General features: G+C 53.4%; 2 protein-coding genes across 2 annotated transcripts; one reads left to right on the top strand and one right to left on the bottom strand.

Annotated features, from left to right (window-relative positions):
- Positions 1-609: 609 nt before the first annotated feature.
- On the bottom strand, positions 610-1,602 carry LOC146766481 (olfactory receptor 14A16-like). Its single transcript, XM_085588381.1, has one exon. The coding sequence runs from the start codon at positions 1,600-1,602 to the stop codon at positions 610-612; it is 993 nt and encodes a 330-aa protein (XP_085444507.1).
- A 10,454-nt stretch (positions 1,603-12,056) lies between these two features.
- Positions 12,057-66,749, top strand: LOC146766480 (uncharacterized). The gene is made up of 2 exons (XM_085588380.1): positions 12,057-12,670; positions 65,598-66,749. The coding sequence occupies exons 1-2, from the start codon at positions 12,057-12,059 to the stop codon at positions 66,268-66,270; spliced, it is 1,287 nt and encodes a 428-aa protein (XP_085444506.1). The 3' UTR covers positions 66,271-66,749.
- The last annotated feature ends 3,277 nt before the right edge of the window (positions 66,750-70,026 follow it).

Raw genomic sequence — 70,026 nt, 5'->3', positions numbered from 1 at the left:
ACATTGTGACACTGGGAGGCCTCATGGAATCATGGACACCATTGGGACACTCTGGGCCTCATGGAATCAAGGTGACACCAAGTTGGCTGCGAGTATTGATCTGCTGGAGGGTAGGTAGGCTCTACACAGGGCCCTGGACAGGCTGGATCCAGGGCCCAAATCAAACAAGGTGAGGTTTAACAAGTCCAAGTGCCGGGTCCTGCACTTTGGCCACAACAACCCCTGCAGTGCTACAGGCTGGGGACAGAGGGGCTGGACAGCAGCCAGGCAGAAAGGGACCTGCAGGGACTGATGGACAGCAGGCTGGACATGAGCCAGCAGAGTGCCCAGGTGGCCAAGAAGGCCAATGGCTCCTGGCTTGGATCAGGAATGGTGTGGCCAGCGGGAGCAGAGCTGCTGTGCCAGCCCTGATCTGCCCCAGCTCTGCACACAGACATTGCTGCTGCAGCTCCAGAGAAGGCAACAAAATGACATCTTTGCAGAAATCTTTCCTGGAAGATCCTCTAGTTCCTTGAAAACTACTAAAAATTAAAAATGGCACAAACAATGACATTTATTGTGGACAATATGAAAAAAGTAAAACAGAGGGTAAAACAATCCATAACCAAACTATAAAAAATTATCAAAGATTACTTTTATTACAAGTGATGGCAGAAATTGGACAGCAGTTGAATGTTCCTGAAAGCATCCAGTCATCAGTCTACACACTGCAGCCTTGAGCTCCTGGTTCCTCAGGCTGTAGATGAGGGGGTTCAGGACTGGAGGCACCACTGAGTACAGAACTGACAGGGACAGATCCAGAGATGGGGAAGAGATGGAGGGGGTCTTCAGGTGAGCAAATATGCCAGTGCTGAGGAACAGAGAGACCACGGCCAGGTGAGGGAGGCAGGTGGAAAAGGCTTTGTGCCGTCCCTGCTCAGAGGGGATCCTCAGCACAGCCCTGAAGATCTGCACATAGGAGAAAACAATGAACACAAAACATCCGAAGAGCAAACATGCAGTAACAGCAATGAGCCCAAGTTCCTTGAGGTGGGAATTGGAGCAGAAGAGCTTGAGGATCTGTGGGATATCACAGAAGAACTGGCCCAGGGCATTGCCATGGCACAGGAATAGGGAAAATGTATTGGCCGTGTGCAGCAGAGCATTGAGAAAGGCACTGGCCCAGGCAGCTGCTGCCATGTGGGCACAAGCTCTGCTGCCCAGGAGGGTCCCGTAGTGCAGGGGTTTGCAGATGGACACGTAGCGGGCGTAGCACATGATGGTCAGGAGGAAATACTCTGATCCAAGGAAGAAGAATTTCAGAAAGACTTGAGCAGCACATCCGTTGTAGGAGATGGTGGTGGTGTTCCAGAGGGAATTGTGCATGGCTTTGGGGACAGTGGTGCAGATGGAGCCCAGGTCGCTGAGGGCCAGCTGGAGCAGGAAGAAGAACATGGGCGTGTGCAGGTGGTGGCCGCAGGCTACGGCGCTGATGATGAGGCCGTTGCCCAGGAGGGCAGCCAGGGAGATGCCCAGGAAGAGGCAGAAGTGCAGGAGCTGCAGCTGCCGCGTGTCTGCCAGTGCCAGCAGGAGGAAGTGGTTGATGGAGCTGCTGTTGGACATTTGTTGTGGCTGCACATGGGCACCTGTTCATGGAGAAAGGACAGGGACCAGTCAGGAGAGGCTGCTTGGAGCCAAACCTGGGCCATTCCCTGCAGCCTGTCCTGCTGGGACTCACCCACCCTTGTTCCTGCTCTGGGAAAACCTTCACCCAGGTCCCTGCCTGAGCTCCAGTTGTGCTGGCTGAGTGTGCCAGGAGCAGCGAGGTCTGTATGTGGGGGCTCTGGAGGAGCCATCCCTGCCCTGCTGCCCTGGGTTTGTGGCCCTGTGGCAGAGGGACAAGGCTGGATATTCAGGATTTGTCAGGGGAATCACTCCTACTGCAGCAAGTCTTGGTACCATCTGCACTTACACTTCTAAGAGAAATTGATGTCAGGGGTTGGATTTAGGAATTGATTTCCTACCCACACACAATTCCTGTCTCTTTGAGGTCAGAAATCCCCAGAATTCCTGCTGCACTCAGAGTTTGCCACAGAGAGATGTGAGAGGCAAAGGATTCCCTGTGGCTGAGGGAAGGTGAGGGGCTGGATGGGCTTGTTCCCCCAGCACTGCTCTGTCCAGCCCCCTCTGCTTCCCTGAGCATCTCCCTGGGCCTGGACATCCCCTCCTGAGAGGTGCCTTGTCCCTGCCAGCGCTCACAGAGCCCATCCCACCCTGTGTGCCCTCGGCCCGGCCCTACAGAAACCTGCCTGTGTGCAGGGCCCTGGCTGGGGCAGGCTCTGTGTGCAGCTGGGCAAGGGCAGCTCAGGAGAGCCCTGCTGGGCCCTGCAGAGGTGATGCTGCTGCTGCCCAGGGCTGAGGAGTGGCTGAAGGCCCTTTGGGAGGCTCCCAGCAGAGACACTGACCACCCAAAGTCACAGTTCTGGAGTGTCTGTAAATGTTCAAACATTCCTTTGATGATCCTGTGTGTCCCTTTCAACTCAGATTTTTCTGTGATTCTGGGATTACAATTCCTGTTCTGCTTCTCTCATCCCCCTGTTGTCTATAATCAAGAGGAAAAAAACAACCCTTGCAACAGTGTTAGAACAGTGAAGTTAAAACCAGACCTTTATTGGAAGCTTCCAGGTGTCCCAGTGGGGATGAGGCCCACCCAGCCCCTGTTTTCAACAATTTGTTAATGTTGATTATTTAGGATATTTGACAGGAACATCCAATGGGAGATTCAGTACCCAGCTACACACCCCTGGCTCAACCCACTGGAATAAGTCCAGGGCCTTCTTTGTCCCAGTTTTTCTTGTCACTGCTCACATTCAAAACCCAAAATACTCTTCTTGTGGGTTCTTTCTCTGATAAAAAGATTATATAGCACTTTAAAAATGTATTTAGACAGGTTATAGTTCTAAAATCTAAGAGAATGTAAGGAAACATACGGGAGTTAATTAAGGATCATAATTACATTAAATATATAATAGTAGTTAAAAAGAGTTATTTAAGAGTTTAATAGAGTTAGTTAAGGATTATAATTTTAAAACTACGTAACTGTAATTTACAGAACTATGAATATATGAAAAATATATAAAAAGCAAAAATATTTTTACCATCATCACAACTTCATCATCTTTCTCCAAGCAGAAAATTGAAAACACTCTCAGGAAAGCTCCTGACCTTTACAGCAATCCCAGGCTTACCTTCTTTGGGAAGTGTCCCCCGGAGCTGTGCCCAGGCTGGTCTGGAGCTGGGAGCAGCCCTGCCCCAGCCAGCCCCTCTCAGCAGCAGCACCTGCCCTGCTCAGAGTGGCTCCTTCCCCCCACAGCTCCTGGCCAGCGCTGGGAGCAGCTCCAGGGCCGGCTGAGAGCTGTCCCTGGCAGGCAGCAGAGTCCCTGGCCCAGCACAGCGCCCTGGGCTGCAGGACCCTGCTCTGCAGGACAGCCCTGGGCAACCCTGGCTGCTCTGCACAGGAGATGAGCAGAGAATGCACTCACAGGGTCTGTGGGCATTGGCATGTTCCAGCTTTAGGAGATCTCTCCAGGAGCTGCAGCTACATTGTCCTGCAGCCAGAGGTTCCTGTGCCAAGGGCTGGCAGTGATTCTGCCCCAGGCACTTCTCAGCCCCTTCCCAGCCCTGACTGATTGAAGCTCTCTGTGCCTCTGTGCTGTGCCCAGGCTGGCTGCAGGCAGTGCCTGAGCCCTGCTGGGCTGGGAGAAGAGCTGCTCAGCAAGAGAAATGTGCTTTTGAAGCTCTGCTTGCTTACCAGCATCACCCTCTGTGCCAGGAGCCCGGCCCAACTCAGCAGCACAGACACAGCACAAGGACTTTAATGACCCTCTGGGGCTTTGTGCTCAGGCCCTGAGAGGGAGCTGCAGAAACCTCTCCAGAACTCCAAGTCAGAATCCAACTCCAAAGTTTCTTGGACTTTTAATGGGTCCCACTGAGGGACACAACTGAGAAAGTGTCCCCAGGCCCCAGGCAGAGCAGAGAACTGGAGGCACTGATGGCAGGTGGGGACAAAGAGGAGCCAAGTCTTGGTGCCCTGGGGCACAGCAGGGTCTGTGCCACCAAGGGCTGTGAGGAGACACCTTGTCCTGAGGCCCTGGGGCCTCCTGGCACAGCCCCAGCCAGGCTGGGCACTGTCAGCCCCTGGTCCTGCCCTCAGCATCCCTCCCTAGCCCACATCCCAGTGGCCTCAAGGATCTGCCGGAAGGAGTCCCTGGGGAGTCTTGGTCAGGAATGGCTCTGGGGGCTCCTTCATGCTTCCAGGGACTGCAGGTTTTTCAAAGGACTTTGGCTTTTGCTTTTGCCTTGGAGTCTCTAAGAGGTTTCTGCAATTATGGCCTCCAATATTCTGCTGTAATTAGTCCCTGGAGAGGCTTTGTCAGGAACAACACTCAGTGGGACTCATTAATTCTTCAAGGTACTGCAGTTATTTTAAGGTATTTCGTGATTCCCTTTTGATACAGACTCTGTGAGAGGTTTGTGCAATCATGACCTCCAATTATCTGCTTTAATGAGTTCCTTGAGAGCATTATACTGACACGCAGGGGGCTCATTAATACTTTGAGATACTCAAGGTTTTTAAGGTACTTTGGATTCTCCTTTCCACACTGAGTCTCTGAGAGTTTTTTGTGCCATCCTGGCCTCCAATTCTCTCCTCCAAGGAGTCCATGAGGAGCCTGTGTTAGGGATGGACCTCAGTGGGTCCCATTAATGCCTTGTGACACTTTGGGTGTTTCCTCTGACTCCAGGAAAGGTTTGTGCAATCTCCTCTCAGGCCCTGAGGTTCCAGGGCTCAGCTCCAAATACACCACGGGGCTCCTTAGGATCAAGCAAGTCCTAACAAACCATGGCTCTGCCTTGATTTCTCTCTTGTCTGGGGCAGTTCATCAGGAAGTTTCTTTAGATGTTTTGGTTCACCAGTTTGAGATTTCTCGGTCAATGCATTAGTTAGTGTGGTTGGTTCAGTGCTGGTTAATTACCAGTACATTCACTAGAATATACTTATGAATTTCCTGCTCTAAGATCGGATTAGGAGAAAGGCAAAGTGGACTAAAATTTTAAGAGGATAAAGAAAAGTTTGTTAACAATAACTAAAAGAAAGAGTAATAAAGATCAGAACAAAACTTTCAGAACAGTTCTCCTCCTCTTCATGCAACCACTTCTTCCTTAGTGACCATTTAAAGAGTCAAAACCTAAAATTTTCAGTCAGTTTACCACGTCTAGGATAGTCTTTCTTCAGTTCACTTAGGGAGAGAAGTTCCTCTTCTTAATGTTATGGAGACTTCTCCACAAGAAACCATTTATCTTATGGCTTTTCATTTCCATGAATAACAGCTACCTGGAAAGATCTGCAATCATTATGTCCATGCCATTTTTTCACAGTTTTCCCACAGCTGTGTTTAGGGGCCATATCAATTTATGGTGTATTAGTTTAAAGATCAGCTGTTTAAGAGCAAAAGTTCCCTTCATCTCTTTCTGAAATCATCTCTGGGAACGGAGATCTTCTCACGCTGAGGGCACAGGGTCTCATCACTTTACTCTTTGGCTGTTCAAACTTCTCATGGGATCACAGCTACTGCAACATTTGCTTACTTTAGCATGGAGGCCTTTGCTGAACTAGTCATCTCCCCATACTTTTCAATGCCTTATAGAGAAAAGGAGAGTCTGATGTATCAATGACATCCTTCTCCATAGCTTTAGCAGAGGATTTAAGCCCCAAGATCAAGGCATCCCCTCATCCCTCCTATCTGGAACTCACCTTCCCCTTCAGTTACCTTGGTGTCTTCATGTTGCTCTTCTGTGTGCCTGCCCTGTGTCCTTTTCTCTCACTGGAGGGAGGATGGCAGCACTGGCAGAGTCAATATCTCCCGGGGCCTGCAGACGGTTCCATGACCCTGGCCGGGCTCGGTGGCCAATTCTAATTTTGGCCATGGTTCCTGAACATGAAGACCAGTTCTTTTCCATAGGAATGAAGGAACAGAGCCCCACTGTTTTAGGGGCAGAAGAGGCCTGACCACCAGAGGACAAGGGCAGCCAGAGCTGCCAGATTTTATTCTGAGAGATGCTCTTGAATATAGGGCATGTTTTAGGCAGAATGTCAGTATTGGCTATGGGCATCTGAAAAGATGGAGAATTCTTTTCCATAGCAAGAAATGCACAGATCTCCAGTGCTCCAGGAGCTGATGAGAGGCAGCCCTTGACATCCCAAGATCACCCAGACAAGTCAGGTGGCCCCTGGCAGGCCAAGCCAGTCAGACCTGGTCCATGTTCCCTCGCTTCCATGGGGCCCCACAGTGTCCCAATGGTCCCTTGCTTCCAGGAGGACCTGAAGTGTCACAATGCCCCCTTGGTGACACCAGGCCCTGAAGGGTCGGAATGGTCTCCATGGTTCCATCAGGCCCCACAGAGTCATAATGGTCTCTGGGTCCATGATGCCCCGCGGTGTCACCATGGCCCCTTGGTTCCATGGGCTCCAGTGGTGCCACAATGATCCCCTTGGTTCCATGAGGTGCCACAGCGTCACAGTGATCTCCATGGGAAGGGAAGAACCGAGCCCCAGTGTGGCAGGGGCAGCCAGCAGAAGCCAAGGCCAGCTAGATTTGTCAGTACTGGCAGATTTTGTCTGGGAGGAACCCTTGGATATAGGGAATTTTAGACATGGAATCCCAATTTCATATATGAACACTTGGAGGAGAAGGGCTGTTCTCTGCATGGGAAGAAAAGTACAGAACAATGGTGTTTGAAGGGCAGATGAAAGGTGGCCACCAGAGCCCTAAGGCAGCCAGACCTCTCTGTTCTGGTAGCTTTTGTCTGGAAGCAACTCTTGGATATAGGGAATTTGGGAAGTGGAACTGCAAGTACGGCCATTTCTGTGTAGATAAGAAGGACGGTTCTTTTCCATAGGAAGGAAAGCACAGAGCTCCAGTGTTTCAAAAGCAGGTGAGAGGCAGCCCGTGTGTTTCAGAAGAGACCAAGGGCAGCCAGACCTTTCTGTCCTGGCTGCTTTCACTTGGGAGCATCCTTGGATGTACAGAGTTTTGGACGTGGAATCCCAGTTTTGGCCATGGGCACCTAGACAGGATGAATTATTTTTTCCTATAAGAAAAAGAAGTGTGAAGTCCAAGTGTCCTGGAAGATGATGAGAGGTGGCCCGCCTTAGGCCAAGCCAGCCAGACCTTGGCACCTTTCGTCTAGGGGCTATCCTTGGACACAGGGCATTTTAGAGGGCAAATCTCAATTTTGGCTGTGGGCACCTGGACATGAAGAAGAGTTCTTTTCATGAGGAAGGAAAGCACAGAGCCTCAGTGTTTCAGAGGCACATGAGTGCCAGCCCTCAGAAGCCAAGGCCAGCCAGACATGTCTCTGACCTATCTTAGCAGCTTTTGTCTGGGAGCTATCATTGGATATAGGAAATTCTGGAGGCAGATCCCAAATTTCATCCATGGGTGCATAGTTGAGATGGATGATTTCTTCCCATAAGAAAGAAAAGCACATGGTCCAAGAGTTTCAAAGGCAGATGAGAGATGGTCCCCAGGTGGCCAAGGCAGCCAGACCTGTCTCTCCTGGCAGATTTCATCTAAAAACAATCCTTGCAATATAAGAAAATTTGGAGAAGGAATCCTGGTTTTGGCCCTGGGTCCCTGGAAGAGCAGGACAGTTCTCTCCCAGAGGAAGGAAAGCCCAGAGCCCCAGTGCTTCAGGGACAGATGAGAAGCAGCCCTCGACATGACAAGGTCAGCCAGACCTGTCAGGTGCTCCCCAGGAGGCCCAGACAGACAGACCCGTTCCATGTTCCCTTGGTTCCGTGGGACCCCACAGTGTCACAATGGTCTCCTTGGTTCCATCAGGCCCTGGAGTGTCACAATGTTCCCCTTGCTTCTGCAGTGTCACAATGGCCCCATGCTTCCATGAGGCCTTGGAATGTCACAATGGCTTCGTGGTTCCACAGAGCCCTGATGTGTCACTATGTCCCCTCGACTCCGTGTGCCCTCCCTGTGTCACAATGGCTCCTCTGTGACACTGCGGCTGCACAAGGTCGCCATGGACCCTTGGTTTCTTGTGGTCTCTGAAGTCCACAATGGTCTCCTTGATTCCATGAGGCAGCACAGTGTCACCATGGCCCCGTGGTTCCATGAGGTTCCCCAGTGTCCCCGTGGTCGCTGTCAGAGGCTGGATGAGATCCATGTCCCGAGACACCTTGGGATGCTCGGAATGCCCGTGTGGGGCCGGGGACGGGTCAGGCCTTGGTTTGTGGTGGGACAGAGCCCCGCCCCCAGCCTGGCCTGGCAGAGCTGTCCATCACACAGTAGGGGCAGTGCTGATTGGCTGAGCTGTCAACCAATCACACACCAGCAGCTGGTGCCTACCCTGGCTCTGATTGGGCAATCACCTGGCAGTCCCACCCCAGGGGCGGGCCCATGGAGGCCCAGGGGTTTAAAAGCCAGAGCACGAGGCCAGCCCGTGGTCTGGATCCTGCCTTCTCCTGGGGTTCCTCTGTTAGCAACGCTGGAACCCGAGCAGTTGGTGCCTGTGTGTGTGTCTTTTTATAGATCAGCTGCCTTTCTGCTGTTCTCTATTTCTTCTCCTTCTAATCCTGCTTACCTGGAACATTTTTTGGTAATTTAACATCTTAAGGGTTAAAGGTTTTTAGGTAAAGTGGGCAAAGTTAATGAAGTTAATGCTATGATAAGAGTTTTATGTTGAAGTGGATGTTGTATGAAACCCTTTGCTCAAGCTCCTTGATTGTCTATATTTTGCCAGTAAAAATTTGTGTCATTTTGACCTCTTAGCTCTGTTGGTTGGAGCATGGTGCCGGTATCGCCCGGGTTGTGGGTTTAATCCCAGTTTGGGTCATTCACTTAAGAGCTGAACTTGATGATCCTTGTGGGTCCCGTCCTACCAAAAGATTCTTTGCATCTGGCCATGATGAGAATATCTGGCTGGTGTTTCTCTTGTGCAACAAAATCAAGTAAAGGAACCTTTGGTGACCCCAAAGTGTTCTGGGGTGTTACAGCCCTGCAGACTCACAATGGCCTCTTGTTTCCATGGGGCCCCACAGTGTCACATTGGCCCCTTGGTTCCATGAGGATCTGCAGGGTCACACAGGTTTGTGACATTTGTCCCTGCTGCCCCTCACATCCCCCTGCCCCACAAATAGCCCCGAGCCACCCCTGAGGGACGGGCCCTGCTGTGCCAGGCTGGGCTCAGGGCTTGGCCTTTCTGCTTCCCCCAGCCAGCCCAGGCCTTGCTCAGCATTGCAGTTCCCTGCTCTGAGCCTTGGACTCCCTGCAATCCTGGCCTCAAGGATCTGCTCTCACCAGTCCCTGGGAGCCTTTGGCAGTCCCTGCCCTCAGTGGGGCCCAGTGATGTTCCAAGGGACTTGGAATTTTGCTTCTGACTCCTTGAGCAGCTTCTTCAGCCTTCTCTCAGTGTCTCAGGGTCCTGGACTCAGTCCCAAAACCACGGTGGGGATCATCAAAATACAGAAAGCCCTCAGGGGCGGTTTGTCTTCATTCCATTGTCTGCAAGCCTCCAGGGCTTGTGCAGCTGATTTGAGTCAGTCTGCAGTTCTGTTAGGGAGGAAGATTTCCAAGTGCACGTCATGACCTTTTATTCTTCAATCAAATTAGTGTTTTTTTTAAATTTCCCAGTTTGGAGAAGAGCGGATAGAAGCATTCCCCAGATGATCCTGACACTGAAGTTCTCCTGAGGAGGTCTGGGCATGTAGAAGAATGAGCCCCCTGAGGGCTGACCCTGTTTGGACAAGCTGCTCCTCACCCCCAGCCTCACCTTGTCTGACATCGCCCACCTGGCACTGACATCCCTGTGCCCTGCAGCAGAACCTTGTCCCTGAGCTCTGCAGCTCCATGTCCCAGCCCATTACACCATGTCCCACCTGCTCTCCTCAGGGCTCTGCCTGCACACAGGCCCAGGAGAAGTTTTCCTCTTGGGAAAGAAAGAACTGAAAAGCCTGAGCAGATTTCCTAAACAACAAACCCAACTCAGGAGCCACCTGCTCAGTACAGGCTGCCTGGAATGGTGTCACCTTTCTACAAGGGACAGTGTGGCCAGAAATGATCTCTGAAAGCAGAATTCTCTGAGTCTCCCAGCTGAATTCTCTGTCCCTGTCCTTTCCCTGGATCTCTGTTGCAGATGGAAGCTGCTGGTGCCATCCTCACGTTTTACCTCTCTTTGGAATGCAAACAGATGTTCCCAGATATGTTAAGCACTATTTGCTCAATGTTTCTATAAATCTTTTGTGTTCCCCATGGAACGAAGGGGCCATTTTGGCACCGAGGAGTTGACATGGAAGCAAGGAGTCAATTGTGACCCTGGGGTCCCATGGAACCAAGGGGCCATGGTGACACAGCAGGGCCACGTGGATCCAGTGGTCCATTGTGACACTGTGGATCCAAGGAGACCATGGAGACACCCCCAGAACCTCATGGAACCAAGGTGACCCAGCGGGGCTGCATGGAGCCAATGGTCCATGGTGACACTGCCCATCCAAGGAGGCCATTTGGACATTGTGGAAGCTCATGGAGTGAGGTGGCCATTGTGACACTGAAGAACTTCATGACACCAAATATCCATGGGGACACAGCAGGGCATCATGGAACCCAGGAACCGCTGTTGGAAGTGCAGAAACTTATGGAACCAGGGGTTGTTGTGACACTGCAGAACCAACACAGCTGCTGCACCTTGTCCCCTGCCCTGCACAGCTCCTTGGGAAGCACGGCAGGAGCAGCACCCTAGGAGCCTCAGGAATGCCCCTCTGGGATCCATGGCACATGCTCCCAGGGGCTGGAATTCCAGTTCCCAGCCAGGAAAAGATGTTCCTGTTCTTGAAGGCAAAGCTCTTATGGAAGAGCCAAAAGCCAAGTGGAGCAAGATCTTAAAGTGACATTTCACTGTCAGCCTTCATAACTTCACCCATGGTTGTTGTAGTTCCTGCACTCGGAATGAAATCAGGGCAGGGTCTTTGGAGGGAGCTGCCCTGGGTCAAGGGAGGCAATGAGAGAGAAACAGAGCAGGGAAAGGAAGGCAGGAGAGAAAGGAGGTGTTTTGGTTTGGAAACACAGTTTCTGCTAAGAAAGGCACAGGCCCCCACTGAATTGGAAAAATGTAGACTCTTTTTTTCAGAATTGTTATCAATTTGAAATTAAGGACGGCTGTCAGGTAAAAATATGGAAGCAGGAATAACAGTTTTTTAATAGGGAAGAAAATAAAAAGATAAAAGAAACAATTAAGTGAACTAAAACAACACTGACAGGGTCAGAATACAACCTGACACTCTGTTGGACAGGATGTTGGCCGCAGTCCAATTGGAATTGTGGCTGCAGTCCTCCAGGAGTGTCAGGTGTGTTTCTTGCCTACTGGATTCCCAGAGGACAAGAGCTCCATAACCACCACTGGACCTTCAGAGGAAGACCAGACCCTTCTACAGGATCACTGCTTTGACAGAATCACGTTCATCACTCCAGCTGGACTGCAGCCACCATTTCATAAGACAGCTACCACCACCCTGAGCAACGGGGTGTCAGGTTATATCCTGACTCTGTCAGATTAAACCAGTGTTTCTGTATCATTGCCTTAATCCTATTTTTTTTACTCAATTGTAATGCTGGCTTAGACTCTCCCACTGGTTTACCTTCAAACCAGTACAAAACTCAATGTACTCATCCCTTGTTTTCCTCCCAAAACAGGATTTTCCATACCCAAACGTTTGCCAGATGGAGGAGAAGGTTGTGAGGAAGAGGAAGATGCCCTGGGACCCTGAGTCAGGTAAGGAGGAAGTCAGTTCCCCTTTCTCCCTCTCTCCTGCTCCATCTCCCAGCCCAGCCTGGCCCCTGGCTGCAGGACAGCCCCGCTGCCAGTGCCCTCTTGCCAGGGATGCTCTGGGGGGATCTCCTTGCCCTTCCCTGTGGCACGGAGGCAAATCGCATCCTCTCCCTGTCCTTCCGTTCCCAGAGCAGGATCTGAGGATGGAGAGCAGGGAGGAAAAATCCCTGCAGCAGAACCTCATGGAAGAGGCTGTTTTGAGCGGCTCCACGGTGCAGGAATCCAACGAGAAGGAAAAGCCCTGGAGATCCCACAGGAGGAGGGGCTGCAAGGACAGCCCAAGGTGCTCTGAGGAGGAAAGTTCCACCCTGGGCCAGGAAGGTGGGCAGAGCTCCAGCCAGAACTTGGAGCTGTTGGTCACTGGGCAGCATAATGGTGGGGAGAAGCCCTCCAAGTGCTTGGAGTGTGGAAAGAGCTTCAGGCACAGCAAAACCCTGATTCGCCACCAGATGATCCACACCGGGGAATGGCCCTACAAGTGTGGGGAGTGTGGGAGGAGCTTCAGCTGCAGCTCTGCCCTTGCCACCCACCAACGTATCCACACTGGGGAGAGGCCCTATGAGTGTCCTGACTGTCAGAAGAGGTTTCACACCAGCTCCAATCTCTTTGTACATCATCGGATTCACACGGATGAGAGGCCCTTCCTCTGCCCTGACTGTGGGAAGGGCTTCAAGCACAGCTCCAACCTTGTCAGGCACCGGCGCATCCACTCTGGGGAGAGGCCCTACGAGTGTCCCCAGTGTGGGAAGAGCTTCTCAGACCGCTCGTTCTTTAACCGGCACCAGCGGAGGCACCAGTAAAGGAAGCCCTGTGAGAACCCCACCTGCAGGAAGAGCTTCGTGTGCTGCTCCAGCTCCATCCCCATCAGAGGACCCACCCTGATAAGCTCTCTGGTGACCACATTCCATGTGGCTAATGTTCCTTTTATTTTTGCTCCAGTTATCGTTTATCTTCCTCCATTCAAAACACAGAAAATTGGGGTTTAAATTAACAAATGCATCAAACACATCTAAAGCCTCACATCTTAGTTGTGTTTTGGGGAATCTTGGATTCCGGGAGATATGAGGGAGTTTGGGGGCTATTTGGTTTATTTTTCTTTATTTCTTGGCTCTCCAAAAAATGAGAGGGACTGATCTGTCAGCTGAAAACCACTCAGTGCCACTAAAAACTACTGAATCCCACCCCAAAATTACTCAATTCCACTGCCTCTCAGGGTGAAATTGGGTTGCAAGGGGATTGGGCAAAGCAGGATGCAAATCAGGATGGGCATTGGGTGGGGTGGGATGGGGATTGGGAGGTGTGAAATGGGGGAGGTACAGCTTGAGAAGGGATGATGATGTCCAGGAGGAGTGGGATGGGTTGGGATAGGGATTAGGGATGTGGTCTGTGGTCTGGAATGAGACAGCAAAAATTTGGGGATGATTAAGATAGGGGGAGCCCACTACTGGGTGAGTTTTTTAATAGTCTCCATTAATGAAGAGATGCTGGGGTATCTCACATTCCTGAGGCAGTTTTTGGGCACTCCCCAACTCTTGGAGGGTTTCCTGAGAGCAGCTCCATGGAGCCCCATGGCCAGGGGTGGTTGCCACGGGCATGAGCTCAGAGGTGTGCCAAAGTCCATTGCCTTGGTGCTGGAGAGCAGAGAAATGATGAACGGCTCCAGACATCTCCAGTGTGTGTGTGTGGAGGCCTGTGAGCTTACTGGGGAAAGAACAGTGGCAATCCCCTGGAGAGATGCACTTCAGGCTCTGGACATTCCTCACAGCTCAGGGTGAGGAAACAATCTTCCCCCATGGTGCTCTGCAGCACTGTGTCAATTTGTCCCAGTTCTGTGCTCCCCATTGGCTCGTTGGCCTTCCCAACCCTTTTAACCTTACCTGTTCAAGTTCTAGTGAGTTCTCCCTTCCCTGTTTTCCCATTCGTTTATGTCCCTAACAATGAACCCTGGCATTCCCTATTGGTCCCTTCCCTGTCTACCACCCATGAGCCTTCCAACCATTGCATCCCTGATGTTCTTCTCTACCCCCTCTTTTCCTGTATTTGATCCAGTTCAGGGAGAGCCTGAGCTCTTTTGTGGCTCTAGGCAGGAAGATGCTCAGGATCTCCCAGAGAGGCTCAGCAGGCAGTAGGATTGTGCCTGCATCTCGCTCTGGACATGCCAGTGGCTCAAGTGAGAGCTGTGGGAATGATTTATAATGCACCGAGAGGGGCCACAGTCCTGCAAGGCTCTTACATCAGGAGCAAAGAGCAGCCTGGAGGCTGGGGAAGGCTGGAGCTGTAGCACTGTGTGCTCATCCCTCACCTTCATGGGGAGCTGCCCCCAGAGTTGCTATGTATCACTTTGATGGTTCTCCCGTTGGGTGTATTTTGGAGCAGCTGTTATCTGTGGCTTTTTATGGCGATCCCGTGGAAAGCAGCCACTTGCCTGCTATGATGAATTCAAAACTAATACTAATTCCTTATTCCCTTTGGTTTTATTTGGATTTTTAAATCTATTTGTTTGATTGGTTTGCGTGGGTTTGTTTGTTTCTGGGTTTGTCGGTTTTGGTTTGAGTTTTTTGTTTGCTATTTTATAAGACTCAGTTGCTGAGGCACTGGCCCAGGATGTGGATGCCCCATCCTTGGGAACAGGGCTCTGAGCACCATGCTCTGGGGGAATGTTGCTAAGCATGGAACCAAAGGCTCTCTAGCTCAATGGTCATGTCACAATCCATGTCCCATCTGGAACTGCCAGCAGCCAGCAAGCAGCACAACAAAACCGCTGGCCCTGGGCTCAGCACACGCTGCACGCTGCTCCTGCTGCTCCTATCACCCTTCTTGTTCCTGCCCCGATACCTCAGAGCATCAGTCTCCAAAGCTGCCTAAGGCCTGGATTGTGTCATCCATCCCTGCAGGATGCTGACATTTGTCCTGAGGAAGGTAGGGTGCCATTCCATGGAGGTGGATCCCCCCAGCTGCCTTGGTGGGCTGGAGTTCTGGAGGGATGGAGTGGGACAGGGACCCCACTCTGAGGTTTTGCTACCTCTGCAGGCTGTGGCAGGCAGAGAGGACAAGATGGAGGTGGACACACAGACTGATAGAGAGGAGAAGATGGAAGTGGAGGGAGAAAAGAAAGGAGAGGAAGAGATGGAGGTGGACACACCAATTGATAAGGAGGAGGAGATGGAGGTGGATGGAGAGCAGACTGGAGAGGAAGAGATGGAGGTGGATGTGGAAGAGGAAATGGATGTGGACATGGAAGAGTACACCGAGGACATGGATGTTGATTAAAACGATGAAGAGGAGGCCATGGTCCTGCGATGAAGACCAATGCCAGCAGCAGGACAGGCATGTGGTCCCCACAAGCAGAGTGGGTTCCCTGCAGCCAGGCTGGGGCGGGATTGGGCTGGGTGGTCTCTGCTCAGGCCCGTGGTACCCAGTGCATTGGATTCTGGTGGCCATGCCCAGCCTGTCCTGTGTTTGCTTTGGGCCACACAAGCCCCATGGCAGTGCCTGGGGCCCAGCCCCCAGACCCAGCCAGCCTCAGCTCTGGCAGCAGAGTCCCGCTGTGCCAGCCTGGGGACACACGGAAGAGCCCTCTGTGCCTCACTGCAGTGACCATGGCACCTGCTTTTCTTCCTGGAGTGATGGAGATCCCGGACAGAGATGGCACCTTTTGTACATAGTTTTTAGAGTTTGTTGTTGCCTTTAGGATATAAGTTTTAGGGCTTTGTTTTTTCTTCTGTAAATACATTTCAAATACTGTTGTTAGATATGTTCTTAGGTATATACCTTCTATAAACTGTTGTTATTACAAATATTCTTACAAATCTAAATGTGTTCTGTGTTTTCATTGCTGTTCTTCTGTAAATAAACAACTGTGATTTTGCCCAACCCAGTTCTCTTTCCATTTGCTTCAGGCACAGGCAGTATTGGCCAAGTTGCGGTTTCCACTTGCTCCATGTTCCCAGGGCTGGAGGTTCATGGAGGAGCTGGCACAGCCAGCCCAGGAGTGGTTGTCCCACTCAAAGGGTCCCACTGACAGAGGTCACTGTCTCCTTGCAGTCTCTCTGGACACACTGGGTAGCTGCAGGGGCAAATCCCAGCGTGCCCTGTCCCACGGGATCCCATGTTGGGACTCAATGTCCCAGCCAGGGTGAGCACTGCTTGTGGCCCTGGGCTCAGCATGGCAGGCCTGGTGCTCACGCCAGTGCAGACTTCAAGCTGGCCATGCACAGCTCCGTGTTTCTCCCAAAAATATCACTGCTGCAGCACCTGGGGGTTCCCCAGTGCTTGGCTTTTTATCCCCACTGCATGGAGGATCACATGGCAGGGCAAAGGATGGATCCCATGTGGCATCCAACCTGCCCTGATCCAGGCTGGGCACAGCCTGATGAACGATGAACACATCTCGCAGGGACATGGAAACTTCCCCTGAAAACCCAGTTCAGGGAGAGCCTGAGCTCTTTTGTGGCTCTAGGCAGGAAGATGCTCAGGATCTCCCAGAGAGGCTCAGCGGGCAGTAGGATTGTGCCTGCATCTCACTCTGGACATGCCAGTGGCTCAAGTGAGAGCTGTGGGAATGATTTATAATGCACCGAGAGGGGCCACAGTCCTGCACGGCTCTTACATCAGGAGCAAAGAGCAGCCTGGAGGCTGGGGAAGGCTGGAGCTGTACCACTGTGTGCTCATCCCTCACCTTCATGGGGAGCTGCCCCCAGAGTTGCTAAGTATGACTTTGATGGTTCTCCCGTTGGGTGTATTTTGGAGCAGCTGTTATCTGTGTTTTTTTATGGTGATCCTGTGGAAAGCAGCCATTTGCCTGCCATGATGAACTCAAAACTAATACTAATTCCTCATTCCCTTTGGTTTCATCTGGGCTATTTTAGTCTCTGTGTTTGATTGGTTTGCGTGGGTTTGTTTGCTTCTGGGTTTTGTCTGTTTTGGTTTGAGTTTTCTGTTTGCTTTTTCATAAGACTCAGGTGAAGTTGGCATAGCCAAACTCAAGAAAATGTACACCAGGCTTGACTTTCCAGAAATTACTTTTGGCTGGGTTTAATTGAATCCTCCAGGCTCAGGATCACCAGTACATTGGCAGGTTTTGCTCTGCAACATCAGCTTGCCCAGACTCTGCTCGGTGTCTCACAAATGGAGAAGACAGTGGATATTGTGCCAAGCTTCCTTTCAAACAGCCAAACCTGCATCAGCATGACAGAAAAAAAGAAAAAACCAGAGACTATATTCACCAATTAGAGCAGAACCAGTGTCCCACCATCTTGCCCTCCACTGTTATTAATTTTGTACATTGAGAGGCAAAGCTGGGCCTAAAGCTTCCATCTCCCAGTTCCTGATGCCATTTGACTCCAGCCTGGACTCCCCCTGATCACACTGCCTGCTGTCCACGTGGGGCTGGGGATGCTCAGCCTGGAAAGAGGAGACCCTGGGGAAGCCTCACTGCAGCTCTGCAGCACTGCAAGGGTGCCACAAGAAAGACTGGGACAGAGTGTTGCACAGGGCCTGTGGCAACAGGACAAGGGGGGACGGCTTTCAGCTGCAGGAGGCTGATTGAAGCTGGATCTAAGGAAGCTGCTCTTTGCCACTGAGGGTGCTGAGCCACTGGCCCAGGCTGTGGATGCCCCATCCTTGGGAACAGGGCTCTGAGCACCATGCTCTGGGGGAACGTTGCTAAGCATGGAACCAAAGGCTCTCTAGCTCAATGGTCATGTCACAATCCATGTCCCATCTGGAACTGCCAGCACCCAGCAAGCAGCACAACACAACCGCTGGCCCTGGGCTCAGCACACGCTGCACGCTGCTCCTGCTGCTCCTGTCACCCTTCTTGTTCCTGCCCAGATAGCTCATCTCTCCAGTCTCCAAAGCTGCCTAAGGCCTGGATTGTGCCATCCATCCCTGCAGGATGCTGGCATTTGTCCTGAGGAAGGTACGGTGCCATTCCATGGAGGTGGATCCCCCCAGCTGCCCGGGTGTGGGCTGGAGTTCTCGGCGGATGGGGTGGGACAGGGACCCCACTCTGAGGTTTTGCTACCTCTGCAGGCTGTGGCAGGCAGAGAGGACAAGATGGAGGTGGACACACAGGCTGATAGAGAGGAAAAGATGGAAGTGGACGGAGAAAAGACAGGAGAGGAAGAGATGGAGGTGGATACCCCAATTGATACGGAGGAGGAGATGGAGGTGGATGGAGAGCAGACTGGAGAGGAAGAGATGGAGGTGGATGTGGATGTGGAAGAGGAGATGGACTTGGACATGGAAGAGTACACCGAGGACATGGACATAGATGAAAAAGATGAAGAGGAGGCCATGGTCCTGCGATGAAGACCAATGCCAGCAGCAGGACAGGCATGTGGTCCCCACAGGCAGAGTGGGTTCCCTGCAGCCAGGCTGGAGCGGGGCTGGGCTGGGTGGTCTCTGCTCAGGCCTGTGGTACCCAGTGCATTGGGTTCTGGTGGCCATGCCCAGCCTGCCCTGTGCTTGCTTTGGGCCACACAAGCCCCATCCCAGTGCCTAAGGCCCAGCCCCCAGACCCAGCCAGCCTCAGCTCTGGCAGCTGAGTCCTGCTGTGCTAGCCTTGGGACACACGGAAGACCTCTCTGTGCCTGACTGCAGTGACCATGGCACCTGCTTTTCTTCCTGGAGTGATGGAGATCACGGACAGAGATGGCACCCTTTTGTACATAGTTTTTACAGTTTGTTGTTGCCTTTAGGATATAGGTTTTAGGGCGTTGTTTTGTCTTCTGTAAATACATTTCAGATATTTTTGTTAGATATGTTCTTAGGTATATACCTTCTATAAACTGTTGTTATTACAAATATTCTTACAAATCTAGATGTGTTCTGTGTTTTCATTGCTGTTCTTCTGTAAATAAACAACCGTGATTTTTCCCACCCCAGTTCTCTTTCCATTTGCTTCAGGCACAGGCAGTATTGGCCAAGTTGCGGTTTCCACTTGCTCCAGGTTCCCAGGGCTGGAGGTTCATGGGGGAGCTGGCACAGCCACCCCAGGAGTGGTTGTCCCACTCAGAGGGTCCCACTGACAGAGGTCAATGTCTCCTTGCAGTCTCTCTGGACACACTGGGTAGCTGCAGGGGCAAATCCCAGCGTGCCCTGTCCCATGGGATCCCATGTTGAGACTCAATGTCCCAGCCAGGGTGAGCACTGTTTGTGGCCCTGGGCTCAGCATGGCAGGCCTGGTGCTCACACCAGTGTAGACTTCAAGCTGGCCATGCACAGCTCTGTGTTTCTCCCAAAAATATAACTGCTGCAGCACCTGGGATTCCCCAGTGCTTGGCTTTTTATCCCCACTGCATGGATGATCACATGGCAGGGCAAAGGATGGATCCCATGTGGCATCCAACCTGCCCTGATCCAGGCTGGGCACAGCCTGATGAACGATGAACACATCTCGCAGGGACATGGAAACCTTCCCTGAAAACCCAGTTCAGGGAGAGCCTGAGCTCTTTTGTGGCTCTAGGCAGGAAGATGCTCAGGATCTCCCAGAGAGGCTCAGCAGGCAGTAGGATTGTGCCTGCATCTCGCTCTGGAGAAGCCAGTGGCTCAGTGAGAGCTGTGGGAATGATTTAGAATGCACTGAGAGGGGCCACAGTCCTGCAAGGCTCTTACATCAGGAGCAAAGAGCAGCCTGGAGGCTGGGGAAGGCTGGAGCTGTACCACTGTGTGCTCATCCCTCACCTTCATGGGGAGCTGCCCCCAGAGTTGCTAAGTATGACTTTGATGGTTCTCCCGTTGGGTGTATTTTGGAGCAGCTGTTATCTGTGGCTTTTTATGGTGATCCCGTGGAAAGCAGCCACTTGCCTGCTGTGATGAACTCAAAACTAATACTAACTCCTCATTCCCTTTGGTTTTATTTGGATTTTTAAAATCTATTTGTTTGATTGGTTTGCGTGGGTTTGTTTGTTTCTGGGTTTTGTTGGTTTTGGTTTGAGTTTTTTGTTTGCTTTATTATAAGACTCAGGTGAAGTTGGCATAGCCAAACTCAAGAAAATGTACACTGTTGCCTTCATGGAAGACAACGGCGGCCTGGTTGCAAGGAACAGCACGGCAGCCCAGTCTCCCCTGGGCCACTCGGGCTAACGACACACGCAGGACACCAATGTGGTGGACGGTCGAAAGCGTTTATTATCTTATCTCATGGGTTTAAATAGTCTTGGGGGACTCTGCTACGTCAGGGGGGGGTTGGCAGGGTCTCTAGGGTTAGTCAGGAGTGGAAGACTACTGGATTATGTGTGGTTACATTCTTTGGGGTAATGGATAACATGTTGCAGGGTGAGAGGGGGATGGGGGTCTTTCTTTCCATCACGTCCCGAAATCTTCCGTTCACCTTTCCCTATCTACTACATCTCCCCCCTCCTTTTCATAATAAAAATGAGGTAGTCGTAGATATAGGCACTGGAGTGAGGTACAAACTTGTAAGGAAAAAGGGGTTTGGTAAACCTGAGTAAATCTCGCAAGGTGAGTTTTGAAGGCTTTTGCAACTGACTGTGTTCGCAGTTTTTGGTTTACAGCATTTGTTGCTGGCCCACGAACAGAATGTTCGCCCGTTCTAGACGGGCCTGAACAAACGAGACTAGTTTGTTCTGCAGGCATGGCCCTATGGTAACAGCTGAAAGCAGTATTGCCAGTGGACCTACTAGGGCGGAAATTAAGGTGGTGAGCCAAGGTGATTGATTGAACCAGGATTCGAACCAGCTCTGCTGGGTTTCCCTGTCTCTTTCTCTGAGCCAGTCTATCTCGGAGTTCTGCCATGGAGTCTTTAACGACTCCCGTATGATCTGCATAAAAGCAGCATTCCTCTTTCAGAGCTGCACACAGTCCTCCTTGTTGCATGAACAAGAGGTCCAGTCCTCGCCTATTCTGTAAAACTACTTCTGAAAGCAAAGAGACTGATTTCTCTAGATAGGAGATGGATTTCTCGATCCTCTGCAGGTCTTCATCAATGGTCATTTGCAGCTGAGAGAGTCCGTGCTGTTGGGTTGCGATGGCTGAGACACCTGTGGCTGTACCAGCTGCTCCCAGGCCGAGCAGCATTGCGATAGTTAAACCTGTGATTATTTCTCTTTTGTGGAGTCTGTCAGGTTCTTCGAAAAGGTGGTACACTTCTTCATCTGAGTGGTACAGGACCCTAGGAACAATCAGAACTTGGACACAGAAGTCAATAGAGTCATTAAATTTGGCAAGGAACACACAAGGACTCACTCCGGATCGCTGGCAAACCCACATCCCAGATGAGGATGGGACCACCCACTTATTGGTCTTTCTGTTTGGCTTGACAACTTTAGTGCAGAAGTTGCCTTTCTGCTTTGCTAAAGTTGCATTGCTAAAATACTTGCTTTGTCTTGTGATTTGACTCAGGGTGATTCCTCTGCGGGGAGTGTCCCATCTGCACTGGTGGGGGGCACTGGCTGTGGAGTAACTGAAGGGGGTGTCTAAAGCAATGCCTTCGTAGAAAGGGGGTTTAACATCATAACAAAGCCAACAGGAGTTAGTCAGGTTCGGTTTGGTTTCGTTTAGGGTTAGAAAGGTAGCTTCTAGCATACGAAAAATTGGGTTTGGATCGGACTCGGCTGTGCGGCTTATCTGGAATACATCTGCATGGCCAGCCGGGGTGTCGGTGACTTTTGGGGGCAAGGTTTTGGGGTGGGTTGTGTTTTTCCCTTTTATTTCTCCCCAGTCGGTAAACTGGGCTGGTTCGTATTGTGACTGCTTTTCAGTGCAGCTTAAAGCTTTACTTGGTTTTGTTTTAAATTGCGTTAGCTCTGTTCCCTTCGTCTTAGAGTCCCAGCCGGATCCCGGCAGCTCGGAAGAGCTGCCGGAGCTGCTGCCGGACTCCGAGTCAGAAGTCGAATGCCAGCAAACTTCCGGGGCTCGGTGCCGTTTTGTGTGGCTCCGACCCTGCTCCTCCCCCCGGGGGTGGCGCCGCTGCCGCCCCCCGGGCTCGCCCTCCCTCCTGCAGGGGGGGTTTCTCCCTTACATGGTGGCGGCGTCAGGCGCGGCTGCCGATCGGCTCCGAGCCCTCTGCCGCTCTCCTCCTCTTTCTCCCGCACACGCGCATTAGCAAAACTCCGCGCCTCTGGGCTCTTTGCACCGAGAATGCCCGCGCCCTGCCCCTCCCCTTGGCTGCCGGCGCCATTTTCAAAGGGGTACGGAGGTGGCGTGGGTAGGATTTCCTCCCGAGCCGCGGCCTCCGCGCCTCTGGCTTTCCTCGCCAGCCTCCGCCAACAGAACCCCGCGCGCCGCTGCACTTCTGGCAGCGGGTCACTGACTGGCGGCGGTGGGGCGGATGGGGAAGCCGCAGATTTTTGGGAAGGTTCCGTGGGGGGATTTGGGCTTTGGTCCGGGGAGGGGGGTGACGCGCTGGGCCCCCCCGGATCCCCGCTCCCGGGCTGTTTGCGTTGCCGCTCCTACGCCTAGCTTGGGTGTAACTAATAAACACGTACGCGCTGCGCTCCATGTCTCTTGCTCTTCTATTGCTTTGCGTAGGGCTTTCTCGACTTTGCCCCATGCCTTAAGGCATTTGCCGCTGCCTGAGGATTTCGTGTCCTCGGCCAGCATGGCTGTGCATTTTTCCCATATCTCCGGATGCAAAACATCCACAGGGCGTTCAATTGCCCCAAGCTCAAGCAGCCTTGCTATAGCAAGATAAAAGTCTTTGAGCTTACACTCAATTCCCCATTGCTTATGAACCTCACTTACGACCCTGGCGATGGCGTCTATGACGATCGTGGGTCCAGGGACGTCTCCCCCGCCGAGAACACGGTTTCACCGGTTTGGCCGCTGCTCTTGTCCAGGCGACACCCGCTACCCGAGCGAATTTTTCCCGGGTTTTGGCACCAGATATCTTGCCTTCATGGGAGGCAACAGCGACCTGGTTGCAAGGAACAGCACGGCAGCCCAGTCTCCCCTGGTCCACTCAGGCTAACAACACACGCTGGACACCAATGTGGTGGACGGTCGAAAAGCCTTTATTATCTTATCTCATGGGTTTAAATAGTCTTGGGGGACTCTGCTACGTCAGGGCAGGTTGGTAGGGTCTCTAGGGTTAGTCAGGAGTGGAAGACTACTGGATTAGGTGTGGTTACATTCTTTGGGGTAATGGAAAACATGTTGCAGGGTGAGAGGGGGATGGGGGTCTTTCTTTCTGTCACATCCCGAAATCTTCCGTTCACCTGTCCCTATCTACTACAGGGCCACACTTAAGAAGCAAGCAGAACATTGGGACACTGCAGAGCTCCATGAAACCAAGGGAACATGGAACAGGTCTGTCTGGCTTGTCCTCCCAGGGGCCACCTGACAGGTCCAGCTGATCTTGGAACGTTGAGGGCTGCCTCTCATCAGCCCCTGGAGAACTGGGGCTCTGTGCTTTCCTTCCTATGGAAAAGAACCATCCACCTTTCCAGGTGCTCATGGCCAAAATGCATAATCCTCCTGAAAAATTCCATATATGCAAGGGTAATCCCACCCAAAATCTGCCAGGACAGACAGCTCTGTCTGGCCTTGGCCTCTGGTGGTCACGTCTCATCTCAAGGAAGCCCTGAGGAAAGTATTTGAACAGGTTTGGCAGCTGGAACTTCAATGAGTCTCTTGTCCCCTGAAAAATTCAGATGCTCTTTTGATCCTATGTGTGGTTTTTTTCTCATTGTGCATCATGCATGAAATACAATTTCCAGTTAAAAAATATTATTCTTATCACTCCCCCAGTTTTATCTGGCACAAAACACCTTGTCTAGTGGATGTAGGTCACCTGTGTCTGCAAACCCAAGAAAGAGTCCAGCAGGAATTATTTGTCTCTGCTCCCATCTGTCACATCTCCTCTGGAGTTGGAGGTGCAGCCCCAGCACTTGGGAGGGCTCAGGGGGTCACAAGCTCAGCTCCCACACAGAGAACTTGTGGACCTTGGATGATCTTCCCGCCCCTGCCCGCTCAGCCAGGCTGAGATGGACACTGATGGTTCCTGTGCCAGGCTCTCCCAGCCCAGCCCAGCTCCCTGCCAGCTCTGCCAGCTGCCCTGAGCTCTGGGCAGCACCAAGGGCCTCTCCCCAGCACAGCCCAGCCGGCTCTGGCCCCACAGCTCTGCTCAGCCCAGGCTGCTCTGGGCACTGCCCCACGGCCTCAGCCCCTGCCAAGGGCACAGCAGCAGCTGCAGCTCAGCCAGGACTCAGCCCCACCATGGGGGAAGGGGCTTGGCCAAGGCCAAAGGAGCTCCCTGGCTGCCCTGCTCCCCTCTGCCTGAGGTGCTGAGAGCTCTGCAGCCCCTCCTGCCATCCCATCTGCCCAGGCCAGCACAAGAGCCCCGGCCCTGGGGCCCTCCAGAGCTGCTCCTGCTCCAGGCCCAGGGCCCATCCCAGAGCTGGGGCAGCCACAAAGCTGTGCCCATTTCTGGTCCAATCGCCACCACTGGAGTGGGAACCACAACTCATCAGGTTTGTGTCCTTTGGGGGCCAGGAACTGGTGAGACTCAGCGACACAGAAAGTTTCTCTTCGTGGCCAACTGACCATAGTTGAACAGGACAGAATTTAATAACAATCACGGTCTTCCCTGAGCTAAGTGCAATTAGACTCAGCAGAGTCTAATGAGTCCACCATCCACAAGTGATTTTCATGCTAGAATGAATTTCAGACAAACGTGGTTCTGTGATAGATATAAACACAGTTAGGTTCTTGTATCAGGATGCTCATCCTGGAGTGTGGGCAAAAACATCTCAAACAATTCCTGATGTGCAAAGCTGTCAGTGGTGGATGGAGAAGGGAGGTCAGGCTGATTTTGGTGTTGAGGAAATGCAGAAACCAGCCTGACTCATTTCATTTCCTCCTGGCCTGGCTGATCTCCCCTCCTTCCCCTTCCACCCACTGGCTTTTGTGTCCCACCAGGCCCCCTGGTGAAGAGCCTGGCTCTGTGTTCTCCTTCCCCTCCTCACTGGCACTGCCAGGCTGGGATGAGGAGCCTCTCAGTCTTCCCTGCTCCAGGCTGGACAAGCCCATCTCCCTCAGCCTCTGCTCACAGCCCAAGGGCTCCTGCCCCACCTTGGAGGCCCTTCCCTAACCCTGCTCCAGCTGCCAGACATCTTTCCTGCCCTGGGGAACCCAACCCAGGCCACAGGGACCTGGATAATCCACGTCCTTGATGTCCTGGTCACACAGCCCTGGCCCCTTTTCTCCATGTCAGGCTCAGGGGTGGATCCTGTGGAACATCCTTTGGTGGAGGCTGTGGCTCCAGGGGGACTGGGGGGATACCAGGGGACAGGGACCCTGCTGGGCATGAAGAGCATTGGACTTGTTGGGAGAAACTGTGAGGGGGAGCTGGGGCAGAGTGACCAACCCAGTGACCTCACAGAGCCCTCCTGGGATGTCACACAGCCCCTCTGAGATGTCACAGCCCATTCTGTAATGTCACACAGCTGGTCTCTGATATCACAGACAACTCTGTGATATCAAAGCCTACTCTGTGATATAACAGAGATGGCCTATGATATCACAACTTCTTGATAGCCTCACATAAACCACTCTATGATGTCATGGACCATTCTGTCATAGATCACTCCTGTGATGTCATAGATCACTCTGTGACCTCATATTTCCAGATGATAAATTGTCTCCACCAGGTGAGCTGACACCTGGAGCTTGTTCTCCAAACTCCAGGCCTATGGAAACCACACAATGCCCACTGCGGGAGAAGGGAAACTGGAAGTTCACCAGCCTCAGTGTCCTGCCAGCTCAGCCAGACCCATGGGAACACTGGGGTCCACGACCACCAGAAACCAACAGAGAGACCCCCAGGACAGAAGAACACATGGGTAAAGGGGAGGGGAAATATGTTAATGATTCTGGGCAAATTATTATCAGATGTGTGTTTAGTCCAGCACAATCAATGAATTAAGTGTGCAAAATACAGAAAATGAACAGAAACTTTCCTGCACTCAGCATTCTCAGCTTTGGGAGGAGCTATCCCCCGCGCATCCGGCTGAATAAAGAATGCTGCTTCTTAATACTGCACTGGTGTTAAGGAGTTTTTTGTTTTAGCGAATTTTTGGTAACACTCCACTCCCAAGGAAAGCTCTGTCTGCTGCTGCTCACAAACAGAGAAGGGCTGGTGGCAGATGTGGGGGTCAGAGGCTGCCTGGGGCACAGTGACCATGAAATAATCAAGTTTTCAATGATCTGTGAAAGAAGGAGGGGCAGCAACAAAACTTCCACACTGGAATTAGGAAGGGCAGACTTTGGCCTATTTAGGATGCTGATTTGGGGAGTACCAAATCAGGTACCGATATTTTTCAGGGAAACAGCTCTTAAAGGGATCCAGGGAGGATCCAGGGAGGATGGATACATTTCAGTAAAGTAATCTTAAGGGGGAAGGAGCAGCCTGTCCCAGTGTGGCAAAAGATGAGCTGGTGAGGAAAATCACTGTCCTGAATGCCCATGGAGCTTTTGTGGAAAATCAAGGGAAAAAAAGAGGGTTCATCAACTTTGGACAGAAGGTCAGGCAACTTAGGAATTGTTTAAGGATGGTGTTAGGTCATGGAGAATGAAAAGCTGACGGGTGAAATCTCAATTAGAGATTAACCTGGCCACTTCTGTGAAAAATAATAGAAAAAATGTCTATAAATAAATTAGTAGTAAAACATGGGATAAGGACACCCTCTAGTATTTATTGGTTGCAGTAGAAAATATAGTAACTAAAGATAAGGAAAAGATTGAGCTACTTAACATCTTGTTTGTATCAATTTTAAATATATGGAGAGGTGGTCCTCTGTACAAGAGTTCTCCTGAGCTGGTAGATGGGAACAGGGAGCAGAACAGGCCCCTGTAATCCAGGAGGAAGCAGCTGGTGTCCTGCTGAGACACTCAGATGATCACAGGTGGAGGGGATCAGATGCTAGGGGGATGAGGGAGCTGGTGGATGAGCTCCCCAAGCTGCTCCCCATCATTCACCATCAGTCCTGGCTCACCAGGGAGGTCCCAGAGCACTGGAGGTGCCAGTGGGAGCCCATCCCCAAGAAGGGCTGGAAGGAGGATCTGGGGAGCTCCAGGCCTGTCAGCCTGACCTCGGTGCCCGGCAAGGTTATGGAACAGATCACCTTGAGAGCCACCACAGGGCACCCACAGGATGGCCGAGGGGTCAGAGCCAGCCAGCGTGGATTTAAGAGGGGCAGGTCCTGCCTGAGCAACCTGATCTCCTTTTTTGACCAGGTGACCCACCTGTGGATGTGGGAAAGGCTGTGGATGTGTCCATGTGGGCTTCAGCAAAGCCTTGGACACTGTCTCTGACAGCATTCCCTGGAAAAGCTGCAGCCCATGGCTTGGGCAGGTTCCCTCCTGGCTGGGAGATGGAAGAGCTGGCTGGAGGCTGGGCCCAGAGAGGGGTGGGGATGGTGCTGCACCCAGCTGGTGTCCAGTCCCTGGTGCTGTCCCCAGGGATCTGTGCTGGGCCCAGTCCTGTTTAACATCTTCACCGATGATCTGGGTGAAGGGATCGAGTCCAACATCCCCAAATTTGCAGGTGACACCAAGCTGGGTGTGAGTGTGGATCTGCTGGAGGGCAGGACAAGAAGACACAGCCTCCAGCTGCACCAGGGGAGGATTAGGCTGGACAAGAGGAAGAAGTTCTTCACAGAAAGGGTGAGTGGGCATTGGAATGGGCAGGCCAGGGGGGAGGTGGCAGAGTCACTGTCCCTCTCTAGTGGCACTCAGTGGCATGGTCTGGGTGACAAGGTGGTATTAGGGCATTGGTTGGACTTGATGATCTCAAAGGTCTTTTCCAGCCTATTTGATTCTGTCATTCTGTGATGATTGGGACACTCTGGAGCCATTGTGACACTGCAGGGCCTCGTGGAACTAAGAGGACTATGGTGACTCTGTGCAGCCCCATAGAACCAGGGCTCCATTGTGGTGCTCTGAGGCCAAATGGAACCAGGGAGTCCTCGTGACACTGGGTCCTGGTGGAACCACAGAGGCCATGGTGACACTGCAGGGCCTCGTGTGACCGGGGGGTTTCATTTCACCACTGTGACACTGCCAAACCAAGGAGAGCATTGGGAGAGTCCAGGGCCCAGTGGAACCAAGGGGTCCTTCTGACACTGCGGGGCCTCATGGAACCAAGGGGACATTGTGACACTGCAGGACCTTGTGTAACCAAGGGGCCACTGTGACACTCTGGGGCCTCAGGGAATCTGGAAGGCTATTGTGACACTGTGGCCTCGTAGAAACAAGGAGTCCATTGTCACATTTTGGGGCCCCATGGAACCAAGGAGACCAGTGGGACAGTGCAGGGCCTGGTGTAACCAAAGGGACATTGTGACACTGAGGGGCCCCTTGGAACCAAGGACATCTTTGCAGATGACACCAAGCTGGATGTGCATGTTCATCTGCTGGAGGGTAGGAGGGCTCTGCACAGGGCCCTGCACAGGCTGGATCCAGGGCCCAAATCCAACAAGGTGAGGTTTAACAAGTCCAATTGCTGGGTCCTGCACTTTGGCCACAACAACCCCTGCAGTGCTACAGGCTGGGACAGAGGGGCTGGACAGCAGCCAGGCAGAAAGGGACCTGCAGGGACTGATGGACAGCAGGCTGGACATGAGCCAGCAGTGTGCCCAGGTGGCCAAGAAGGCCAATGGCTCCTGGCCTGGATCAGGAATGGTGTGGCCAGCAGGAGCAGAGCTGCTGTGCCAGCCCTGATCTGCCCCAGCTCTGCACACAGACGTTGCTGCTACAGCTCCAGAGAAGGGAACAAAAGGGCATCTCTGCAGAAAACTCTGCTGGGAGATCCTTTAGTTCCTTTAAAGCCACTGAGGGCACAGCCCCTCATTGACACAGTCTGGCACAGGGAAGGTGGAGAAAAGCAAAATGAGAAATGGCTCAAAAAATTACATTAATTGTGGAAAATATGAAAAAAGAAAAACAAAGGAAAAAAATCTCCACATCTAAACCAACAAGAAATACCAAAGATGACTTTTATTACAAGTGATTTGCATAAATTGACCAGCAGTTTAATGTCCCTGAAAGCATCCAGTCATCAGGCTCCTCACTGCAGCCTTGAGCTCCTGGTTCCTCAGGCTGTAGATGAGGGGGTTCAGTGCTGGAGGCACCACCGAGTACAGAACTGTCAGGACCAGATCCAGGGGTGGGGAAGACATCGAGGGGGGCTTCAGGTAGGCAAATATGGCAGAGCTGAGGAAGAGGAAGACCACAGCCAGGTGAGGGAGGCGGGTGGAAAAGGCTTTGTGCCGTCCCTGCTCAGAGGGGATCCTCAGCACAGCCCTGAAGATCTGCACATAGGAGAAAACAATGAACACAAAACAACCAAATGCCAAACACACACTAACTGCAATGAGCCCAAGTTCCCTGAGGTAGGATTTGGAGCAGGAGAGCTTGAGAATCTGTGGGATTTCACAGAAGAACTGGCCCAGGGCATTGCCGTGGCACAGGGGCAGGGAAAATGTATTGGCTGTTTGCATGAGCGCATTGAGAAAGGCACTGGCCCAGGCAGCTGCTGCCATGTGGGCACAAGCTCTGCTGCCCAGGAGGGTCCCGTAGTGCAGGGGTTTGCAGATGGACACGTAGCGGTCGTAGCACATGATGGTCAGGACATAGAACTCTGCTGAGATGAAGAACATGAAGAAAAAGAGCTGTGCAGCACATCCTGTGTAGGAGATGTTCCTGGTGTCCCAGAGGGAATTGTGCATGTCTTTGGGGACAGTGGTGCAGATGGAGCCCAGGTCGCTGAGGGCCAGCTGGAGCAGGAAGAAGAACATGGGCGTGTGCAGGTGGTGGCCGCAGGCTACGGCGCTGATGATGAGGCCGTTGCCCAGGAGGGCAGCCAGGGAGATGCCCAGGAAGAGGCAGAAGTGCAGGAGCTGCAGCTGCCGCGTGTCTGCCAGTGCCAGCAGGAGGAAGTGGCTGATGGAGCTGCTGTTGGACATTTGCTGTGGCTCACCTGGGCACCTGTTCATGGAGAAAGGACAGTGAAGAATTAGAGGAGATACTTGTAACCAACATCGAAGCCGTTTCCCATGCACTCTTTTCTGGAGCACACTCAGACTCTGGAGCACACATTTTTATTTAAGAGTATGTATTTGTTTATAAGGTCCACAATATTTGTCACAGTATTTCTGGATATCAAGATCTCTGCATTTCTAGTTCCCCCAGGGAGAACAAAGCAAGTTCTCTGAAACAAAGTGAGGAGTGGAGAATGAGGGGAGGTGATCTCTCGGTCTGACCTGTTCAGATTTCTCTGGGCTTTAATTTCTCTCACCTTGAGGGTGATCACCTTCCCATGCGTCCCCTAAAATGTCACCAGGTACTGCTGAGAGCAGATGGATCCACCACAGCCCAGCTCCACATTTGGAGCTAAGGACTCACGTTGTTTATTTCACAAACCCAACAGCATTTGCAGTGTCACAACACCTCTGTCTTTCCCCATCAAACTTAAAACTCAAACATTCTCTAAGATAGGTTTGCACCCTGCATTGAAGCCCCCAGCTTGGATTGAAATCTCAGGGACACTTCCACGTCTCCTTCTGATGGCACTGGATGAAGGGAGGTGCAGCTCCTTCCCTGGCTGCACTGTCAGCACTGCCCAGAGCCAGGCACTGGGGACAGCTGTGTCACCCTGAGCCAGCTGTGCCCCTGCCAGAGCCCCCAGTGCCGGGCAGCTGCTCCCAGCCCTGTGCTCTGCAGAGGGAACTGGGCCCGGGCTGCAGAGCTGCCCCACGGCTCTGCTGCAGCTCTGCCTGCACAGGAGGGGCTGCAGGCCTTGGAGCCCCGGCCCTGAGGGCAGAGGCTTGGCTGGGGCACAGGAGGGAGGGGGCTTGTGCAGAGGGAGGGGCTGCACTGGAGGGGATCCTCTGGACATCTATAAACTCTCCCTGCCTCAGCATTTCTGGGTTTTGTTTTCTCTCCTTCCCTGATCTTCTCTCTGCTTCCGGGAGATTTTCCTCCTGCAGGTGTTTCCCTGTGCCTCATCTCTCCCTGCCAGCATTCCCACACCCCAAATATCTGTGCACTCTCCTTGGCCTGACAGAACCCTGCCTGTTTGCAGGGCACTGGCTGGGGCAGGTTCTGTTTGCAGCTGGGAGAAAGGACAGCTCAGACTGAGCCTGATGTCTCCAGCAAAGGTGATGCTGGTGCTGTCCATGGGCAGAGTGGCTGAAAGCACAATAGGGATCTCCTGTGAATCTATAGATCACTAAAAGTAACAGTTCAGATGTCTCATGCACTAGTCAATATTCATAATCAACCTTTAATATTTATCCTTCTTTCCCTGCCACTCTTCAATAGTAGACAGCTGACTACAAATTCTTAGGAAATTTCCACATTTTTATCAAAATCCTTGTCTTGAAAATATTCTATGACTAATCAGAAGCCCTCAGTATGTCAGAGCTTCATGAGCATTTCACCTGCCCCTGCACCAGAAACACTCAGTACTCACAGGATCTGTGGGCATTGGCATGTTCCAGCTTTAGGAGATCTCTCCAGGAGCTGCAGCTGCATTGTCCTGCAGCCAGAGGTTCCTGTGCCAAGGGCTGGCAGTGATTCTGTCCCAGGCACTTCTCAGCCCCTTCCCAGCCCTGACTGATTGAAGCTCTCTGTGCCTCTGTGCTGTGCCCGGGCTGGCTGCAGGCAGTGCCCCAGCCTAGCTGGGCTGGGAGAAGAGCTGCTCAGCAAGAGAAATGTGCTTTTGAAGCTCTGCTTGGTTACCAGGATCACCCTCTGTGCCAGGAGCCCGGCCCAGCTCAGCAGCACAGACACAGCACAAGGACTTTAATGACCGTCTCAGGGGCTGCTGTTGTTTTCATTAGTCTCATTCCCAGAGAGTGTGCTCAAAAAACTTCTCAAGAACTCAATGTATGATTGAAACACTGAAGTTTCTTGGACTTTTAATGGGTCCCACTGAGGGACACGACTGAGAAAGTGTCCCCAAGTAGAGCATAATGCTGGAGCAGAGATAACAGCAAGGGACAAGCAAGGGGAAGGTGTCTCTGGTGCTGAGCAAACCTGGATGTGTTTCAGGAATGCAAAGGGCCCAGGCCTGAGCCCCAGCCCCTGGCAAGGCAGATCCTGTCCCTCCCTCATTGCTCAGGGCTCTTCCCGGGATGGGCACTGGCATGTGGGGATGTGCAGTGCCAAGGGCAGGACCATGGGGCGGCCCCTGCCAGGCTGCTGAGCAGGGACAAGGAGGCTCTGAGGCCCCAGGGCTGCAAGGGTCACTTGTCCCCTCGTGGCCTCAGGCCCAGGGCCAGCAGCCATGGCCAAAGGGCTGCACAGGTTGGCTCTGTCAGGGCCTTGCAGCAGCTGCACATCCCTGAGCCCTCTGCAGCCCAGGCTGTCCCACGGTGTTCCTGCCCTGCGCCTCTGTCCCTGCAGGCTGTCGTCACCCCCGGCTGCCCCACCTCGCTGGCCCTTCCTTTGCTGGCAGCTCTGCCTCCTGCTGCCCCTGCCTGGCCACACAAAGCCTTGGGCTGCTCCAGGCTCCTGCTGGGGACGTGTTGCACCACAGCCCTGCCCTGGGAGGGAAATTCCTTTCTCCTGGTGTCCAGTCTGCACTTCCCCAGCTGCATTTGTGGCATAATTTCTCTCCCTGCCTGATTCCCACTATGGAGAAAAGCTCCACCATTTCCACATCCACCCTTCAAGCCCTCCCAGGCCACTCCTGATCTGTCCTCAGTCTCTTCACAGCTGAGCCCAGGCACATCAGCCTCCATACATGGGTTATGTTCTTGAGGCCTGCAAAACCCAGCTCGGGAGATCTCTGGGCCCTCTCCAAGGTGTTTGCAAAGGAAAACCTTCTGCTCATATCACCAGAGGCCAAGGCCAGGCAGAACTGTCCTTCCTGGCAGCTTTTGTCTGGGAGCAATCCTAGGATAGATGGAATTTTGGCAGCCACATTCCAGTTCGTGCCATGGCCCATGGACAAGAGGGTCAGTTCTTTTCTGCAGGAAGGAAGGCACAGAGCCCCAGTGCTTCTGAGGCAACTGAGATGCGACCATCAGAGGCCAAGGCCAGCCAGAGCTGGCAGGTTTTTTTCTGGCAGATACCCTTGCATACAGGAAATTTTTTAGGGGAAGTACCAATTTTGTCCATGGTTGTCGAAAAAGAGGGACAGTTCTTTTCCATAGCAAGGAAAGCACAGAGCCCCAGTGGTTCATGGGCAGATGAGAAGCAGCCCTGGACATTCCAAGATCAGCCAGACCTGTCAGGTGGCCCCTGGGAGGCCAAGCCAGCCAGACCTGTTCCCTGTTCCCCTCATTCCATGAAGCCTGGTCCCTTGTTTCCAGAAGGCCCTGAGGTGTCACAATGCCCCCTTGGTGACACCAGGCCCTGAAGGATCGGAATGGTCTCCATGGTTCCACAAGGCCTCACAGAGTCATGGTGGTCTCTGGGTTCCATGGAGCTCCGCGGTGTCACCATGGCCCCAGAGTGTCACAATGGACTCCATGGTTCCACCAGGTCCTCACCGTGCCACCGTGGTCTCCACAGGAAGGGAACAACCCAGCCCCAGTGCTGCAGGGGCAGATGAGCCACAGCCACCAGAGGCCAAGGGCAGCCAGATCAGATGGTGCTGGCAGATTTTGTCCTTGGATATAGGGAATTTTAGAGGTGGAACCCCAGTTTCAGACCTGGCTGCCTGGAGGAGAAGGACGGTTCTTTTCCATAGGAAGACAAGCACAGAACACCGGTGTTTCAGGGGCAGATGAAAGGTGACCATCAGAGGCCAAGGGCAGCCAGACCTCTCTGATGTGGTATTTTTTTGTCTGAGAGCAACCCTTGGATATAGGGAATTTGGGAGGTGGAACCCCAGTTTCAGCCATTTCTGCATTGTTAAGAAGGATGGTTCTTTTCCATAGGAAGGAAAGCCCAGAGCCCCAGTGTTGCAGGGGCAGAAGCAGAGAGAGAAGGCTCCTGGGAGGCCGAGCCAGCCAGACCTGTTTGTCCTGGCAGCTTTTGTCACTGAGAAATCCTTGGACCTAGGGAATTCTGGAGGAGGATTCCAAACTTTGGCCATGGGCATCTGGTCGAGATGGATGGTTTTTCCCATAGGAAAGAGAAGCGTGGAGCTCAGGTGTTTTGGAAGGAGATGAGAGGTGGTCACTATAGGCCAACAGAGCCAGACCTGTCTCTCTGGCACCTTTCATCTGGGGGAAATCCTTGGATATTCAGAATTTTGAAGGTGGAATCTCAGTTTTGGCCATGGGCACCTGGGCAGGAAGAAGAGTTCTTTTCATCATAAAGGAAGGCACAAAGCCCCAGTGTTTCAAAGGCAGATAAGGATCAGCTCTTTGGAGACCAAGGCCAGCCAGACTTGTCTCTCCTGGAAGCTTTCACCTGGGAGAAATCCCTGGATATAGGGAATTCTGGAGGCGGATTCCCAACTTTGGCCATGGGGGCCTGGATGTGAAAGGTGCTTTTTTCCCATAAGAAAGAAAAGCACAGGGTCCCAGTGTTTCACAGGATGATGAGAGGTGGCCCCTGGGTGGCCAAGCCAGCCAGGTCTGTCTGTCCTGGCAGATTTCATCTGGGAACAATCTTTGCATAGAAGCAAACTAAGAAGAGGAATCCAAATTTTGGCCATGGGCACCTGGAAGAGAAGGACAGTTCTTTTCACAGGAAGGAGAGCACCGAGCCCCAGTGCTCCAGGGGCAGATGAGCAGCAGCCCTGGACATGCCAAGGTCAGCTGGACCTGTCAGGTGGCCCCCAGGTGGTCCAGCCAGCCAGGCCTTGATGCCTTGAGAGGCCACCTAGAGCAGAGGCTGGACAGTGTTACAGGAGTAAAGTGGGGATTTATTAAAAAGGCCTTCAAAGGATTCACCTGGGCAGTACAAGGGCATGGCTGAGGGCACACCCAGGATGGACGCCAGGTCACGTGTTTACATACTTTTGTAAGATTTGGTTCATTTCCATATTGGGGTTAATTGTCCAATTATACCTTCAGATTATGCAGCCCCACCCTCCCAGTCTGCTCTCCTCAATTCGCTGCTGTTTTCAATTTTTGAGCCTGAAGCTTCAGCGGTGTCTATGGTTCTCGGGCAGGAAAAGGATTGTTTTGTCTGACTACACTGTAAGAGAACTTGCTGACACTCTGCATGAAGTTCAGAGTTACAGACTGATACAGCACAGAATTGGGAAAATATGGAAGCTAAAACTTAAGGCATCAGCCTGTCCCATGTTCCCTTGCTTCCATGGGGACACACAGTGTTAAAATGGCTCCTCCATGACACTCTGGGCTCCACAGTGTCACCCTGCGCCCTTGGATCCATGGGAGCTTCCCAATGGTCCCCTCTGATTCCACAAGGTCCCCACAGTGTCACAACTGATCCATGGCTCCATGAGGTTCCCCAGTGTCACCACGGTGTCCTTGGACCTGCCTTGTCACAACTGACCCATGGCTCCATGAGGTTCCCCAGTGTCACCAGGGTGTCTTTGGACCTGCCTTGTCACAACTGACCCATGGCTCCATGAGGCTCCATGAGGTTCCCCAGTGTCACCGTGGTCGCTGTCAGAGGCTGGATGAGATCAGTGTCCCCAGACACCTTGGGCTGAGCTGTCAATCAGTCACACAGATGGGACAGCACTCACCCAGCTCTGAACACCTGAGATATCAGAAGTCCCAGCTGGGGGGAGGCCCACGAAGGCCCAGGGGCTTAAAACCAAGGAGCACAAGGTCAGCCCCTGGTATGGACTCTGCCTTCTCCTGGGGTTTGTGTCTCACCCACACTGGAGCCCCGGGAGCTCTGAGCCACATGTGTGTCTTTCTGTGGAGCTTCTGTCTTCCTGCCTCTCTCTCTTTCCTCTCCTTCTAATGCTCTTTATATGGAACATTTTTGGGTACCTGAACAACTTCAGTGTTTAGGGCTTTCCAGGCTAAATGGGCTGAGTTAATGAAGTTACAGCTGTGAAAAATGATTTAAGTTGGATTGGATTTGTATTAAACGCTTTTCCAAAGTTCCTTGTTCTTTTGTACTTTGCCAGTAAAATTTTGGGGGTCCCGAATGGGCGCTGAGGGGCACTTGGGGGTCCCGGAGGGTCTGGGGGACACTGATGGGACAGATGGGGGCGGTACCGGGGTTCTGTGGAGCGCGGGGCATGACGGGCGTTGTAGTCCCGGCTTTATTGGGGCTCTATGGGGCCGCAGAGCATGACGGGAGTTGTAGGCAAAAGAAAAGATGGCGCAAGCCTCAGGCCCCGCCCCCAAAACCATGATCCATGTCTCTGATTGGTTGGGGCTGTGATGGGCGGGAGCCTCGGCCAATGGGAGGCAGTGCGGGTGGGAACAGCCATTCAACCCCTCCAGTCCCTCCCAGCCCAGCCCAGTTCATCCCCAGTACAGCCCAGTACAGCCCCAGTGCCCCTCCAGTCCCTCCCAGTACAGCCCAGTCCCTCCCAATACACCTGACTTCATTCCCAGGCCCTCCCAGATCCCCCCAGTGCCATCCATATCCCGCTCCAGTGTCCCCCAGTCTTCCCCACAGCATTCCTGCCCATTGCGGGGCAGCGGCGCAGACGGAATGTCCTGCGGCCCAAACCTCCTGCTCCTGCCACACAGCGCCAGCCTTCTCCCCTCCTCCTCCTCTCCCAGCACGGCACAAATTCCAGCTCGGAGGAGGCTTCCCCAGAGAGGGCTCCGGCTCCTGTCTCAGCCCGAGTGTCCCTGCAGAGGAACAGGACATCTTTCAGGCACTTCCACAAGCTCAGGGTTCCCATTTCATGGCGAATCTGGGATGCCGGGGGAGAACGCCGGGGCATGGCCGGCCCGGGGCGCTCGGGCGGCGCTCGGGGCCGCTCCTGGCCCGGGCCGAGCGCTGACAGCCGCGTCCCGCCCGCAGGGAAGGCGCAGGAGGCCCGGCAGGAGCGGCTCCGGCGGGTTCGCTGCTGGGCAGCGGCGGCTGCGGCGGCGGCTGCGCGGCCACGCGGCTCTCGGACGGCGCCCGGGGAGCGGCGGGGCCGGCGGCGGGCACGGAGGAGGGGAAGGAGGAGGAGGAGGAGAGAAGGAGAAGGAGGAGAAGGATGGGGCTGTGCGGGGCAGGCGGCGAGCTCAGCCCGCTGCTGCCCTCGGCTCGCAGGTGGCCATCAAAAGGGTGCCAGGGAACCGCGTCCGGCACCGGGGCGAGCTGGTGAGTGAGCCGGGCCAGCGGCAGAAGCCGGGCCGTGCCGGGCGGGGCTGAGCCGGGGCCCGGCAGGGTGGGAGCTGCCAGGACGCCTGGAGGGAGAGCGGGCGTGGGGCCAGCGCAGGGCGCAGAGCATCCCGGGCTGGCTGAGGGGTTCCCGACCCCCGGCACGGCATCAGCCCCACTGACGGCATCGTGCTCCTCCCGCAGCCCCACGGCACCAGCGCAGCCCTGGAGATCGTGCTGCTGGACAAGGTCTCCTCTGGCTGTGCTGGTGTCACTCAGCTCCAGGAGTGGCCTCAGCTCCCCGACAGCTTTGTGCTGGTGCTGGAGCATCCGGAGCGGTGCCAGGACCTGTCGGGTTTCCTGGCGGAGCAGGGGTTCCTGCCGGAGGAGGAGGCACGGGGGCTGCTCCTCCAGGTGCTGGAGGCTGCAGCATCCCCCTGATGAACTGTGTCTGTGTTCCACAGGAACCCTGTCCTACAGCCCACCAGAGTGGATCCACCAGCAAGGCTACCACGGCGAGGCAGCGACGATCTGATCCCTGGGCCTCCTGCTGCACCACCTGGTCACGGGGAAGCTCCCATTCAGGAGGGGCCAGGAGATATCTGGGGTCAGATCTTGTTCCCACCATGGCTCTCTCAAGGTGGATCCTCATCTCTGGCCTCGGGAGCAATACCAGTGCTGGGAGACAGCAGCAGCTCATGGGCATTCTGGTCTGGCAGCTGCTGAGGAGGTGGCACATGTCCTGCTCTCCTGCTCTCCTCCAAACAGAAAATCCATGGGGAAGTTTAGGCCAACCTCTAAGCACACCCAGCATGGCCTGGGCACGGGAAAAGGGGGCAACTTCTCCAAATGACTGGTGATTTCTGGTTTCTCTCCCCAGAGTGCCAGGATGTCATTAAGAGGTGTTTGTCCATGCAGCCCTTGGACAGGCCATCCTTAGAAGAGATTTTCCGTGATCCATGTTCCTCTGCCCTAGAAGATGGGAGAGATCCACATGCACAGTTGGATCCAGGGGCCTGGCAGGTAACAGCTCCACACATCTCTTGGCACTAAGTAGCAAAGCCAACCAGACAGGTTTTGTCCTGCCTGTAGCTCTGAGCAGGGGTCAGCAGGAGGGAACACGCAGCTCATGGGCTGGAGCTGAGCTGGAGACCTGGTGTGGCAAGCACTGGTGGCCAACATCCCCCTGGTTTTGCCTGCCATGGCTCATAGATGGCTGGGGCCCTGGGCAGAGCCCTGACAGCCTGGTCTGGCCCAGGGAAGAAGGAGCCCCTGGAGAAGCTGTCCCAGGTGGGGCTGCTGCTGGGGACAGTGAGGACACAGGGGAATGCTCCCAGATTTAGGCATTGCACAGCCTGGCCGGGAACCAAAGGTTCCCCCTTTGCTGGGGCGGATGCAGCTGATCCTTCAGTCGGCTGCCAGGCTGCTTCTGGCAGGGCTGGGGGCATGGGCTGGGGTGGGTACGAAATGGGAGTGGGCTCCTGGCCCTGCCAACAGCCCCCAGCACCCACTGTGCCCCGGACTGGGGCTGGGCTGGGGCAGCCAGCCTGACACAAACAAACCCCCATGGTGGGAGCAGAGGTGGGACTCCAGACCCTGTGCAGGGGCTGCTTTGCTTTGCAGGCGAGGAAGGGCTTGGGCTGCTCCACTGCCCTTGTTTGCTTTGGGATCACCATGGCGGCAGTGCAGGGGAAGGGAGAAAGCCTGGGATTCCCTCCCCCATGGTGGGTTTTTCCCTGGCACGCAGGGGTTCGGCCTTCCTTAGGGCCCTGACAGAGATAAGATCTTTGACCTTTTTTCTTGTTCCCCTTTTTCTCTGTAACCTATTTTCCATAATTTGATGTTTGTCTTTCTAGAGGAAGCGTTTCAGGTGGAGTCCAGTCTGGATCAGGACGTGCTTGGGAGCAGCTGCAGTGTGGATGGGCTGTGCCCTTGGAGAAGGCTGAGGGCATCGTTTGGGACCAGCTTTTCTTCCAGCGGGGGATGGCGTGAGGTGGGTCCTGTCTGCTGGGGATGGTGGGATCAGAGCTCTGGGGAGATGGCAGCGAGCACAGGAGCGTCCTGCTCTGGGCAGCTGCTGAGGGCTGGAGGTGCCGTGGCTGGCTGCAGGCTGGGCACATGTCCTGCCCTCCTGCTCTGCTCCCAAAGGCAGCAGTGATGGGCAGCTCTGGGCACAGCTCTGGCACGGCCAGCATGGCCTGGGCACCGCGGGCGGCTGGGACAAGGGGACAGGAGCCTTCAGCTGACGGGGCTTTCTGGTTTCTCTCCTTGCAGCCGGGCTCTGCGGGTGCTGAGGCTGCTCTGGGCTCTGCCAGGGCCCTGCTGGAGCTCAGCACGGGGCTGCAATCAGCCAAAGGAGAAATGGGGTGCCCTGCAGCACAGACTGGCTTGAGCATTTTAGCAATACAGCTCAAGAAAACATGCAGCCACCCAAAAAATAAACTTGTTCAATAACTTCTGAAATGAAATCAATCTGGGATGACCCCAAATGACTTTTTGCAGCTTGCTCAAGCAGTAGCTCAGTCCTTCTCTGAACTGTTCTCTCTTCTCCCTGCCTTTTACATCCCAACTGCTTCCTCTTTTCCCCCAGTGAGTTCCCAGCCTATTCCAGTCTCCATCACACTGTTCCCTTCCTTGGTGCCCCTCGCCATGAGGAAGGCCAAGCCCCAGGCTAAGGGACTCATCCTGTCACTGGCTGAGGAGCAGCAATGTCTCAAGAGGTCTGGTGGGATTTTAGTGTCATTCAGAGCTGCTCTCCAGCCCCCAGCTCTCCTCACTGCTGAGTTCCCGCTCCTTTTTCCTCGTCCTTGCAGCAGAATGAGCTCTGTGAATCCCCTTGAGCCTCCCCACTCTTCCCAGCCCACGCACCCACCTCAGTTAGGCTGAAGCTGCAGCTTCTCTGTCTCCTCTGGCACACCAGTGCAGTCCCCTGTGCGGGGAGCCCCAGCCCCAGAGCACAGCACTCAGCAGTGCAGTTGGGGCTGGAGCAGCTGCCCTGCAGCCCTGCCTTGGCTCTTTGTGGCAGGGAATGCTCCCTGTTTGCAGCTGTCCCTGCAGGATGGCCCCAGGGCAGAGCCCAGCCGGGCTCCCACTGCAGCCCCTGAAGCTTGGGGCAGACAGTGGTCCCAGAGCTGAGGTTCACGGGGAGCTCCCGGAGCTGTGCCTCGCACTCTGTTGCTGTGTGTCACCGTGCAGGCTGGCTTGTACGGGGTGAATGTACCAGCCCTGGTTTGACTGACAGGGGCCGGGCCCATCACATCTCTCCCAAGGCTGCAGGCATTGCCCAGGCCAGAATCTGAAGGGGCACAGAGATCAGAGCAGTGAAATAATCCAGACCGGGTTTTCAAAGGCCCTTTAGAAGGAAGGGCTTGAGAATAAACGTGCTCTGTTTGCCACACAAACATAAGGGTGAGTGGTCTCTTTGGCTCCAACCCACTTTCCTCCCTGAGCCAACGTTACCTTCTCCCTCACACGTCCCCCTCGTGCCTTCCCACTGCCTTGTCCTGTCAGGGCTCCCACAGCCCCTCATCCCTTTGTGGCCCCGTCCCCTCAGGGTCTCCCCAGCTGGGCCAGCCTGCCCGGCAGCAGCGCCACAGCCCCACAGGAGCTCCAGAGGAGCCCCACCAAGAGGCACCTGGGAGCCCTCAGCAATCCAGCCAGGAACACACGGGCAGGAGGACACGGATGGCGCTTCCTGCCTGGGACAGGGCTTGTGGCCATCTCCAGGCACCGCTCTCACAGAGATCCCCACAGCTCCAGCCCCTGCCCATCTGCTCTGTGGGCAGCACAAGGGCTTCATCAGAGCCACCAAAGGCCAAGGGGCTTCTGGCCATTTTCCCTGCAACCCTGCAAGCCTGGGCAGCTTGCTGAGCCCAGGAACCCTTTTCTCCCTCTTCCCCTCAGCCCTGCAGAGCCTGGACAGCCAAAGAAAGATCCTGGGAGTCTGTCTATAGCAACACATCCTATATTAACATGCTAAAGAAAAACAAAAAGAAAGAAAAGAACAATCTTAACGAAACAAAACATTCCTGCTGGCTCAGGTGGCCCCAGCAGACAGAGCCTCTGGAATCAGCTCTGTGCAGAGCTCCAGCAGCGCAGCCAGCCGAGCCTCGACAGACGAGGCCGTCTCCTCCATGCCCTGCAGAGCTGATCACGCAGGCTGTCAAAGATGGAATATGGAGCTCTCTCTGCTTCCTGGACGATGTATGGTGTTTGAACTGCCAGGCTTGCGACGTCGACACTGATGTCATTTTCCATGCCTTCAAGGGCTGAAAGAGAGAGGAACAGAGCCATGGTCAGTTCCCACATCTGAGGGGACCCGAGGGGACTCTGTGCCAGGGCCATCCCAGCTGGCTCTGGCCATGGCCAGCAGGGAGCAGGGACCAGCTGGATCAGCCCAAAGCTGCTGGCCACGAATCCCCCAGGTGCCCTGAAAGCTCTGTGTGCTCTGCCCACGCCGGCCCTGGTCCGCACAGGGAGCAGAGCCCTCCGCAGCCGGGGCAGGGCTCGCAGCTCCCCCGGCAGCACCCGCTGGCAGCCCGCTGCCCTTGGTCACCCTCAGAGAGGAGCTGGAGCTCTTCCTTCCTCCCCCTCAGGTGCCGCCCGGCCGTCCCTGGGAACACAGAGCCTGTCAGGCCCAGGGCACAGCTCCCTGCCAGCGGCGCCGCCAGCCCTGTGCCCACACGCCCTCCTGGCCCGGCTCGTGGCTCACCCTTGAACCTGACGGCCGCCTCTCGCAGGGGCTCCTGTGGGCTCTGCAGGTAGGGCAGGGCCTGGCGCAGGTGCTCGGCCACGCTGCTGCTGTCCTCTGCCAGCTGGAGAGAGCGGCAGGAGGGAAGGGTTGGCCCCGCAGCCCCCCGGGCCGGGGCTCCATGGGCACCCGGCTGGGGCCGCAGGAGCCTGGAGCAGAGCCCGCGCGGCCTCGGGCTGCAGCAGCGGGCAGGGGCACAGCTGCCAGCCCGCACACCGAGCACCGCGCTCAGGGGCTGCTCCAGGCTGGGGCTGCGGCTTCCCGGCCCTCCTTACCAGGCACTCGGTGAACTGCCACAGCTTCTGGTTCTGCACCAGCTCTCCAAGATCCCTCCTCTTGAGGAACTCGGCCGCACAGAGCAGCGTTTCCTGAGAAGCCTGGAGAGCAGCAGAGACACGGAGATGGCCCCACAGCCCAGGGCGCAGGACCCCGTCCCTGTGCCAAGGCCAGCAGGAGCTGCAGCCTGCGAGGCGCCAGGGCAGTGCCAGCCCAGCCCCTGCCAGGGGCCAGCGGCAGCTGCCGAGTCCTCACCTCTGCCACTCTCTGGTTCTCATCGTGGCAGTGGAAGAAGAGTGGTACCAGGCTCTGGCGCACATGTGCCTTCAGGACCTTTTTTTCCTCTTCTGGAAAAACATCCAGCATCTCCTTGAAGATAAACATGGAGCACAACTGCACCTCGCTGTCCTCCTGTATGGACGGGAGGAAGAAAGGCCTCAGCATCAGCTGCTTCAGGCCCACCTGGGCACAGCCTGTGAGTGCACAGGGCACAAAGTGTGCGGGCAGCACCCGCTGGCCGTGGCTGGAGGCTCAGAGCCTTACGTTGTCAAAGAGTGGCAGGAGCGCCTCAGCCAGCTGCAGGGCGAGGGTGCTGGTTACTGGGGCACCATTGCAGAGGAACAAACCCCTGAGGAGAACCGTGGTCATCCTGAGCATGACGCTGTCATCCTCCTTCAGGAGCTCCACGAGCCTTTCATGCAGGCTCCACATCCTTATGGCCATCTACTTGTGGAACACAAGTGTGTGAAACACATCCTGCTGCCACAGGGCCCAGGGGCCACAGGCCTGTGCCAAAGCCCTGGGGCAGCTGCAGCAGGAGGCAGGAGAGCTGGCAGCAGCTGCCCCAGTGCCCCAAGGCCAGCCAAGCCCCAGGGACTGCCTTCCCCAGCCCCACGCTGGCAGCACAGCTTCAGCCCCTGCGCTCTTCTCACCGAGACACTGGTGGTGCCGAGCGCCACGAGGCCTCGGAGTGCCAAGCGACGCCTCCCCCTGCACTCGCCCTGCAGGTGCTTGGACAGGAACTGCAGGACGCTGTCCCGGCACTCACTCAAGTTCAGGTGCTCCAGGATCTGAAAGGCACAGGCCGGTGACGGGGGAGCGGCCGGCGGGAGCCCAGAACCGCCCAGGGCCGGGCCCAGGCAGCAGCACAGGGCGCGGGCACCGTCCCAGGCACTGCGGCCAAGAGAGGGCAGAGAGCCGGGAGGCAGCTCAGCGAGGCAGCGCCGGCCTTCAGGCTCACCTCCACAAGGAACGCCAGGGCAGCCAAATCCCAGCATGGCGTGTCCTTGCTGAGCAGCCCGAGCAGGTGGAACGCAATCCCGGAACACGCGGCTTCGGATGCGCGGTGCATTTCTCTGACAGGAGGAAACACGAGTCAAAGCCCTGAGCCAGCAGGGGCAAACCTCTCCCAGGACTGCCTCACAGAGGTCTGGCCTTTCTCCACCACCCTGCAAGGGGCAGCTGAGCCCTCTGGGAGGTTGCTGCTCTTGGGCACACTCCTCTCCCAGCCTTTTGCAGCCTCCTTGGCCGTCCCTTGGTGACAAGGCCTTCTGGCCCACGGCCACAGGGACTGTGTGGGGCACCTCGGGCACAGGGCACACATGCCGGGGACAGCTGGGGAGCAGGGGGTCTCACCTGGCCAGCACGCCCACAGCACAGTGGTGGGTGTCAGCACAGAGCAGTGTGTCCCAGCCACGCTTGTCTTCCATGGCCACCACCACATCCTCATAGTGAAGTTGGCAGAGCAGGGCCTTGAGGGTCTGCTCTGCAAAGCTGTGCACAGAGCAAAGCTGAGGTTACACTGGGAGCACTGGCCCCTGCCCTGGGCACATGGCAGGGACAGGAGGACTGGCATGGAGCACCTGCTGGGGCTGGTGGCAAGGCCGTGTTGCTGCTGGCATCCCTTCCAGAAGGTATCGACCTCCTCTGGCACATCCAGAGTGCTGAAGAGCACTTGGAAGAGCAGATGCACAAAGAGGCCGGGGAAATGCACGGTGACTACATGTGGCACACAGGGCAGCTGGAGGATCTTCCACATCACCACGGTTGCCTGCAAAGGACAGAGCAGCCTGAGACAGCGCTCAGTGCCGAGGTGTCCGTGTGGCAGGGCCCGAGCACAGGAGGGAGATGCCCGGAGAGACACAGGGGGAGCACCGGGCCTGGTGGCCCTGGAGCTGCCCCGAGGCCAGGTTTCAGCCCAGCGCCTGAGGCAGGGAGACGCCGTGGGGGAGGGAGGATGGAGAGCTGCTGGAGAGGTGGCCTTGGGGCCAGCAAAGGCAGAAACTCACAGCCAGGGCAAGGACAGCCGTGTGGTCCCCATCGGAGGTGCACGTGCTGTGCTCTGGCCAGCTCCCCAGCACATCGAGGAGCACGAGCATGGCCGGCTCTGCAGTCCTCAGCGAGCACATGATGTTCTTCCACATGGCCAGAGCAGCTCTGTGGGGTCAGAGCTCTGTCTCAGAGGAGTCTGGGACACAGCAGCGTGGCCTGGGCGGCAGCGGGGAGCTGAGCTGCTCTGCCAGCCCTGCCTCTGCCCACTGCCCCTCACTGGCAGCACGCAGGCAGCCCAGCCCTGTGGGCACTGGCCCCTGAGGGGCAGGGGGAAAGCATGGCAGCACGCTGGGGGTCTGACAGGGGCCAGGGCTGGCAAAGGGAGCAGCCAGAGGGCCTTGGAATTCTCTGTGTCAGACACCTGGGACAGGCTGCACAGGGGGAAGGGCTGCTGAGCCCCGAGCCCTCTGGGCAGGTGGGCCCTGTACCTGTCACACAATGGGGCCACACGCAGGAGAGCCATCACCACGTCAGAGGGCTGTGCCTCTGTCAGATCCAGAAGGGGCCTGTACAGATTGTATTCAGGAAACTCATTGGCCACGAGCCACTGGTGGATGAACCTCACCATGGCGGGCACCTGGAGAAGGAAGGGGAGACTTGGAAAGCTGCCGGAGGAAGGAATGTGCCCAGCTGCCCCAGAGAAGTGCTTCCCTTGCCTCCACACTGCCATGGCCTCAAAGGCTCCCAGGGAGCAGCAGGTGTGGCTTGGGAGGCCAAGCAATTGCTGGGAGAAGAATAGCCAGGCCACAGGCTGCTTACTTGCTTTGGGCTGGAAGGACCCTCCTCCACAAGCATATCCAGCAGGGCAGCGCTGGTCTTGGTTTTGAAGATGGGAGAGTACGCTCTGAGCACGGTGCCCATGGCGCTGCTCTCTTCCTCCCGAATCCTCTTCATGAATTTGCAAACCATCTGCAGCAGAAGGGCAAGAAGCCCGGGATGCTGCATGGAGTGCTCCGAGCACAGTGCTGGGCTGAGCAGTGCCAGCAGGCCCAGCCCAGGTGGGGATGGCTGCAGGTACCTGCGCTGTTCTGCGGAAGCGGCCACGGGTGCGTTCCTGCTCTCGTGTGCGCTGCACGGCTGCACCTGGCAAAGAGCGAGCGCAGCCCGAGCTGAGGGGCTGCGGGAGAGGCCAGAGAACACAGCCCAGCCCTGCGCTGCCCAGGCAGGGACAGTCCCGTGACGGCCCAGGGCACGGAGCACGGCTGTGGGGTGTCTGCCCGGCCCCTATTCCAACCTGTCCATGGGCATGGCCCCAGGGGATGGGATGGCATGGCATGGCATGGCATGGCATGGCATGGCATGGCATGGCATGGCATGGCATGGCATGGCATGGCATGGGGCCAAGCTGGCTGCAGGCACCAGCCCTGTGGCCCAGCTCTGCCACTCACCCTTCTGCCGTGGCTGGAACTGCTCCACCTCTTTAGGCTGCTCTGCTGGGGCAGATCCAGGGCCTTCTTTCTCCTCCTTCCCCCAGGCCAGCTTGGGCACGCTCGCAGGTCTGTGCTCTACGACACTGCCTGGATTCATGGCTGCTTGCAGAAGGTGAAAAGGAAAAGGTCCAAGTCAGCAAGTGCTGCAGTCGTGCCTTGAGGGCACCTGCAAGTGTGAAGTCTTGGCAAGGCTACAGGACAGCAAGTCCTGCACTCTGGTCCTGGGGGCTCCAGCCACAAGGACAGGAGACTCCTGTCAAGGGCAGTGAAAAGCAAATGCCACGGTCTGTCCTCAAGGGCAGCTGCAGAAGAGATGCCTCGGGAAGGCCAGGGGTCACCAAGTGCTCTGGGCTGGCCACGAGCTCACCTGCAGGAATAATACCTTGGGAAAGCTCTGGGTCAGCAAGGAACAAGTGGCTGTGCGAGGGCTCCTCACAGCACCGCTCTCTCGCGTCCTCTCTCGTCGTGTGCACCGAGCACTGTGGAGTGTAACTGTAACTTGTAACTGCCAACACCTCTGCCAGAGCGTGTCACCAAGGGCCCTTGGAATCCCTGTCCCGTTCCATTCCACGGTGACCATGCTGCACCGTGTCACCAAGGGCCCTTGGATCCCCTGTCCCGTTCCATTCCACGGTGACCATGCTGCACCGTGTCACCAAGGGCCCTTGGATCCCCTGTCCCGTTCCATTCCACGGTGACCATGCTGCACCGTGTCACAAAGGGCCCTTGCACGCACTGCCACCTGCCCTGGGGCCACCCGCAGCCCCCCAGAGTGGCCCAGGGTGGAAGGAATGCCTTGCCCCAGGTGTGTCAGACAGCCCAACAGGATCTTTAGGAAGGGCTCAGCCCATCAGCAAACGCTGCCCTGCTCTGCGGGCTCAGAGCAGCAGGAGCCCCCGCAGCTGCCGACGCAGCCGCGGCGGGAAGGGCACGGGGCCTCCACAGAAGCTGGCACGGCCTCCTCGGGACACGTCCCACATGGTGGCCATCCTAAGCACGGCCGTGGGACACAGACCAGGAACGTGTGGGCCAGGGCAGGAATGCTGCTCTGAGCCCTGGGGCCCGGGCAGCGCTGACAGCAGCAGGTGAGGCACAGTCCCCGCCCAAGCAGAGTTCCCCCGAGCCCTGGCAGCACCGGTGCCCGTCTCCTGCCCAGAAATCTGTGCCCCAAAAGGGCTTCTCTGCCAGAGGGCAGCCAAAGCTGGTGTGCACTGGGGACTGTGCTCCGTCCTACAGGGGCTGTTGGTAGCAGCACCTGCAGCATCTGGGGGCAACATTTGGTGCGTGTCAGATGTTGTTGCTCCTTCCTGGGATGATTTTTTCATGGAAGGGATTAGCAGCAGCACAGAAACACCAACAGCTACTGAACTTCACAGGACAAAGAGACACCACCGAAACACTGCCATGTTTCCTTGTGCTTTTGTGTCTTTCTTGCACTCTGAAAGAAAAAGAATTGCCCAAGCCCTGCTATTCAAATCTCCAGCTGCTGTGTGTCTTCCTGTGGCAGCTCACTGCAAACACAACTGGCTGCCTGCTCAGCTGGGCAATGGACAGCCACAAACAGGGAGGGCCCTGGTGAACATCTCTTTCGTCTCGTGGGGCAGCGAGGGCACAGGAGACAAAGACTGCTCCTCCAGAGTTCATGGGGCAACAGAGAGATTTTATTTCCCAAGCCCCCCCTTACACAGGGCATTTGAAAGACCAGGCCTGGAAGCTCTCATTGGTTTGAGCTCCATGCCCCTTCAGGTTCTGGCCCGTGAGGTGCCTGCAGTTTTGGGAGATATTTGATTGGTCAAGACCCCTGTCAATCATGGTAACACCTCACCCTTCTTTTCTTTATAAAATTCTGTGTATTGTTCTCTGTCACCCATCTGCAAGGGCCCTTTGCCAACATGGTGACAGAGGACAGCGTGCATCTAATTTACACTGGAGCTGCAGCATTCCCCTCCAGGAACTGTTAGGGGAGAACTCAGGCCACAGGCATAATGCTTCTTGGTTACAAATTGAACTTATCTCTAAAAGCAGAAAGCTATTTAACCCTGAGCCCATTTAACCCTTAGAGAAAAACCCAATTTTAAAAAACAACCTTTAAGCACTTGATCCCTTGGGGAAAAACTGAACTCCCAGAAAACAATCTGTAAACAGAATAACTGTTTGCAAACTTGAGAAATAATTTGTAAACAAATCAAATCCATCTATGAACTGTCCATGAGGCAGGTGATCATTTGTAATGCTGTCTGTGGTTTCCAGTGTCCATATTTTAGGCAGCTGTATTGTACTGTTGTAGGATTTATTGTAAAACATGAGAACAGACTCAGAGGGGAGGAAGGTGTACCCTCAATCCAACCCCTTTCCCCTTTTTTCTTTGTCTAAGAAATAATAATAGGATTAGAACATGGATTTTGAATACTATTAACTTATGCAAAATTTCATCCACGTTTACTGATAATATTTTTCTTTACCAGCCAGGTTCACAGTGAAGAACTTGATTGGGAGATGTTTTGATCAGGGCAAGGAACTTGATTGGGAGACATTTTCTGTTTTTCTATTTTTTCTAGTGCAAACCATATACTTTTTTCCCTTTGTTCAAAGTTAGAAATTTTGTTGTTGACTTTAATAGCTGACTTTTAAAATGATGACAAGTGGCAGAATTTCAGTGAAAAAACTTTGCAACTGCCATTTGCTTATGATAAATCGATGTTCTATGTGTACCTCAGTGGATATTCTTTGAATCATACCAGTTTATCTTGAAACAATGCAAGAATAATTACTAGAATATTAAGAAAAGACATGTTAATACACATACTAGGACATCTTTAAGACAATGATTTACTGAAATATGAGTATCAATTTAATATCGATATCCAACTGAGATGGACAAAAACTCTCTAAGGGTTTAAAGTTAGAAAGTGTATGTTTATTGAGACAGCCGGGCAGTACATGGGATAATTCCCTAATGCACACTGCAAAAATCACAGGTATTACAAAGCTTTTTTATTTGCAGAAGTCTTGAATACACAAATATGAATGCATATTCATATCCCTGTCACTTCCTCTGCTCCGCTTCATGTGCTAATTGGCAAAAAGGCAATTAAGCATGTGTAGTTCTGTTCCCTGAAATGAGTTGGGGGTCCATTTTGGGGAGGGGTCTCCAAAATGAAGAAGCAAAATAAGTCTTCCTCGTTCTGACCTTTCTGCCTTTCCCATGCATACGTGACAAATGAATCCTTGCCGTTTTCCTGTGCTTAATGGATCCCTAAAGTATGGGAAGTCTGCAACTGTTTTTGTGCCCCTGAAATCTATCACCAGGAACGGGGCTGGGATGTGCCCTGGTGCCTGGGACATCACCAGGAGCGGGGCTGGGATGTGCCCTGGTGCCTGGACATCACCAGGAGCGGGGCTGGGATGTGCCCTGGTGCCTGGGACATCACCAGGAGCGGGGCTGGCTCTGATGCTCTCCGGTGCCTGGGACATGACAAGGGGCGGTGCTGGCTGGGGTTTGTTTGGTGCCTGTGCAATCCCAAGGGCAGTGTCACAGCGGGGCAGCTCTCAGTGTCCCCAGCAGGTCACAGTGTCCAAGGCAGCCCGTGCCAGCGGTCACTGCGCACACGGGGCAGGCTGGGCTGGACAGGGGACGGGTCAGAAACGCTGCCCTGGGACTGGGGTCTCCCCCTGCCTCTGGGGCCCAGCCCCTGCTGGGAGCGCCTTTGGCAGGGCACGGGGCTGCTGCTGGGCCAGGGGGACAGGCCGTGCCCCCTGTCCCCTGCTGCTGGGCCAGGGGGACAGGCCGTGCCCCCTGTCCCCTGCTGCTGGGCCAGGGAACAGGCCGTGCCCCCTGCCAGCTGCCCAGGCCCCTCTGATGCCTGTCCCTCGTCCCTGTGGCTTCTGTCCCCACCACTCCCCACCACCTTCACTCCCTCTGTCAAAGCCCCACTCAACCCCTTCACAGTGACCTCTGGAAAGAAAGAATGAATGAAGGAAAGGAAGTGTTGTCTGTTCACCCTGGCTGGATGTCAGGCACCCACCAAAGCTGCTCTCTCACTCCCCTCCAGAGATGGACAGGAGGGAGAAAACAGAATGAAGGCTTCATGGGTTGAGCTAAGGACTGCGACAGATCACTCAGCAAATGCCATCATGGGCAAACTATTTTCAAAATTGGAGATATTAATGGAATTTTTGCTATCTGGATCAGGGCAGGATAGTGAGAAGTAAAACAAAGCTTTAAAAACACCTTCTGCCCTTTCCTCCCTCCTTCCCAGCTCTACCTCCCCCCCCAGTGGGTGCAGGGAGACAGGGAATGGGGGCTCTGGTCAGTTCATCCCCGGTTGTTTCTCCTGCTGCTTGGGGAGAGGAGTCATTCCCCTGCTGTGCCAGGGGTCCCTCCTGGAGACACTTCTCCATGAACTTCTCCACGGTGAGTTCATCCCACGGACAGCAGTTCTCCACAAGCTGCTGCAGCGTGGCTCGCTCCTCCATGGGCTCACAAGTCCTGGCAAGGCCCTGCTCCAGCGTGGGCTCCTCTCCAGGGGTTTACAGGTCCCTGCCAGGTCCCTGCTCCAGCACAGGTTTCTCATGGGGTCACAGCCTCCGCTCAGGCATCCCCCTGCTCCAGCACGGGCTCCTCCAGGCGCTGCAGGTGCATCTCTGCCCTCCGTGCCCTCCATAGGCTGCAGGGCCAAGCTGCCTCCCCAGGGTCTGACCAGGGAATCTCAGGGCAATCAGCTCCAATAGCTGGAGCAGCTCCTGCCCCTCCTGCCCTGCCCTGCCCTGGGGGTGTGCAGAGCTGTTCCCCTCACAGGTCCTCACCCTGTTCCTCCCTGCTCACAGCCACAATTCCAGGATCACCCATTTCCTTAAATCTCTTATTCCAAAGGTGTTACCACCATTTCTAACTGGGCCAGCCTTGTCCAGCAGCCAGTCTGTCCTGGAGCCAGCTGGAATTGACTCTGTGGGACATGGAGGAACAGCTGCTCTCACAGAAGCTGCTCCTAGATCCCCTGCCTTACCAAAACCTGGCCATGCAAACCTGGTATAAGTATGGTAGGGTTTTTATTACCACTATTAATTCTTATTTCTATTCTCTCAATTTTTTGCTATTAATGGTACAGTTGTTATTATTATTACTAGTATTTTTAGTCTTTTGGACTCTATATTAATAGTGGCTAGATTAGAACTGGAAACAAAGGTACTTCATTGCAAGTAGCGGTTAGAGTTTTGTCAGCCTCTTGCCCTGCCCTGTTCTCTGTCATTGCTGTGTGTGAAGCTGCTGCTGCCAGGCCTCCCTATTTCCCTGGTTTGAGAAATTCCATGGCATTGCTCACATGTCAGAGAGGGCTTATTCCATTCAAACACATGCTCTTAGCTCTTCGAGTCCCATTGTTGGAAGCTTGTTTTCTAACATTGTTGACTTTCTCAGCTTCTGTTAATATTTGTGATTTTGTAACAAAATGTTCTTGGATGTGATTGTGCAAGATTCTCTAATCAGCTTTCAGTTTGCTCTTGGGTTTCTTACCGGTGTGTCCAAGCTGAAGGCAGCATTTTGGGTGGGAGGCTTCAGTGGGAGCTGGGATTGCCTCGGCAGCAGCTGGTTTTGCAATGTGAGCAGCGCTGACAGAGATTCCGTGCGCTGAATATTCCGCCTGGTTGGAGCCGCAGTGCCCGGCTGGAGGGAGCCGCGCCGGGCGCTGCGGGTTGTGCCGGGCCGGGCAGCGGCCGCAGCCCCGGCAGGGCCCGGCCGTGGACACGGAGCCTTTGCTGGGCAGGGCTCGGCCCTGCGGCGCCGGGCGGGCGGTGCCGCTCCCGCCGGGAGCCTGCGGGAGCCGGGACAGCGAGAGAGCCCGGGCCGAGCATCAGCCCCGGGGCACGGCCCGGGAGGGGGCACAGCCCGGGGGTCCCGCAGAGCCTCCCTGCTCCAGAGCCGCGCCTGCCGCAGCGGGGCAGCTGCGGCACCTGCGGGGCACGGAGGAGCCGCAGGCGGCGTTCCGAGCGCTCCTTCGGGGCAGGATTTTGTCCCGCTGCGGGGAATTCCCGCGGGCCGGGCGGGCCGGGGCCGCTGCCGAGCGCCGCCGCCTTTCCCGGGAGCCGCCGGGCAGAGCTCTCTGCTCGGGGCTGGGAAAAACACCTTCACTGCCCTGGGAACATTTAAAAAGTTTAATACAGGACAAGAGGAGACAAGGCCATAGAGCAAAGGTTCTTACGGCCGGGTGCATCTCGGCACTGAGCCAAGAGCACACGGTTATCTCCGGAGATACCTCTTGAATACCTTTTCCCTTACACCAGCCTGTTGCATATTCATAGTCCCTTATGCATAGTAAACTTTTTCCCAAGCTAGTTTACATATTCCAAGAACTGTTCAGCATGGCTCCTCCTCGGTTCCACCTTTTTAGGGCATGTGTATTCCTTGGTTGTGGTTTTGGTCCTTTTTTATCATCATCTTCAGTTTTGGCCCCGGCCCACACTGCCTTCAGACGGTGAGTGCTGATGGTTGGCAGATCTGTACAGGTGTCCTCATCCTGTGCTCACGGGATGTTATCCCATCCAAGCAGGAATTTTAACACAAGCATGCTTCTATCAGCTATGGCACTACTATGTCTGAGCGTAATCAATGAACAACAGAAATAAAAACTATATAACAAAGTTATTGTAACACCACACATATAAAATCCAGTGGAATATTTGCAAAAAGCCAATATTATAATATGTATCTATGACAGGGCCAAGGGCCGGGTGCCCGCTCGGTGGCCCCGGGACAGCAGAATTTTGGGGTCCCGGTGCTGGCTGCCGGCAGAGCCCCGGCGCTGGGCCGGGGATGCGTGGGACCCTCCCGCGGTGGGGTTGGGCTGCCCGGGGCAGGCGCTGCATCGTCAGCCCGGAGCCACCGGGGATCGCCCGGTACCGGCGGGGCGGGGCTGGGGAGCGGAGAAGGGTGGCACCGGAGCGGGGGACCCTCTGCAGCCTGCGGGGTCGGACATACCGATAAGGGGGTCCCCGGGAGCCTGGAACGTTGTGAAAAAGGCCAATCACTTGGTTTTTAAAATTTTAAACGTTTAATAATAATAAAATGGTTATAAAAATAGTAACACAATGAGACTAATCAAATTTAGAGTTAGGACAATTACAAGACAATAAAAAGCAAAAAATTATAGATGTCCAGATGCTCTCAGACACTTAAGCCAGGACAAGCATGCCTTGTGAACAAAGGAATAACCTTAAAAGCAATAGCCTATTGCATATTCATGTATCTCATACATGATGCATAAATTCCTTGCAAATTAGGAACTTTTCTGGATTTTGTCAACTTCTTTCCCTTAATCCTGGTGCTTCCATAAAGATGGAGACAAGATGGAAGAATGTTTGTCTTTTCTGATAAGGAGGTTGTAACTCTTTATGTGCCCCAAGTCACCGCCATCCCTGTGTGAAGATTTTATTGATTATCTCATCTCTTGCTTGAGCAAGTAAAAAAATCCTACATCGCAGAGTTTCTATTTTAATATTATGTTGTTACCTAAACTCTATTTAACACACTACTTAAGAGAATGAATACAGCATAACTTTCTAACATTACACATATAATATTCATTGTAACATTTGTGAAAAGCCAATCATAAAATAAGCATTCTACACAGTAAGTGTTGAAATGGTAAAACCAGTCAAAACCCCTTAGGAATTGGAAGGAAAACCAGAGGCAGTGGCAGCTAACACCTCTGAAACCCGTGGCTTTTGCTCCTCTCTTTGACCTGAGAGCTTCCTGGGCAGGGGCGACTCTTCAATTGCATCAGCGTGGCCATGGCTGGGAAGGGCAGCGAGCAGATGGGTTGAGCTTCTCCTGCCAGCCCCTGAAGTGCCAGCTGTCATTTGTGTGCGCTGAGGATTCCCTTCAGGCTCGGAGCTGGCGCAGCTGCTCCTGGGCGCTGCTCGCCCGCGGGCGCAGCGGTGCTGCAGCCGCTGTCCCGCACACAGGGAGGGCTCTGGAGCCTCCCAGGGCACCAAGGAGTGGAGCAGGGAACGTGCTGGGATCTGCTGCAGGACCGTGGGGCTGTGGGGGATCCTTCGGTCTCTTGGATGGGGCAGGGAGGGGGCAAATGGAATCAAGGTGAGACAGGGATCGGGCAGCCCCACGCCAGGCAGCGTTTTCTCCTCTGAGAGCTCCTCTGAGCTGAGCGAGCTGGTGAATCCTGCGGAGCAAATGAGACCCGGGAGCGAGGGAAAGGCTGGCTGGGAAGGAGTCAGATAAACCCAGTGGGTATTTCCCTTTCCAAGGGGCTTCTGGGGAGACAGAGGAGACAAGAAGGATTCCCCATCTCATGACATTCCCTTTTTTCCTTCAGTAGCCCTATTGCAGTCACTGCATACAAGAGTTTAGTTGATCCCTTTGATGCCAGGGAGAACCCAGAACTTGAACCTCGCTGGATCCAGCCCTGTCTGCCTATCACCGAGCAGAGGGAAAAGATAAAGAACCTGGGTGGGGGTTGAGCCAAAATGGCATTTTGCCACTTCTGATCTGCTCCCAGCTTTTGCAGCAGGGCACCAACCCCATCGCTGCAAACCACTCCCTTTTGCAAGGCACACATGGACCTCGCTGGTAGCTCAGGGCTCCTGAAGGGGCTGCTGCAGTTGGCAACTGGAGCTGTTGTTGAACTTTTCACATTGCTTAACCCCCCCATCCAAATGCCATCAACTGTCTGAGGAAGGACACAAAAATATTACCCTGGAGGGGCCAAAAACTTGGAAAAGGATGAAAGAAATGTTCTGATGATGACAATGACAATGACAAAAAAACACAATTTATTTTTGACAGCAAATGAGTACCCACAGCCCTCCAGCCCTCCCAGACTGGCAGCCGAGTGGGGCCGTTTCCATGGCATGAGGAGCTGGCAGCCTGCAGAGAGAAACCAGAGAGCCACGGTCAGTCACAGAAGGCTCCTGTGCCCCTGTCCCACCACGGCCTGTGCCTGGGCCAGGCTCCTGTGTGCTCAGAGCCCAAACCTCCTGACCCATTCTCCGTTTTTAGAGAAGGGCAGAGTGGTAAGCCACATTCCATCTCCTCTGCTGAAGCACAGCCCAGCAGCCTCCTCAGCAGCTGCAAGGGCAGGGTGCCCGTGTGCCTGGTTTCCAGGCTCCCCGGCAGATCAGGGGTTAAACATTGGGTGTCTCCTGGATTGTTCCCGGAAAGGGCCCATCTCTGTACCCAGCTACCTTTTTTCATTTGTAAATTAGGTCTTTCTTTCTCTGCCGACAGTGGTTTCTCCAGCCCCGGCTGCAGCCACTGGTCATTTAAAACTTTAAGAATCTTTTTCTACAAGCACAACTGACTTGATGTATATTTTACAAAATCACGAATTGTGCCATAACATATATTACAATGGGGCTGCAGAGATCCCCCTGCAGGTCCATGGGGAGGCAGAGATCCCCTGCAGGTCCATGGGGAGGCAGAGATCCCCTGCAGGTCCATGGGGATGCAGAGATCCCCATGCAGGTCCAGGGGGATGCAGAGATCCCCTGCAGGTCCATGGGGATGCAGAGATCCCCATGCAGGTCCAGGGGGATGCAGAGATCCCCTGCAGCCCCTGCAGGAGCCGGGCTGGAGCTCGGCGATGCCTGAGAGGAGGCTGTGAGCCCGCGGGCAGAGGGGCCCCGCTGGAGCAGCCTGTCCTGGCAGGACTGAGCCCGTGGCACAGTGACCCACGCTGCAGCACTCGGAGGGGGCTGTGCCCAGGGGATGGACTCCGCTCCGAGAAGTTCCTGGAGAAGTCTCGGCCGGGAGAGAGCGCAGGGTGCAGCAGGGAACGACTCCTGTCCCTGAGCAGAGGGAGAAGCCCCGGGGGATGAGCTGAGCATGGCCCCATTCCCTGTCTCCTGCCCTGCCGAGGGAGGAGGTGCAGCTGGGAGCAGGGAGGCGTGGGGAAAGCTGCATTTAAGGCTCTGCACCGACTTCTCCTTCTCCTGCTCCGAGTCTTTGGAGTTTTCTGCCAGAAATCTCTCCCCTGCCCCACTCACCCACAGGGCTTGGGGCAGGTTTCCCTTTTCGGGGGAAATCAAAGCGAAGCACTGATGCGCTAACGAGGGGCAGGAGAAGTGAGGCTCCTGGGCTTCCCGCAGAGGCGGAGGCACGGGAGGCGCAGGGCCGGGAAAGCCGTGGCGGGAGGCGCGGAGAAGTTTGTTTGTGTGGGCAGCTCAATCCCGGCTCGGGCCGGGCCCGTGCCGGGGCTGTTCCTCATCTCCGGCTTTCCCCTCACGCAGCCCGGGGGCGCCGAGAGCGCGGGGCGAGGCGGGGCCGTGCGCAGAGCCCGCCCCGAGCTCGCTGCCATTGGCCGCCGGTGCCGTCAGTCGCGGTGGCGGCGCGCTGATTGGTGGGAGCGGGGCGCGGCGCGGCCCCGGCGGCGGGCTGAGGGCGGCCGTGGCCGCGCAGCGCCGCCATTGGCCGAGCGGCTGTGCGGGCCCGGCAGCGGCGGCAGCGGCCGGAGCGCGGTGAGGCGGCGGCGGCGGAGCTCGGAGGCGGCCCCGGCGCAGGTGGGAGCCGCGCTGGGCTCTGCGGGGGCTCGGGGCTGGCTGCGGGCGGAGGGGGCGGCAGGGGGCTCCGGCGGCTCGCCGGTGCCGTGTCCGGCCCGTGCCGGCCCCGGGCTGAGGGCGCTGCGGGAGCGGCTGCCCGCGGTCTCCTTCCCGCCGGGGCCGGGCAGGAGCCGCTGCCGGAGCAGCGCTGGCTCGGCCCGGCTGCTGTGGGTAGGACAGAGGGGCTGCCCCGCGGCCGGGAGCGGGCGGGGAAATTCCCGTCGCCGGAGGTTCGTGTGCCCGGGGGAGAGCGAGGAGTCCTGTCAAAGTGACTTTATTGCCGAGCAGGGGCAGAGGCCGTGGGGCATTTGCCGTGCGCTCTCTGCCGTGCTCGTAGTCCGCAGCCTCCTTTTTATCCTCATTTTCCCGGCCGCATCTCCCTCTGCCTTTGCCCACCGGCTGAGTTCCTTGGAAGGTTCCGACTTCCTGATGCGCCTGGAGCCTGTCCTCGTTAATGTGCACCCTCCTTTTGTAGAACAGCCGATATTCATGGCTCTGTTAAGTCTTTGTTCTTCTCCTCGAAGTTCGGGAATGTAGCGGGACTTTGAGCAGCTCTCTGGGTCAATTTGTACCATTTATTGGAACTGATGGTTTCTCCCCTTATCTACATGTGCCTGGCCCTATCTCCAGGCAGATTCACTCTTTGACTCTGTTTTGTCCTTCCCGGGTCCTCTTTGGTTTTGGGATTATTCTCGGTGCCCTCATTCCCTGTCCTTTTGTAGCCGTTTGTGGATCAGGAGGCCTGGCTGCCACCTGCATGCCCTGGCTCAGCTGCTGGATGAGCTGCACTGCCAAGGTGTGGAGCATGGTAAAAAGATGAGAGTTGCTGCAGCACAGAAGAGGAGAAGCAGCATTCGTTTGACCCCTGGTCTGCTGGGGAGCCGGGGAACCGTGTCCCATTCCCATCCTTTCCATGTTTGGACCAGTACATAAACTGCTCTCCTATTTCCTTTGTTAGCTTTTTTAGCAGTTTTCTCTTGTCATCTCTTTGCCAATATAAGTTTGAGTCATTTGGTTTTCCACAAACTCCTGTTTTTTCTGCACACAGATAATCTGATCCCATCCCCGTGTGAAATGTTGTGTTCCTCATTTTAGTGGCTTGGTCGGCAGGAAGGTCAGGAGCTGGAGCTGTCTGGTTGGTCCTTATTCTGAGGACAGCTTGTAATCAAATTATGCCATTCAAATGAAAAATGGGTTCTCTGTCTCCTGATATGAATTTGTGAGAAACGCCAATCACTTGGTTTTTAAAATGTTAGAAGTTTAATACTAGTAAAATGGTTAAAAAAAAAAGGAATACAAGTAGACTAATAAAAATTTAGAGTTAGGACAATTGCATGACAATAAAAAGCAAAGACTTACAGATGTCTGGATGCTCTCTTGGGCACTTAAGCCACAACAAGCATACCTTGTGAATAAAGGAATCACCCCTAAAAAAATACACTATTGCATATTCATATATCCTTCATGGTTATGCATACATTTTATTTAAAACAAGTAACTCTGTCTGTTGTATGTCAGCTGTTTTTTTTAATCCCTGTGGCATCCTCCAGAAATTAACTAGAAATTAACTTCTAGTAAGAAAACCATAAATTCCTCTTGTCTGGAAAATTTATGTGTTCCTAGAGTGAATTTAGTTGTTCTCATTCCTTAAAGCTACATTTACCATACTGTTAAAATGTTAATACAGCACAACTAATCAATATAACATAATACATATAGTAACTGTCTGCACAGAGCCATATAACATGCATTTTCCACAAAATAATTTTGGTTCCCAGGGCCTGGTCCATGGTGTTGTAGGATTTGTTCTGGTGCCCCTTCATCTTTTCCCCATGTTTGGGCGCTCCCTCAAACTGGGGCTGCACCAAATGACCATTTTTTTTCTTACTCCTGAACTTGCTATAGCAAAACCTCCGGTGCTCTGATACACCCTGTACAGCACAGACAGTGACAGCAGATGTTGGAGTGGGCAGAGGGATGATCCCCCCCTTATTTTAGTGAAGTTTTCCCAACATTCTCCATTTGCTGTTTCCCTTTGCAGCTTCAGCCATTTCTGTTGCAGAGTCAGAGATCCTCACCATGGGCTCTGCCTTCAGCTGTGCAGATTCCATCTGTGCAAGCAGGCAGAGCTTGGGGTGAGGGGCAGAGGGAATCAGCCAATTCCTGCCCCAGGCAAGAAGAGCCAGGTACATTGTCCCCAGTTTGCCCCAGCAGTGTTAATTTGCATTTCTGAAGCTCCTCCTGGGTGCCTGGAATGCAGCTTCTCTTCCACAGCAGCCTTCAGCAGCCTCAGTTGTGCCCCCCCCACAACCTGCTGCTTTTTTTTTCCCCTTCAAATCATCTATTTATTGTTTATGAGTTAAAGGGTCACTTTTAAATCTCATCTAGTTTTGTAAATTTTGAAAAATTTCAATCATTTTGTTTTTAAAATTTTATAAGTATCATAATAATAAAATGGTTATAAAAATAATAATACAATTAGAGTAATACATTTTGGAGTTAGGACAATTACAAGACAATAAAAAGCAAAGAATTACAGACGTCCCAAGAAAAGCATGACTTGTGAACAAAGGAATCACCCTTAAACCAATACACTTGTTGCATAGTCATACATCCTTCATGGTTATGCACACATTCTATTCTAAACAAGAAACTCTGTTGTATGTCAACTGTTTCCTTTAATCCCCTGGTGTCTTCAAGTCTGAGCAAGGCCTGAAGAAATTAGCTTCTCCTGATAAGAAGCCATAAATTCCTCTCCTTTGGAAGATTTAGGTGTTCTTGGAAGGGAGCATCTCATTCCTAAAAAGAAAACTCCCCCCACATACATAATCTCTATTTTAACATTATGTTGTAACCTAAAACTACACTTAACACAATACGTAAGGGAATTAATACAGCATAACTTTCTAACATTACATATATATTATTCATTGTAACATTTGCGAAAAGCCAATCTTAAATATGCATTTTTCACAATCCCACCTCTTAATCATTATAATTCATTTGGTTTGAGCAATATTTCTTATCCTCTTGCATTCTTTGGACTCTGTTGGTAATCAAATAAAACATGGGATTAAACAAACAAGAAATATCAAAACACTTGTAACACATAAAAGGAAGAATCCTAATTTCTTCCACCATCCCATTCTCAATACATTACCCCACCTGCTAGTTTTTAACGTTATTTTCCCATTTTTGGACTGATACCTGGGTCATAATTTTTTTCTGATATCCTTTGTTTTTTCCAGGATGACATCCTCATTGCCATCTATTTTCAACAATCTGTACACCCCATTCTTTAGCCAATAACTAGCGTAAAGCCAACCTATTTTAATGCATTGCAGGTGATGTTTGGCTTTGCAGACTCAATATTAATTCCAATTCCTGGGCAGCTTTGTTTATTATCTTCTCTATAGCTGCTTGGAGTAATTTAATATGATTCAGGATATAATTTGGGTTAACACAGAGCTAGACTGCTGTGCTTGTTTTACCTTTTTTTTTACTAATTGTCTCTTTACCGAATCTTGGACTATATTTCTAAGATCAAATGTAAAACAAATCCATCTCTCTCCTTTTGGACATTCCATGCCCCAAGTATTACTACTTTTTCCTAAGTTCTTTGTAATGTGATAATTTTCCCCCTTTTTCCTGCAGATACTCAATTTGGATGGGTTATAACAGTGGCTGTTGACATGGGTGTGTGTGACAAAAAGGAACTTTGGTTTCTTTCCATGTGATACTTTCTGTAGCATTTGTGACACGATCTTGCTGCTATCTCAGAAGGGAAAAGACAACAAATGAGAGACAGAAACAGGAATGACAGAGGTCTGGCGTGGCTTATACCCCCACCTCCCCTGCCTGGGGGGCTGCTGCCCACAGCAAGTACGTGTGATCTTCTCGCTGCTGAGTACAGTGCTCAATCCAGGCTTGCCCTCTGTTTCCCTTGTCACTCCTTTTTTACTCATTTCCAGGCAAATTATTTTTGACACCTTTTAACTGTGGTTTTCCACCATTCCTCAGGTATCTCTCAGTCCACAGGCATTGATAATCCCCATCTACAAAAGCAGTTTATTACTTCAGTTTTTGAGGTCTTTCTGTATAGGGGATTGATTCAGTACTCAATACTTCTTGCCACGAGAACATAGATTTTGTGAGCTACAATGCCAATTATTCTCATAATTTAAACATTCACTTATAACCCAGCTGCCATGTCCAATGTGGGGATGAATCAAATAAAGTATACAGCATAGTATTAATGGCAATTTCCCTTCTTGCCTGTACAAGCCACAGGCTAAGGCCAGACTATCAGAACTCTTTGACTCAAACACTCCCGATCCTCCTGTTTGAAGTGGCAGTGTTCCTCTGCCAAGGAGGTGTCGGAGGCGTCTCAGGGCTTATTCAGGCAGGGCTTAGAACCAGTGATGCAAGCTTTGCCTTATTTCTCAGTTAGGTGTTATTCTTTGTACCTGCCTTGGATCATTTGGGTCTTCCCAAACCATTACCACCCAGTCCTGGGTGAAAGTCAATTTGGTATCACCTGGTTTAGATGTGATAGTCCATTCCTCACGTTTCTTCACAAATTCTTTTATTTTGCTGGCATGAATTCACCCTCTTTTCCATGGTTGGGATTGCTGCTTTAGTAGTACCTGGAAAGGACTTCTTAATAACACAGTGTTAAAAGAAAAACAATACTGCATTAACTTTCACCATTAGTTTTCTTCAAAACTTTCTGGGTTTAACTAAAAACTTTTTCTATAGCTGCTTCTTCTTCTTGTATCCAGCTGTGCTAATTTCTGCAGAGGCCAATTCTTCTTCTTGTGAGCTATAATTAGTTAAATAAAAAAAAACTAGCCCAAATTTAACACAAGATGTATCACATCTCTTGGTTTTTTGCTTTTTAGGCAACATCCAACTGTTTTAGTCTTACAGACCCATTCTTCAGAACAAAAGCCTCCTTTCCTTAACAACAAAAATCAGAAGGAAAGAAAAGAAGTCTTGTTTAAAAAAATAAAGCACATTGTGAGAGTCAGCTATCTCTGCTTTGATCTTATCTCTATTGGTGGTCCAGCTCTCCCTCTTTTTCACAGCTTTGCCTTTGACTGTACTTCCTCACTCCCCTCCCCTTGTTGTCACTCTGTCTAGCAGGAATGGAGGAGAACTCACAAATAGCTGCGGTATGGGGACTTTGGGGTGTATTTCGCTCTCCCTCTTTCTCTTTCTCTTTCTCTCTCTTTCCCTTTCTCTCTCTTTCTCTTTTTCTCTCTTTTTCTCTCTTTTTCTCTCTTCTTCTCTCTTCTCCCTTTCTCTCTCTTTCACTCTCTTTTTCTCTCTTCACATTTCAACATCCACATTCCAATATCAGTCCACTTTCTAACATTAGTCCTACATCCTGGAGAGGTGAGTCTGCCAATCACCTCTCCCTCCTTTTTCAACTTCCTTACAAATTTAATTACTTTTGTTATGTGTGTTCTGCAGGCTTGTAATTCACGACACCCTCCACCAAGGGCTACCAGCTACCCACAGCTGACAGTGCTAAAACTAAAGACTTATTTTGCTGTCACAATTTTCCATTCACAAGCTTGAAAGGGTTGTAGGAACAAGGTAAACAAAAACTTACTTCTGAAGTGATCTTGCCTGCAATAAAAAATTTAAGGCAATCCTTGTTAGTGCAATATAATTTGCAAAGAAGCCAAGGTTTGAATTGGGAAGGGCGTCTGAGGACACAGAGCATGAGTTTTACAAATCTATAATTTGAAGAGGGAATAGACAAAATGTGGATACAGTGGGGGAGACAGCAAGTAAGGAATTTATCTCTGCAATACTCTCTTTTTGACTGCCAGGAGACACTCTCTGAAGAGGTTCTTACAGTACAAACAATAACTGGATGGGAAGAGGCACTCTTGAATTTAAGCTTTGGTGTCAAAGTAGGAAACTGCCCCTGAGCACTGCAGTGCTGGAGCACCCTGCCTGCAAACTCACCAGAGGCAAGCCACTGCTGCCACGCTGCAGGGCTGCCTGCAGCACAGAGGGAACCATGGCCAAGCCCTCCCTGCAGGCCTGGGTAATCCACACAAGGAATCACAATTGCTTCATAGCTCTCTAACTCATTCAAGAAATAGGAAACTGTAGTAAACAGAGATCTCCCTCACCATCTTTTTCATATGTGTGTGTCACACACCCACTGTGATGCTGGAAGTAACAAATTGTTTACATTAGAAGATACTGAAACTTTTTCTTCATCTAGCTTTGTAGTTTCCCTTTTCTATATGTAGCCACCTCCCATTGTGGGAAAAAATGAGCCCTATTTTTTTACAAGTGTTTTGTATGCACAATTTTATTTGCTGTTCTAGATACAATGCAAGTAGTTAGCACTTCCAGAAAAACTAGCAAACAAACAAAACAAAAAAAACGAAGAAAGCAAAACACATTTGGGTACATGAAAAAGGACTGGTTGGAAGGAAAATTGTTTCTCATTGACCTGCCAAGCAGCTGGTGTTACCTTTAGTTTAACTTTACACACTGAGAACACTTGATTGAACAGCCTGCATTGACTCAAATTAATAGCAGGTTTTGCTATGTCACAGCTGTAAACTAGTTTTTCAATCCTAGAGTACAGTAAGTTATGTATTTCAAGATAAAAATCACAATGCAAATTGGAAGAAATTTAGTACTGCATGAGGTGTGCACACAATTAATTTACCTCTAGAAGTCAGTTTATGACTTTCCTCTACCAGGATTGCAGTAGCTGCTATAGCTTGAATACACACTGGCCAGCCTTGATTTACTGGATCCCACATCTTTGATAAATAAGCCACGGATCTCTTTACTCCTCCCCACTCTTGAAACAAAACCCTATGAGCTACCCCTTTTTTTTCATTTACATACAAATGAAAGGGTTTTGCTAGTGAAGGTGAGCTTAAAGTTGATATTGGGGCTAGTTTTAACTTCTTTTTTCTTAGTTTTTCATTATCCTTTTTGATCCATTTTATATCATCTCCCTCTGTCAGTTTTTTTTATTCAAAAATTTTACTGTCTGTGTATATCCTTCAATCCACAATCTATAATATCCCAATAATCTGAGTATCTTTCTGATTTCCCCCTTTGAAGAGGGAGGGGGAAGGGATAGAATCCCTGTGTTTCAGTCTGGGTTGAGCTTCCAACTACCCTTACTAAGCAAGTGGCCAAGATATTTTACCTCTGATTCTACAAATTGCAGCTTCCCTTTTGATACCTTTAATCCTTTTTCCCCAAGAAAATTCAAAAGCTTTATAGTAGCCTCTCTAACTTCAGCTTCAGCTTCCCCAGAAAGTAAAAGATCATCTATACATTCGTGCCGCGCTCCCAAATAACGCAACTCCACACATTAGATAACTTGTATTCCAGGGGGAGTGGGGAAAATTTGTAGTATTGTTTCTAAAGCTTGTCCAAATAAGTTTGGGGATTCTGTAAGCCCCTGTGGTAGTTTTGTCCATCTTAATTGCTGTTTTCTCCAGTTAGTGGGTCCTTCCATTCAAAAGCAAAGATAACTTGCTCTCCTGGGCTAATGGGCAAGCCCAAAAGGCATCTTTAAGGTCCACTACACTAAACCACTGATGCTGGGGAGGAACTTTACTTAAAAGAGTATAAGGATTTGGTACCACTGGATAGCGGGTCTGAGTTCTTTGTTAACCTCCCTTAAGGCTTGTACCAGTCTATAGCTCCCATCAGGCTTCTTTACTGGGAGTATTGGGGTATTATGGGGAGACATACAAGGTTCTAATATCCATCCTTTGTTAGTCCTTCTATTACCGGCTTTAAACATTCCCGTCCTTCTAAAGATACAGGATAGTGCTGTACATGTATGGGACAATTTTTTTTCCTCAATTGTAATCTTTATAGGGTCAATATTTAATCTTCCCCTATTTCCCTCCCAAGCTCAAACTTCCTTGTTAATTCTTCTTCCATCCTCCTGGCCTAGTTTTAAAGGTCTAGCTGTCATCTTCCCATCTTCTGGAACAACCTCTATTCCTAATTTCACTTGTAAATCTTGTCCCAGTAAATTGTACCTGCCCCTGGGACCAAGAAAACATCCCTCATCCAAAATTTAGTTTCTCCCTCTATTGCCACATTTTTAATAACGGGTACTGTGAAACTCTCTCCTTTTGCTCCTGTTACTTTTAGAGTATCTTTGCTTACACTATAACCTTTTGGAATATTTAACATAAAGGTTCTTTCTGCCCCTGTGTCTACCACAAATTCCAGTTCTTCTTCTTGGGGACCCACTCTTGAAATTATCTCAGCATTCCCCACCTGGACCCACCTGTGCCCCCCCTCGGCCCCATGGCCCCGCGAGGGGAATTTGGGGAGGTGGGAGTGGGGCAGCGCCAAGGCCGGGCCCCCCCGCGCTGTCCTGGCGGGAGCGGCTGCAGTGGGGACCGAGTGCGGGCGGGAGCGGCCGAGAGCCCAGCGCTGCCCCAGCCCGACCTGCCCCAGCTCCATCCCTGCCCCTGCGCTGGGATGCTGTGGGGCTGGGGGGAAGAGGGAGCCGGCAGTGGGTGCTGGGCCTGGGGGCAGGAGGAGAAGGGAAGGAGAAGCAGGCTTGAGGAACAAAATAGTCAGACGATGCAGGTGGCAGGAGAAGGTGGGATTGTGCAGGAGAAGGAGGAATAGCAGGAGGAAGAGGAGAGACACAGGAGGAGGAGGAGGAGGAGGAGCAGAAAGAGGAAGCAGCAGAAGGTTCCACCCCTCCCTGTGTCTGCAGCCTCCCCCCAGCCCAGGAGTGCTGCTCCCCCCACATGCAGCAGGTGACTGTGGAGGGGGATCCACGATTTTCACAGGGTGAATCTTGGTGTTTCTGAGCTTTCTTGGGCTAAATGTTGGTGCTTTGATTTTATGTGGCAGCTGAATCTTTATGTTTTGGAGGAGGATTTGCTGAGCTGTTATGTTTGGGGAGGTTTTGTACTGTGTCTTGAAGTTTGCAGGATTTTTGAGCTAAATCTTGGTGTTTTGTAGGTTCTTATAGACACAAGGTTCCCAGTGACTTCCTGAGATGAACTTGGGCAAGGAGGAACCTCCAGTACAAGGAGCTTTTCTCTTGTTTTTCTGTCAAATCAGGATTTGTCATTGCCAGGGCGTGGCTGGATGGAGGAGGAGGGAAAGTCCCGGAGATGCTGCAGGAGGAGGAGCTGCAAACCCAGCCCAGGGAGCTGCGGGGAGGAAAGAGCCCCCCTGAGCCAGGAAGGCGGGCGGAGATCCAGCCGGAGCTCGGAGCTGGTGGAGAAGCCTCATGGCAGGGAGAAGCCCCACAAGTGCTTGGAATGTGGGAAGGGTTTCAGGTGGAGATCCAACCTGATTAATCACCAGAGGATCCACACTGGGGAGAGGCCCTACGAGTGTCCCCAGTGTGGGAAGAGGTTTCAGAGAAGCTCCACTCTCCTCCTCCATGAGCGGATTCACACAGAGGAGAGGCCCTTCCTCTGCCCCGACTGCGGGAAGGGCTTCAACCGCAACTCCAGCCTCACCGTGCACCGGCGCATCCACACAGGGGAGAGGCCCTACGAGTGTGGGAAGTGTGGGAAGGGCTTCAAAGACATGTCTGGCCTGATTGAGCACCAGGTGATCCACACTGGGGAACGGCCCTATGAGTGCTTGGAATGTGGGAAGAGCTTTGGGAGGAGCTCAGGCCTGCGAGCACACCAGCGCATCCACACTGGGGAGAGGCCCTACGAGTGTCCCCAGTGTGGGAAGAGGTTTCAGACCAGCTCCAATCTCCTCCTCCATGAGCGGATTCACACAGAGGAGAGGCCCTTCCACTGCCCCGACTGCGGGAAGGGCTTCAAGCAAAACTCCAGCCTCACCGTGCACCGGCGCATCCACACCGGGGAGAGGCCCTACGAGTGTGGGAAGTGTGGGAAGAGCTTCTCACAGAGCTCAGCCTTGACCACACACCAACGGAGGCACCACTAAGGGAGGCCCTGTGAGTGCCCTGAGTGAGGGATGAGGGTTTGGGAAGAGCTTGGAGTGAGGGAAGAGATTGAGGGAAGAGTTTGGTGTGCTGCTGCAGGTCCATCCCCCATGGGAGGATCCGGGCTGGATGATCCCCAGTGACCCCCGTGGGGCAGAGCCCTGGTGTCCCCGTATGGGGAATAAAACAGAGAGAAAAGCAATGGAGCTGATAAAGGGGCCTGATATCTGAGGCCTGACTGAGCAGAAACTGTGGGAGACACAGACACAGTTTCAGTCTCCCTGGGCAAGAAGTGACCAGAAAAAATGGTGTGAGTCTTTGTGATAAGATAAATGTTCCCAGATTACTGGATGTCTCGAAGAATGTGTAACCAATGGGAAATTGTTACCAAAAACAGAGCCCTCTGTAAGCACCATACAAGTAAATCCCTGTATAAACACCTGGTACACTCAATAAAATTGGCTTTGGTCTAAACTGGGATGTCCCCGTCTCTCCATGGTGGATAACTCTGTTGTGGGTGATCCCCGTTGGGTGGGGGAAGGTGCTGGAGGGATTTCTTTCCCTTCTCCTGGTGCTGCCGTGGTTTGGTTGGTAATAAATTCCCTCCCTGTGCCCAGGCCGGGTCTGTTGTCCCCGTGCCGGTGCTCGGGGCGGGATCTCTCCCGTTCCTTCTCTGCACTGCCGGGCCTCTCCTCAGCCAATGAGAGAACGCGGTGGAGAAGAGTCAGCCAATCAGCGAGAGCGGGGCTGATGACTCACCAGTTGCCGGGCAGACCCGCAGCAGGCAGTGTTCCCCACCTGGACCCGCCCTCCCTGCCCAGTGCCGGCCCCGCCGTGGGGTCCCCCCAAGTCCCTCCCCAGTGCCCCCAGGAACTGGGCTGGGTTTAACTGGGAAGCTTTACTGGGAACACTGGGAGCAGGGGGCAGGGGCAGAGTGACAGCAGGGCTGGGGGGACACAGGTCGCCCCCAAAATCAGCGTGGGGATGGAGCGGTGGTCCCGGCCGGGCCCGAGGTCACAGGGAGCGGCTGCGGCCGCCGGCGGCTCAGGAACTCTATGGGCAGAGAAAAGGGGGTGACACCAGGCTGGGGACCCCGGCGAGCACCCACACTCTGGGGGAGGGGGGACACGACTCACGGGACCCCCCAGACTCTCTTGCGCAGGTAGAACCCGATCCCCAGTGCCAGGAAGACAGAACCCAACTCAGGAGTCTCCAGTTCCTGTCAGCATCTTGCTGCGGCAGCATCCAGCAGCATCTGGGTGGCCCACAGTGGTCAGGATCTCCCAAAAACTCTCACAGACACCCAGACCCCTCCAAGCACCCTCCTCATCGCTCCCAACCCACTCAGGATCCCCTGAAACCTCCCTCTTGATCCCTTCCTGACCTCCCCAGGACCCACCAAAGCCCCTCCTGTCCCTCTCAGGATCCCACAGCCTCCTTCCAGTTGCCCCCACTGCCCCAGGACCTCCAAATCCTCTCCCAGTCTCTTCCCAGTGCCCATCAGGACCCCCAGAACCCCATCCCACCCTCCCCAGTATCCTTCAAACCCCTTCTTAGCCCTTCCAAACCTACAACCTCCTCTCCCAGTTGAAACCAGGATCTCTCCAACTCCCTCCCAGTTGCTCCCAGCACATCCCAGTGGTTCTCCCAGCGCCCCCAATTCCTCCCCTGTATCCCAGTGCTGGCTCACTAGGTGCTCCAGGCTGATGTGCTCCACCTGGCAGGTGGAGGTGACCCTGGCCCGGGTTGGGGTTTCCAGCAGCACCAGGAGCTGGTGGGTCCAGTCCCCATTGGGGACCATGTCGGTGGCCACCACAGAGAGCTCCTGCTGGCCCTGGAACCACCTCAGCTGGACGTGAGCAGGGTAGAAATCCACCAAGGAGCAGAGCAGGTGCCGGGGCTGGGCTGGGAGCTTGAGGGCACCAGCGAGATGGACACGGTGGGGGTCACTGGGAGAGAGCGGGGACACACTGGGATCAGCTGGGGGGAACTGGGAGAGAGAGGAGGGGTGGTGTGACCTTGGGGCAGACTGGGAATGGATTGGGAGGGACTGGGAATGCACTGGGAAAGACTGGGGTGTCACTCAGAGAGATGGGAGGGAATGGGGGGCACTGGGAGGAACTGGGAATGAAGCGCGCGGCACTGGGAGGCCGAGTCCAGTGCGGGGCACGCGGCGCTGCGGGTCTGCCTGGCAACTGATGAGTCATCAGAGACTCGCGCTCTGATTGGCTGAGAGGCGGCAGCGCCACGCCAGGCTGAGATGGACAGCCGGGAGGCACTGGGAGAGACTGGGATGGACTGGGAGAGCCACGGGGTCAGTAATTAGTTGGTTGGTCCGTATTTGGGATGCTGCAGGCGAGGCTACAATTCTGGATGGCACTGAAGCGAGACATTTGGGATCCCTGTCACATGATCCTGTCATTGATCAAGAAATGATGAGGGGGGCTCACCCTCACAGCCTCTGGGCACGGGTTCTGGAAAGTGTAGCACAAAGATACCTGTGTGCAGATGATCTTTATATGCAGCAGACCCAGTGGAAGACTATAGAACACGGGATCCAACGTCTGAGAGAAATGGCAGTGGCAGAGATTATCTTCTCAGATGAAATAACAACTAGGAATCTAGACTTGGTACCATGTACATCTGTGATGTGGCAAAAACTTGTACGGCTTGGGCCACATGAATACGCTTCTGCTTTAGCAATAATGAAGCAGGAGGAGAGGGATGAGACCTTGCTCGACATGGCAAGGAAACTCCAAGCATATGCAGATGCTGTACATGGCCCAACCCATGCCAGAATTGCAGCAGTGCAAACACATCTGCAGAAATTAGAAGGTAAGAGGAGAATCATAAGAGACTCAGGGAGGAGATTAAGGAGGACCTTTTCCAAACCTCAGCAGTACAGATCAGAGGTTCTGGTATCCAATGTAGATGTTCCTCAGATGGTGAGAGAAGGTACACCCCAAGAGCTGAGCTGTGGTTCTTCCTGTGCGACTGCAGAGAAAACATGAGGAGATGGGACGGAAAATCTACTGCTGCTCTAGCACAACGGGTGCATGAATTGAAGGAAGGCAAGACCCAGAGAGGAAGTGCCACCAAAAGGAGAGCAGCTCCAGTTGCCCGTAGCCAAACTGCCAGGCATGATGATGATGATGACATGTCCGATCCCCTTGAAGGAACCTCTAAGACATACGCCCAAGGCAAGAAGGATAGCCAGGCTTAGAGGGGCCCTGCCTCTAGCCAGGTAGAGGTGAGGGAAAACCGTGTTTTCTGGACTGTGTGGATTCACTGGCCTGGCACATCAGAACCACAAAGATAAAAGGCTTTGGTCGATACTGGTGCACAATGCACGTTAATTCCATCAAGACACATAGGGGCAGAATCTGTCTCTATCGCCGGTGTGACAGGGGATCACAGGACTTTACCTTGCTGGAAGCTGATGTAAGTCTGGCAGGAAAGGAGTGGAAGAAACACCCTATTGTGACTGGCCCAGAGGCCCCATGTATCTTGGGCATAGATTACCTTTGAAGGGGGTATTTTAAAGACCCAAAGGGACTCAGGTGGGCATTTGGGAGAGCAGCTGTAGCGACAGAGGGCATCCAGAAATTGAACACCTTGCCTGGACTGTCTGAGAATCCAACTACAGTAGGACTTCTGAAGGGAGAAGAACAAAAGGTACCAATTGCCACTTCAACAGTGCATCGTCGACAGTACAGAACAACTCGAGATGCTGTGGTTCCCATCCATAGGATGATCTG

This window comes from Lonchura striata, chromosome 10 (assembly GCF_050655825.1).
Source record: "Lonchura striata isolate lonStrDom1 chromosome 10, ASM5065582v1, whole genome shotgun sequence".
Lineage (NCBI taxonomy): Eukaryota > Metazoa > Chordata > Aves > Passeriformes > Estrildidae > Lonchura > Lonchura striata.
This window is presented reverse-complemented; position numbering and strand designations above follow the sequence as displayed.

What these genes read in the sequence shown, in the direction of transcription:
- LOC146766481 (XM_085588381.1), bottom strand. Translation starts at nt 1,602, where the DNA reads ATGTCCAACAGCAGCTCCATCAACCACTTCCTCCTGCTGGCACTGGCA.
- LOC146766480 (XM_085588380.1), top strand. Translation starts at nt 12,057, where the DNA reads ATGGAAGAGGCTGTTTTGAGCGGCTCCACGGTGCAGGAATCCAACGAG. An exon ending in CGGCACCAGCGGAGGCACCA is followed by an intron (nt 12,671 to 65,597) that starts GTAAAGGAAGCC and finishes GCCTCATGGCAG; the next exon opens with GGAGAAGCCCCACAAGTGCT.